The sequence below is a fragment of the Sesamum indicum genome, linkage group LG10 (assembly GCF_026168435.1).
Source record: "Sesamum indicum cultivar Baizhima isolate 11 linkage group LG10, ASM2616843v1, whole genome shotgun sequence".
Classification (NCBI taxonomy): Eukaryota; Viridiplantae; Streptophyta; class Magnoliopsida; order Lamiales; family Pedaliaceae; genus Sesamum; species Sesamum indicum.
In genome coordinates this window covers 4,049,556-4,121,644 of record NC_142666.1, presented here as the reverse complement: position 1 = coordinate 4,121,644, position 72,089 = coordinate 4,049,556, and the positions used below count along the sequence as shown (strand labels likewise).

At 32.8% G+C, this 72,089-nt stretch overlaps 5 protein-coding genes and 1 long non-coding RNA gene across 8 annotated transcripts; 3 read left to right on the top strand and 3 right to left on the bottom strand.

Moving 5' to 3' along the window:
- The first annotated feature begins 1,842 nt into the window (after positions 1–1,842).
- LOC105172405 (topless-related protein 3) lies at positions 1,843–11,668 on the top strand. The gene is made up of 25 exons (XM_011093805.3): positions 1,843–2,196; positions 2,958–3,137; positions 3,244–3,357; positions 4,798–4,956; positions 5,151–5,325; positions 5,464–5,590; positions 5,783–5,898; positions 5,987–6,122; positions 6,239–6,348; positions 6,554–6,623; positions 6,705–6,778; positions 6,854–6,949; positions 7,031–7,123; positions 7,768–7,895; positions 8,025–8,259; positions 8,375–8,542; positions 8,627–8,710; positions 9,301–9,453; positions 9,534–9,644; positions 9,750–9,929; positions 10,020–10,148; positions 10,262–10,357; positions 10,529–10,711; positions 10,788–10,963; positions 11,259–11,668. Exons 1-25 carry the CDS (start codon positions 2,117–2,119, stop codon positions 11,473–11,475), a joined length of 3,390 nt encoding a protein of 1,129 aa, XP_011092107.1. The 5' UTR covers positions 1,843–2,116; the 3' UTR covers positions 11,476–11,668.
- An 8,186-nt stretch (positions 11,669–19,854) lies between these two features.
- On the top strand, positions 19,855–25,541 carry LOC105172407 (uncharacterized). Of its 2 annotated transcripts, XR_016068010.1 has the most exons (7): positions 19,855–20,269; positions 20,806–20,927; positions 21,029–21,119; positions 21,929–22,067; positions 22,167–22,237; positions 24,066–24,760; positions 25,226–25,541. XR_016068010.1 is itself a non-coding variant. In XM_088886178.1 (6 exons), exons 1-6 carry the CDS (start codon positions 19,980–19,982, stop codon positions 24,517–24,519), a joined length of 1,167 nt encoding a protein of 388 aa, XP_088742304.1. In that variant the 5' UTR covers positions 19,855–19,979; the 3' UTR covers positions 24,520–25,541. The 2 variants fall into 2 exon arrangements, 1 of the variants encoding a protein (XP_088742304.1); XM_088886178.1 differs by having other exon boundaries at positions 24,066–25,541.
- A 1,306-nt stretch (positions 25,542–26,847) lies between these two features.
- Positions 26,848–31,549, bottom strand: LOC105172408 (Protein phosphatase 2C family protein). 2 transcript variants are annotated; one of them, XM_011093807.3, is made up of 8 exons: positions 31,358–31,549; positions 30,662–30,924; positions 30,403–30,574; positions 30,085–30,302; positions 29,867–29,974; positions 29,653–29,778; positions 29,342–29,568; positions 26,848–27,403 (listed from the first exon to the last, which is right to left on the bottom strand). In XM_011093807.3, the coding sequence occupies exons 2-8, from the start codon at positions 30,875–30,877 to the stop codon at positions 27,184–27,186; spliced, it is 1,287 nt and encodes a 428-aa protein (XP_011092109.1). In that variant the 5' UTR covers positions 30,878–30,924; positions 31,358–31,549; the 3' UTR covers positions 26,848–27,183. The 2 variants fall into 2 exon arrangements, with proteins under 2 accessions (XP_011092109.1, XP_020552976.1); XM_020697317.2 differs by lacking the exon at positions 31,358–31,549 and adding an exon at positions 31,020–31,323.
- A 13,933-nt stretch (positions 31,550–45,482) lies between these two features.
- Positions 45,483–52,643, bottom strand: LOC105172409 (kinesin-like protein KIN-14G). The gene is made up of 20 exons (XM_011093808.3): positions 52,456–52,643; positions 52,222–52,341; positions 51,717–51,883; positions 51,516–51,629; positions 51,172–51,426; positions 51,006–51,077; positions 50,382–50,450; positions 50,125–50,184; positions 49,743–50,027; positions 49,574–49,655; positions 49,404–49,499; positions 49,135–49,308; positions 48,926–49,032; positions 48,620–48,798; positions 48,372–48,533; positions 47,705–47,958; positions 47,455–47,618; positions 47,040–47,201; positions 46,260–46,663; positions 45,483–45,961 (listed from the first exon to the last, which is right to left on the bottom strand). Exons 2-20 carry the CDS (start codon positions 52,334–52,336, stop codon positions 45,844–45,846), a joined length of 3,039 nt encoding a protein of 1,012 aa, XP_011092110.1. The 5' UTR covers positions 52,337–52,341; positions 52,456–52,643; the 3' UTR covers positions 45,483–45,843.
- Positions 47,507–49,381, top strand: LOC148785195 (uncharacterized). The gene is made up of 3 exons (XR_016067989.1): positions 47,507–47,645; positions 47,749–47,982; positions 49,246–49,381. It is a non-coding gene; the product is annotated as an uncharacterized LOC148785195 (long non-coding RNA).
- A 12,987-nt stretch (positions 52,644–65,630) lies between the features above and the next one.
- On the bottom strand, positions 65,631–66,866 carry LOC105172794 (uncharacterized). Its single transcript, XM_011094373.3, has one exon. The coding sequence runs from the start codon at positions 66,818–66,820 to the stop codon at positions 65,768–65,770; it is 1,053 nt and encodes a 350-aa protein (XP_011092675.2). The 5' UTR covers positions 66,821–66,866; the 3' UTR covers positions 65,631–65,767.
- Positions 66,867–72,089: the final 5,223 nt, after the last annotated feature.

The window sequence follows — 72,089 nt, the reverse complement described above, 5'->3', positions numbered from 1 at the left end:
ATGTAATTGGTTCAGGTTCAACGTCCAAAACCTGATTTGGATTAAAATTTTCTCCAGAGGGAGGACTTTAAATGATTTTATATCAAAATATTTCAAAAATTCAACAAAATATAGTACAAAATGAATGTTGAATAATTCAAAATTCTTTCAAATACGGAATTATAAAAACCACACAAGCCCATCTACGTGCACGAAAGTATTCAGATTTATGAGAAATATTTCAAAAAATAATTGTAAATAAATTACTGACAAATTGAAGACCAAGAAACTTCTATCTACAGAAAATGAGGGCGAAAGACTAAAAAATTAAAAGGGTATATGATATTACGGACAAACTCGCTTTAATTCTGATACCAATTGCACATACTCTTATTAATAATCATATGCTATGTTGGACATATTGGATATAAATTGTACGATATTTAAAATAAGAAAGAATTGATGAATGAAATAAAATATAAAACAAAAAATTTAGTTTTAAAATTTCGGGATATTTTGTATCTGCAGCTAGAGAGACATCATGTAAGCAACATCAAGATATCAACACTCATAAAAGACAAAATGTATAAAGTGAACCACATTACGTTCCGCCAACAATACTATAACATAAGCAAACCATGATATAAATTAAAAAAATGACAAGAATCTATAATTTTCTCAAGATTTTCCTAAATAATTAATGATAACTCATTCAACTCAAAGAACTGATATTTTATCTAATTTTTAATAGAACCACTACATCGAGATAGTTTTATTACGGATGAATAGCAATTTACTCCCATGTGATATTGAAAATGAGCACATTACTCTCTATGAAAAAAAATATAGTAATTTACCCCCTTGTACTTTTTAAAATAAAGCAATTTACCTCCTTATATAGGGAGGTAAATTACTTCATTTTAAAAATTATAGGGGGTAAATTATTGTATTTAAAAAATATAGGGAGGTAAATTGCTATTTATTTTTTCATAAGGGGTAACTTGTTCATTTGCAATATCACAAGGAGGTTGCTTGTATTTTTCCCGTTTTTATTACATATAGATAGTTTTCTTCGAACTTATAAATATCCATTCTTAAATATTTATTATTATAGCCACGATAAAAAATAAAAATATTTCCGTATCTTGAGACGAGTTCTGTACTAATACTAAAATATTTTAAAAATTCAATAAAACATAATTCAAAATAGAGTCGAAGGATTTGAAATCCGTTAAATTATAAAAAAGCACAAGCCCACGTAGAAAGATTCCATACCCACTCACTCACTACGTATAATTCTCCTCTTGTGTTTTATTTGTTGCAAAAGTGTCCAAAACCCACAAAATACAAATAGACATGAGAACTATTTATTGCTCCTCTCATTTATTTTCGCACATCATAAAATGGGACCCACGTCGATTTAGGCTATGGCGCGTGGAGAGGTCGCGCGTGACTGATCCCCCGATACTTTAATGAACTTCCTTCTGACAGCAAACGTGTCTACGTTCAAGTTCCCGCCGAAGTCGCTACTACGAGATATCACCCGAGACGATAAAATGGCGATCACGTTATTAAATAGGAAAGCGACATCAGTACCGCCTGTAACCCAAACCGAATATTCAACTAGATTTGAATTCCGCATTTCAAATCCGCCAACCCCACACACCTTTCCCCTCCACCTCACGCAATGATAACCTAAGGGATCTGTGAGCTGGCTTATCTGTGATAAGAGAGGAGGGGGGTAATAAGTGAGTGAGCTTATCAGTGATAGGTCAGTGGAAAAAGATAGACTCCTGCCAAACGCATCGAAGATAGCGAGACCAAGTCTTTTTTTCCCCACCACCACCTCTAATTCTACTTTCTCTCTCTTCTTTCTCTCTCTATATATACATCTCCTATATATATATATATATGCACACACATATAGATAGCAAGTTCGCTCTTTGTCTCTCTCTCTCTCTCTACTTTTCATTTCTCATCGCAGCCTGTGTTTTTAGAGAAACCCTAGGGAGAAAAAATTAGAAAAAAAAACAGGAGAAGCACGAGGGGAGGGTCGTCGGTGGAGGGCTGGGATTTGTTTGAGGGGGCTTCGATCTGTTGATTTTGGCTAGGGATTTTGTGAAATCCGAGGTTGGAAATGTCGTCGCTCAGCAGAGAATTGGTGTTCTTAATTCTTCAGTTCCTCGAGGAAGAGAAATTCAAGGAGTCTGTTCACAAGTATATGCATAAAGCTTTTATACTCTGTTTCTGTGATTTTTTTTTTTTTTTAATTTTGTTATCCTGTGTGATAATTTAGTTGTTTTGGAGTTATTGTGCCTATGTGTGAATCTGTTGAATTGTTTCTGATTTTATCTGCGTGTGGTTTTGGTTGGAGATGTGTAATTGAGAGGTTTTAATGGGGAGCATGATTGGAAAGTATTGACCTTTAATTGTTTTATTTTGTTGTGTTTTTAGTTAGAAGAGCACAACTAAATCATAAATATCGTTGGAAGAGCAGAGAACATGGAAAACAATTGATATTTATGATATAGTTTTTTTGAAATTGATTTTTTGTGGTGAATTTTCTATTTCTGGTTGAGTTATCCAGAATTCAGCGTGAGCTTTTTACCCCTGATTGCTGTGTAGTTTATCTGTTAAAGCTCTTCTTTCTTTTACGGGATCTATAAAAGGGTATAATTGGCAAGAGAAGACTAAATGAACAGCTATAGATGAAGTATAAGTATCATTATATAGATAAAGGAAAAACGAACCCCTTTGAAGTCCTAGTTGAGGTTAGAAGTCCTGCTTCAGGTTAAAGGCAGTTGAGTAGTTAGTTCAGTGGCATTTTCGGAAGGCAGTCTCCTGATTAATTCTCATTAACAGTAAAGGATTGTTGCATGTCCTTAATAGAATTTAAATGGGAGCATGCTATTGCTCTTAAGTGATTTCTTGAGAGTGTTGTTCCTTAATAGTCTCTTGTATGAATTCTTGTTTTGTAGGCTTGAGCAAGAATCGGGTTTTTTCTTTAACATGAAATATTTCGAGGAGAAAGTACATGCCGGTGAGTGGGATGAAGTTGAGAAGTACTTGTCTGGATTTACTAAAGTTGACGACAATAGATACTCTATGAAGATATTTTTTGAAATAAGAAAGCAGAAGTATCTTGAAGCTCTTGACCGGTAATCTGCAAACTTACATTTGTTGGAAAATTTTCAATGCATTTCTTAATGTAATTTTTTTATATTTCTCTTCTGTTTTCTTACTAATCGTATTTGGCATCATCAGGCAAGACAAAGCAAAGGCAGTTGAGATTCTGGTCAATGACTTGAAAGTGTTTTCAACATTTAATGAAGATCTATACAAGGAAATTACTCAGCTATTAACACTTGGCAATTTCAGGTAGTATGTATTCTTTTTCTCAGTGTAAGTTGCACCATAGTAATGCATGGTTGTTCCTTTGTTGTCTCAGAGAGAATTATTTTGTGTTGTGAAAATATATGTACCTGACATCCAGCATCATCTTTCTCGGATGTGATTCTAGGCTATTTTTTTCTGTGCGCAATATTAAATTGTGAAAATATACTAGGAGTGAGTTTTGACTTAAAATATCTTTAAGGAAACTGAAGTTTTTGCAATCCAATTATCAATCTTTTCTATTCATATTTAGGAATAGTCAGGGAAAATGGAAAAGAATTTGAGACTCCTAAAACATTTAGTGATGGAAAACGGAAACAAACTTGAGACTCCTAATATTTAGTGATAAATAGGTTTGCTCACTAAATCTATATGTCAAGACTTTAAGTGGAAGGTCTCACTTCATCAATCTCGATTAGGTTGCTTCTTGTTGCTGAGATAAGCTTTTGTCTCTTTATATCAGCAAGGAGCATATTCCTGACACAGTGCACGACTCTTATAGATGTGCTCGAGTGGCTAGGAGGAAGTTTGGTCAACCTGGTAACTCTTTTACGACTGATGGGAAAAGTTAGAGTTGGTACTTATTGAATATTGATAAGTGCCCTACACAAATGGTAGACTTTCTTGTGGAAAATTTGATTTCAAATTTTGTATTTATATCATAGATCAAGTGAAAGAAGCATTGTCCAAGTGTTTATTGCTTTTTGGCAAGTTTCTTGTTGATGGTGATGGAAGATGAAATGTGTTGCTTGTTCTGTTGTTGGCAACCTAATATTCCAATATAGTCTTAGTAGTAAAATGCATTCACGCATGAACTCGTATCAATGTGGACTATATTGATGTGGAAACACTGGATCATTTCTTTCTATAGCAAGATGTGAACTTTCCTGCATTGCCGGACGCCATTTGATTTTCAGTTTTGACTTGTTATAGTTAAAATTTCAAGGATATGCTGTTTCAATTCAAATATGCAGTCTAGTGATGTAGGAATCAGTTGAATGACACAGCAAGTGAAATAGGAAGGAAGAGTATATTTATACATATAGTTTATAGGAAAATCTCGCCTTAGATATGGTGGAGGAGAATTCTCTTTTTTCACATGGATGCTGGAAATGCATTTGTGGCTGTAATATGAATCATCATATGGCTTTTGTTTTGCAATCTATTTGTTCTTTGATTATATCAAGTATAGAAATAAAGGATCTCCTGAACCATGATGGCTAACAAAGTAGCAGCCTTGAGCACTGAATCTGGTGACATAATATCAAGAAATAAAGCAATCTTGTGGGCCCGAGGCTCTTATATCTGTCGTTTTTATATCTTTTTGATGAAAACACGGTCATTTAATCGGGAATTCATTTTAGTTGCAATCATGGTGGAAGCCTTTTATATCTGTCAAATCTTATCCATGTTCATTCTTGACAGGGAAAATGAGCAACTTTCTAAATATGGCGACACAAAGACTGCTCGTAGCATAATGTTGATAGAGCTGAAAAAGTTAATTGAAGCTAATCCTCTTTTCCGTGAAAAGCTCGTCTTTCCTACTTTGAAGTCATCTAGATTGAGAACCCTTATTAATCAAAGGTATTATAGTTCTGATTCTATATGCATGCTTATGTTGTTATATATATATTTAACTTTTTACCTATCTTCTGTAAATTTCTTACCCTCTGATTCTACATGGCATTTTATATTTGTTGTTCACATAGCTAAACTAGTTATGTTGTTTACTTTATTTTGTACCACATATACAAAGTTTGCTATTGTTGTCTTTGCAGTCTGAATTGGCAACACCAATTGTGTAAGAATCCAAGGCCAAACCCAGACATTAAAACCTTATTCACTGACCATTCATGCACTCCCCCAAATGGGGCTCTTGCACCTACTCCTGTTAATCTTCCCACAGCTGCAGTTGCAAAGCCTGCTGCCTACACTTCACTTGGAGCACATGGGGTATAACAATGTTCTCTTCATTCATTGATGCTTATCTACTGTTTTATTCTATACTTGTGTTCTGATTATCAACATCTAGTATGGCTGCCATAAAATTCCTTAGAATTTTCTCAGCCCGTTTCTGTTTATTGCTGGCAGCCCTTCCCACCTACTGCTGCAGCTGCCAATGCTAATGCTCTAGCTGGTTGGATGGCAAATGCTGCATCTTCATCCGTTCAAGCAGCTGTTGTTACAGCATCTTCATTACCTGTCCCACCTAATCAAGGTAGAGTTTTTACCTTTTGTTAAATATTGGGGTTCAAGAAGCTGAATTCTGTCAAGATGATAACAAGAGAAGGGAGTCAGTGTTTTTGCTTTATAATTTTTTTTTTCTTAAACCAGTATGGTGAATTTCAAAATGATCTCAAATGAGGTGTGTACATGCAATTTACTGTTATTCATTTGACTTTTTGAACAGTTTCAATTTTGAAGCGCCCAATCACTCCTCCAGCAACGCTGGGTATGGTTGAGTATCAGAATGCTGATCATGAACAATTGATGAAGCGTTTGCGTCCTGCGCAGTCAGTTGAGGAAGTAATGCTTCTATTCCTGGAATACAACCAATTTGACAAAAATAAGCCATTTTTTCCATTAATCACACAATAATCTCTTTTTCATTCAGGTTACATATCCTACAGTTCGTCAACAAGCATCGTGGTCCCTGGATGACTTGCCTAGAACTGCTGCTTTTACTTTGCACCAGGGATCTGCTGTAACAAGCTTGGACTTTCATCCATCACACCATACATTACTTCTTGGTACTGCATTTTTGGGAATATCATTTAAAGCTAAATCATGTTCCTTTGACGTCTATAAGTCAGATAAACTGTTGTTAACACTGTAAGTTCCTGTTCTATTTTTGTGTTTCTAACAGTGGGCTGCAGTAATGGCGAGATAACACTTTGGGAGGCTGGAATAAGAGAGAAGTTGTGTTCAAAGCCGTTTAAGATTTGGGATATACAAGCTTGTACATTAACTTTCCAGGTCCTCTTCTATAGTTGCTTGTCTCATGGTTTTGTTAGGATAGTTTCTACATAATATATAGTTATTCATGTCAATTAGTTGCTTTTGTCAAAGGACTCCTTTCATGAAAGTTGAATTATAAGTAGTTGCTGCATTCAACAAGTATCAGTTGCTTTGCATTTTTCAATAGTTCTCACTTTTCCTTACATTCTGAGGTTTTCAACAGGCTTCTGCTGCCAAGGATGCACCATTTTCTGTGAGCCGAGTTACCTGGAGCCCAGATGGGACATTTTGTGGTAAATTGTCTTGCGATGGTCTATATCAGAAAGATGCCTCTAATTTTCATATTATAATCAACTAGTTATTTTGTGTTGCAGGAGCTGCATTTTCCAAGCATTTAATTCATTTGTATGCATATGCCGGACCAAATGATTTACGCCAGCACTTGGAGGTATATGTTGGTGTTCTTCTAGCCATCAAGGTGAAAGTTTGAACAAAGAGTTCTAATTATCATTTTGTTTTGCAGATCGATGCTCATGCAGGAGGAGTGAATGACATTGCTTTTGCTCACCCAAATAAACAGCTTTGTGTTGTGACTTGTGGGGATGACAAGTTGATAAAGGTGGGTGAAGAATTTTAAATTCTTTTCTGAAATATGATCTAATATGGATACAGAACAACTGATGGGGGAGATTTGAAACAGGTGTGGGATTTAAATGGAAGAAAACTATTCAATTTTGAAGGCCATGAAGCACCCGTTTATTCAATATGTCCTCATCAGAAAGAGAATATACAGGTACCGGTGCAAATTGCATAAGCATGTTGGATCTCAAAATAAGTTTATTGGTTTAATATCCAGGAGTGATTCTTAGTCTAAATTATACATTCTTTAATGCAGGGGTTTTGGTAATAAACTAAACTGTTACTTAGAAGCTGAAATTTTTCTCTAAATTCAAGTAATTTGACAGTGCTCGTCCTAGTGGATTCAGGACAATAATTGGATTGTTTATTTGTGTAAGAAGCAATTCCACAAGCAGGACCTCCAGCTCACGTTACAGCAGTCCTTAACTTCAAACAAATGTGCTTGAATTCTAGAGATATTCATTAGAATGAGATCCGTCAAGCAAATATGTAAATAAATTCTTTCTGACTGTCAATTGTGATCAGAACTTCTCCCTGTGATTTTGCTCAATTTTCCTGCCTGCAGCCTGCTTGATTTGTGCTTTATCCTGGATCACACACACTTCTTAACTCCCTGTATCACTACACTGTACTTTTTCAATACCATGAACACTCGTTCATGAAATGTCATCTTCAATATGGAATTGTTTGTGCTCTATACATAACCTGTATCTCTGCTTGTTCTTTTCTCATTCTAAAACACTTCTACGTGACAAGACATCCTTCAATGTGAAACTATTTCTGCTCTTATGCTTGCAGTTTATTTTCTCTACTGCTGTTGATGGGAAAATCAAAGCTTGGCTTTATGATAATATGGGATCAAGAGTTGACTATGATGCTCCTGGGCATTGGTGTACCACTATGCTATATAGTGCAGATGGAAGCAGGTAAAATATATTATTTTTTGCTCAATGCTATTCTCCTGGGATGTGCTAGAATTTACATTATTTCTGATTGTTTAAGTATAACTTGTTGCCTTCTCTCGGTACATTAATTGAGACATTTCTTCTTTTCAGGTTATTCTCTTGTGGAACAGGCAAAGATGGCGACTCTTTTCTGGTGGAATGGAATGAAAGTGAAGGCGCAATAAAGAGAACTTATACTGGGTTCAGAAAGAAGTCAGCTGGTGTTGTGCAGTTTGACACAACTCAAAATCACTTTCTGGCTGTAGGTGAAGATAGCCAAATAAAGTTTTGGGACATGGATAATATCAACATACTTGCGACTACAGATGCAGAGGGTGGTCTACCGGTGAGTTATAATATGTTACTCAGCATCTGCAGACAGAAGTTATGAGCAGATTGCTTAATGTATCCATCATCAGTTACTGATCTGGAGGTTAATGTTCAAATATACCTTGATGCAGAGTCTTCCCCGCTTGAGATTTAATAAAGAAGGGAATCTGCTTGCTGTCACTACTGCTGACAATGGAATTAAGATATTAGCAAATGCCACTGGCATGAGATCCTTAAGAACAGTTGAAACACAACCTTTTGAAGCATTAAGATCCCCACTGGAAGCAGGAGCAATTAAGGTGCCTTTTCTTTCCATGTTCTTCCTGATCTTTAGATGAATGACCATCACATTAGATAACAGATTTTTCAATTGTATTGACCAGGTGTCTGGAGCTTCAGTTGCAAATGTTGCTCCTGTAAGTTGTAAAGTGGAAAGAAGCTCTCCTGTCAGGCCATCTCCCATCCTTGTATGTCAAACTGTCATCTTTTTTTATGTTACTGTAGATTTGTCTTAGATGTTAATCTATAGACAACTGCATGATAAATCTGTGAAGACTAGTTAGATTTTTTCCTTTTCAATGGCCAAAGGTGCTATCAACTCTTGACCCACTATTACGCTCATGGCATGTCAAGGTACTGCAGAAGAAAAAACACAGCAAAATTGGAACCAACGCATTGTGATCAATAAGTTAAATGTTGGTTAATCATATTCTGTAACCTGGGGTAAAAACATTGGCTTATCAAACTATCTTTTGGTTCATGAAATAAGTGTACTTTCTGTTTTACGTGAATATGTGGGTGGGATACTCCTCAAGTTCCCAACTTCCCGTTGAAGTAGGATCTGCATAAAGGAAAGCACTTTCCATTTGTTTTGTTATCAGCAGACACTTCATCAGGGTTCTTCCCCTCTATTAATTGCCTAATTCAAGTACTGAATAATGTAGAACAAAATCATTTTGTTTTCTCGTACTTCTCTCTCAAAAGGAGGTTTTCTACTTCATTGCAGCTTGTATCTTACTTTCTGATTCAGATTTCAATTTTTTGCCTTTTGTTTCAGAATGGTGTAGATCCCATGGCTAGAAGCATTGAAAAGCCAAGAGCTTTGGATGATGTTAATGATAAGATGAAACCTTGGCAGTTAACTGAAATTGTTGACCCCGTCCAGTGCCGCATGGTTACCATGCCGGATAGTGCTGATGCTACTAACAAGGTATGCCAGTTAAAGGTCACTGAATCTTGTTTGTGCATAATTTTGCAGTATGTGATGCTTTAGCTGATTTATGTCTGTAGGTTGCTCGCCTTCTTTATACAAATTCTGGTGTTGGCGTATTGGCCCTTGGATCGAATGGTATCCAGAAGCTGTGGAAGTGGATCCGCAATGAGCAAAATCCTAGTGGAAAGGTTAGATACTATCATTTTTTAAATTTCATTTTTGTTCCTGTTGTTTCCTTCATGTTCCTATGATTACATTGTGGATTGACGTCTGAAATATGTTGTTCTTTAAAGGCCACTGCCAGTGTTATTCCGCAACATTGGCAACCAAACAGTGGTCTTCTTATGACTAATGACATCTCAGGTGTCAACCTTGAGGAAGCTGTTCCATGCATTGCTCTATCAAAGAATGACTCTTATGTAATGTCAGCTGCCGGTGGAAAGGTTTCATTGTTCAATATGATGACATTTAAGGTAACTTAAACATATTTTGTTGGGAATCCTGTTTGAAACTTGATTGAATCTTCAGATGTTGGGTGTTAAAAATTTAATATTGATTAACAGGTTATGACCACATTTATGCCACCACCACCGGCTTCCACTTTCTTGGCATTCCACCCACAAGATAACAACATAATAGCAATTGGAATGGAGGATTCAACAATCCATATCTACAATGTTAGGGTTGATGAGGTAAATATTCCATCCTTCCCAATGACGTTTAGAACTTGTCTGTTTTGTTGGTGTTCATATGGATAAGTTTATTGCTTAAAATACTAGAACTAAATAAAATGTGAACTTAATAGGTGAAATCCAAACTGAAAGGCCACCAGAAGCGCATTACTGGATTAGCATTTTCCACCAACCTCAACATATTGGTTTCATCTGGGGCTGATGCTCAAGTAAGCTTTCTTTTTGTATTTTGCACTTAGTGGTGCATGACAGAAACAAAGAATCAAAGTAAATAAAAACATCTACCTGGTGACTGTTTTTCGTCTTTCTTAAATTATTTCTCATCCATACTCCAATCGGATAGGTTGAGCTCATGCTTGATAATTTATTTTTTTCCCCAGCTTTGCATCTGGAGCATCGATACGTGGGAAAAGAGAAAGTCGGTTCCGATACAACTGCCCGCGGGTAAAGCACCTAGTGGTGACACTCGAGTGCAGTTCCATTCTGACCAAGTTCGCTTGCTTGTAGCCCATGAGACACAGTTAGCAATATATGAAGCCTCCAAGATGGAACGCATTCGCCAGGTAAATCACATGCCTAGCTTCTTTATCTTCAAAACTAATTTTTTAATCTGCATCTGAGGGATTCTTTCTGTTGCAGTGGGTACCCCAAGACACCCTTTCCGCGCCAATATCATGTGCAGCATACTCCTGCAACAGTCAGCTTGTTTTTGCTTCCTTTTGTGATGGTAACATTGGAATCTTCGATGCTGATACCCTAAGATTAAGATGCCGTGTCGCCCCATCTGCGTATTTGTCCCAAGCAGTATTAAACGGGTGAGAACGTTACTGATGGTTCAAAGTTCGTCATTTTCTTGGATTTGTTCTTCTATACCTTGCATTGTCAGAAGTTCCCAGATGTCTTTACTATCATGTTTTGGAGCATGAATGACCAAACATGTTTCTAGTGTCAAGACAGCACAGCATGGCTTGAAGTTTTCTGTACTTCCATTTTTCATATGTTGTGCTGTCCATCTGTCAACGTTCAAATGATCTAATAGTATTAACATCTTTTTATGACTACTTTAGTTGAGTGGATTATATTGTTGATCATGTTCATTATATGCCCCAGGAGCCAAGCTGTATACCCGGTGGTTGTGGCAGCACACCCTCAAGAGCCCAACCAGTTTGCCGTTGGGTTAACAGATGGGTCCGTTAAAGTGATAGAACCCACAGAATCCGAAAGCAAGTGGGGAGTATCTCCTCCTGCTGACAATGGACTATTAAACGGCAGGCCTGGTTCATCATCCACCGCAAGCAACCATGCACCAGATCAGGTCCAAAGATGAATTTTATTATGCGTCTCTATCTACAGTTGTCATGTGTATTTTATCAGTGTAGATTGTAGGTATTCAGTGGCGCTTGTGTTTCTCGTCAAATCGAGAATTGACACGGCTAGAAAGATTCATGTTGTGTGCAATGCCTGTTCTTTACCATGTGTATCTTTCGACATTCTGATATTAATTTATGTAAACTTTTTCATCTCCGCTGTTGAGCAAAATCATCGTCACCATAATCATCATTATTCTTTATTACGATGTAAAATTGGCAACCTCGTTGCTTGGAAAGTTACTAATTTCTGTGAGAGGGGTACTTCCAGAGCTGCTGCTATTTCCAGATTGTATTCTATTTATAGGCGCTGTGACACTTTGAAAACACTTACCTATTTTGATTAAGAAACACCCATAAATAATTAATATATCTATTTCATGTTCATTTTCAATGGTACTAGATTTCTGCTCAGTTTAAAAAAAAGCTATGTCTGGAGAAGTGATAGAGGTGAACATGATTGGAAGAGTGCATGTTACTAGAGATGGTAGGTCAGTTGATTTGCGATCTGGATTTGTCTACGAGAGGTCTTGCATTCGAATTTGTACACGTGTGCATTTAAGGAAAAAAAGAAACTTGTAACTGCCCCAACTGCACCCCCATCTGAATTTGGACATTTTAGACTTGTTTTATAATTTTAAAATAAAGTAAATTACAACGAACTCTTCTAAAATTTGGTATAATTGTATTTTAATTAAAAAATTAAAAAATTGTACGAGATTAGAAAATTTTAAAAAATTATTAACTTAGTTTATAAAATTTAAGAAATAAATAAATTATAATTTTTAATTTGCAAGGGCATTTTGGTTGGTTACCGCATAAAATACATGAAAAATTAATGGAGACTAGTGGATTAAACATGGAGTTTTGATAATTTTTCATACAATAAAGGGTATTTATAATTATTTCAAATTTTAGAGGAGTTTGTTGTAATATATTCTTTTAAAATATTAAAAAAGTAGATATTTTTATAATAATGCTATAGATAATTAAATAAAGTTATTTAAAAGGATAAATATACTTACCCCATTCAATTATATTATGGGTTATTTGCATCCACCCCTCCTGATATTTGAATTTTGGGCAAAGACCTCTCCTCTTCCTCTTATATATATATTTTTTGATCAATTTTATTAAAATTTTAATCAAAGATTAAAATACCTCTAACCTAATATATATACAAAAAGCTACAAAAATATTTGTATCCTCTAGAAATAATCATGTATATATATATATATTATATATAATATGTATATATAAATGCATACACCTCTTCATATTCATTTTTAATACCCATTATGTTATACCCTTTTGCATCCCCCATTATGATTTGTAATTATAATAATTTATGGTGTATTTTGTAACCATATTTTTGGTGGTCTATAAATACCACCATGTATTTCATTTGTAAATAGTTTTTGGACAGAATAAGAAAGTTTGTTGGAGAAATACATATATTATTTTACTTTATATTCTATATAAGAGTGATAGGCCAATAAACTTAGAATTTCTCTAAGTTTATAACACGTTATCAGCACGACGTTACGTTACGATCGATCAAGGTAAAATTTAATTTTATTAGTATAATTTTTATTCTTTATTTGTTTACCTCTGCAATATCATAGTTACTTTTATTCTTGAATATTTCATAATAAAATATGAGTAATTATATTATATATTTCAATGTTTCCTGAAGTAGACATATATATATAAATTCTCGATTTCATCCCCTGAAGTGGATGATATTGCCTCCAGAAGTAGGCATATAATTCTTGATTTTATCCCCTGAAGTGGATGTGATATTGCCTCCAGAAGCAGGCATACAATTCTTGATTTTATCCCTTGAAGTGGATATGTTCTATAAAATTTCATTGCTTCCTGAAGTAAGTAATGAGTTAAAATAATCTCCAGTAGTAGGTGAAATATTTTATACCAATTATGTGCAATATCATCCCTGAAGCGATGATAAGTATATGTTTAATTTTCTCACCACCTGAAGTGTTTTGAGATAATGGCTTGATCAAGAAGCCCGATGCTTCTTCGTTTATTTATTTGATTTCTGATAATTTTTCGATAACATAGTTTTGTTTCATATGCCCATGTATGTATTTTACATGTTTTGCTAGTATATGCAACAAAATTTATTTGTTAAGAAAATGATTTGGCATGAATACTATTTATTGCTATTTGTAACATTATAAGATTTAAGGCAAATATTTTTATTTAATTCCATGTATGCATGCCATAATAATTCATACTAATTACATGGTAACTTATATGTAACTTAATGTTAGTAATATCATGTCATTTTTACTCAATATCATGTGTAATACATATTATTTTACTTATATGTATATGTTGAATATTATGCTAAAAGTGTATATTAACTTGTTGTAGCTTAATGGCCAATCTCACAAAATTGGATTTCGTTGCTCTTGATGTTTCTGGAAAAAACTACCTATCATGGGTTCTTGATGCCGAACTACATTTGGCAAGTAGCAAATTGGGAGAAACAATAAAAGAAAATATTGTTGCTTCTGAGCAAGACTGTGCTAAAGCAATGATTTTGCTTCGTCATCATCTTCATGAGAGCCTGAAGTCTCAATATTTAACAGTCAAAAGTCCTTTTCAACTCTGGAAGAGTTTAAAGGATCGATTTCACCATCAAAAGACTGTAATCTTACCACGTGCAAGATATGAGTGGATACAATTACGACTGGAAGATTTTAAAACGATTGCTGAATATAATTCTGAAATGTTTCGAATTGTATCAAAGTTGAGGTTATGTGGAGAAGATGTGACGGATGAACAAATGTTGGAAAAAACATTTTCTACTTTTCATGCATCCAACCTTGTACTCCTGCAGCAGTACAGGGAACATGGGTTTCGACATTACTGAGGATTTCGACATGCTTGTTGATTAGATTTATCCCAAATGTTATTAGTATGTTTCCAGTATTTAGTTATGTTTACTTTCATTTGTAGGGTATTTCTTTTATCGAGTAATGCTTTTATATTTTATGAATGAAGTATTTCTTTTACTTATTATATGTCTATTTCATTTATATAGAATGGATCAAGCCATTATAAATCTCAATGACAAGGAACATTGTCTTGTTGATAGTGGAACTACGCATACAATTCTGAGAAACAAGAAATTTTTCTCAAACTTGATAATGACAAGAACAAATGTGAGTACTATTTCAGGAGTTAGTAATCTTATTGAAGGCTCCGGAAGAGCTACTATCTTGTTACCTGAAGGAACAAGATTACATATCAATGATGCCTTATATTCTAGTAAATCACAAAGGAACTTATTGAGTTTCAAGGATATTCGACAAAATGGTTTTCATATTGAAACCATGAATGAAAATGGTATCGAATATCTGTACATTACAACATATAAAACTGGCCAGAAGCAAGTTTTAGAAAGAATGAGAACATATAGTTCTGGTTTATATGGCACATTGATAAGCTCCGTTGAAACACATAGTATCACTAACCCGAAGTTAGTTGATCAAAGTATTTTTACTTTGTGGCATGATAGACTTGGTCACCCAGGTAAAACAATGATGTACAGGATCATCGAAAATTCACATGGACACCCACTAAAGGACCTGAAGTTCCTTGTTAAAAGCGATTTCATATGTTCGGCTTGTTCTCTTGGAAAACTAATTACAAAGCCATCTATGACAAAAGTGAATGTAGAATCTCCTATGTTTCTTGAACGAATTCAAGGAGACATATGTGGGCCTATAACACCGTCATGTGGGCCATTTAAATACTTTATGGTGTTGATTGACGCATCAACACGTTGGTCACATATAAGCTTGTTGTCCACACGAAATGTTGCTTTTGCAAAACTGTTAGCCCAAATTATTAAATCGAGGGCTCATTTTTCTGATTATCCTATTAAAAGGATAATGCTAGATAATGCGGGAGAATTTACTTCTAAATCCTTCAATGATTATTGTCAATCAATTGGGATAGTTGTAGAGCATCCAGTTGCTCATGTACATACTCAAAACGGCATGGCAGAGTCGTTAATTAAGCGGTTACAATTAATAGCTAGACCCTTATTGATGAGGTCAAAATTGCCTTCATCGGCATGGGGGCATGCAATATTGCATGCAGCGGCTCTAATTCGTCTTAGACCTACCGCTTACCATAAATTTTCTCCATTACAATTGGTCTCCGGAAGAGAACCAAATATATCTCATTTAAAGGTGTTTGGTTGTGCGGTGTATGTTCCGATACCCCCTCCTCAACGAACTAAAATGGGGCCACAACGGAGACTGGGAATTTATGTTGGTTTTGAGTCTCCCTCAATTATTAAATATCTTGAACCAATGACCGGTGATCAATTCACTGCTAGGTACTTGGATTGTCAATTTAATGAGACAATATTCCCGGCATTAGGGGGAGTAGATAAGGAGATTAAAAGGAAAGATATTGCATGGAATGCAACATCTATGTCTTTTATGGATCCACGAACAAATGATAGTGAACTTGAAATTCAACGGATCATACATTTGCAAAGTGTTGCAAATAGGCTACCAGAAGCGTTGATAGATACCAAAAAGGTCACAAAATCACATATTCCGACTGAAAATGTTCCAGCTCGTTTAGAAGTCCCTGAAGCGATTCTTAATAAATCAAATGCGTTTGAGTCACAAATACGCCGGAAGCGTGGTAGACCACTTGGCTCTAAAGATGCAAATCCTCGAAAGAGAAAGGAACATATCGTCTCAGTTGATCACGATATGAATGTGACCACTAGTGTCTCTAAGGATAAAATTCCTGAAGCGGTTTTATCTGATGACTCCAAAAGCAATGAGCAAGATCTCGAGGACAGTTACGAGATGTCTATTAATTATGCTCATAACAGTTTAGGTTGGTATCGTAAAGAAATTGAAATGAATGATATTTTTGCCTATTCTGTAGCCGTCCAAATCATGGATGAAGATGAAAATGATCCTCAAACTATGGAGGAATGTAGACATCGAAATGATTGGAAAAATTGGAAAAAGGCCATACAAGATGAGCTAGACTCACTAAATAAACGAGAAGTATTTGGACCTATAACTCCAACACCAAAAGGTGTCAAACCTGTTGGCTTTAAGTGGGTGTTCATACGCAAGAGAAATGAACGAAATGAAGTTGTAAGGTACAAAGCTAGACTTGTGGCCCAAGGCTTTACTCAAAAGCCCGGAATTGATTTTACTGAAACATATTCACCTGTAGTGGATGCTACCACACTTAGATTTTTAATCAGTTTATCAGTAATTGAACAACTACAAATGCAGCTCATGGATGTGGTAACTGCATATCTGTATGGGTCATTGGATACAGATATCTATATGAGAATCCCTGAAGGATTAAAATTGCCTGAAGCATTACAGTCAAAGTCTCATCATATGTACTCCATCAAATTGAAAAGGTCCTTGTACGGACTTAAACAATCAAGACGTATGTGGTACAATCGTCTTAGTGAGTACTTAATAAAGAAAGGATTTTGCCATAATCAAATAAGTCCATGTTTATTCATAAAGAGGACAGAGTCGGGATTTGTAATCATAGCTGTGTATGTTGATGATTTGAATATTATTGGATCTCCTGAAGAGATTCGACAAGCAGCTAATTACTTAAAAAGTGAGTTTGAGATGAAAGATTTAGGCACTACAAAGTATTGTCTCAGCCTGCAGTTTGAACATACTAAGGGTGGAATTTTCATTCATCAATCGAACTATATAGAAAAAGTCCTTAAGCGTTTTCATATGGACAAAGCTCATCCATTGAGTACACCTATGGTAGTTCGATCGCTTGATGTTAATAAAGATCCATTTCGTCCTCCAGCACATAACGATGAGATTTTAGGTCCAGAAGTACCATATCTCAGTGTAATTGGTGCATTGATGTATCTTGCTAATAATACCCGACTAGATATAGTATTTTCTGTTAATCTACTAGCAAGATATAGTTCAACACCAACAAAGAGACACTGGAATGGTGTTAAACACGTTCTACGTTATTTACGTGGAACAAGTGACATGGGACTATATTTTAAAAGGCATGATGATGCCAAAACAACCAAATTAGTTGGTTATTCAGATGCGGGGTATTTATCTGATCCATATAAAGCTATATCTCAATCTGGATATGTATTCATGTATGGTGGAACTATTATTTCATGGCGTTCAACCAAACAGACTTTGCTAGCCACCTCATCAAATCATGCAGAATTAATTGCATTATACGAGGCTGGGCGTGAATGTGTATGGCTTAGATCACTAATACATTATGTGCATGAATCATGTGGACTGCAATCAATCGAGAAAAGTCCCACAGTAATATATGAAGACAATGCGGCGTGCATCGCCCAAATCAAGGATGGTTATATTAAAGGCGACAGAACCAAGCACATATTACCAAAATTTTTCTCCACTCACGAGCTTCAACTGGAAGGCAAAGTTAATGTTCAACAAATTTCATCAAGTCAGAACTTAGCAGATTTGTTTACGAAGGCATTACCAACAAAGGTGTTCAAACAACTCATACGTAATATTGGCATGCGACACCTGAAAGATATCTGCTTCAATTGAGGGGGAGATTATACAGCTGTACTCTTTTCCTTAGCCTTGGTTTTTATCCCATTGAGTTTTTCCAGGCAAGGTTTTTAACGAGGCAGGATGTATATGATAAAGAGGTATGCATTCAAGAGGGAGTATTATATATAATATGTATATATGAATGCATACACCTCTTCATATTCATTTTTAATACCCATTATGTTATACCCTTTTGTATCCCCCATTATGATTTGTAATTATAATGATTTATGGTGTATTTTGTAATCATATTTTTGGTGGTCTATAAATACCACCATGTATTTCATTTGTAAATAGTTTTTGGAGAGAATAAGAAAGTTTGTTGGAGAAATACATATATTATTTTACTTTATATTCTATATAAGAGTGATAGGCCAATAAACTTAGAATTTCTCTAAGTTTATAACAATATATATATATATATATAAAATTAAGAAAAGTCATAATTTTCAAATGAAGTAAGAGATTCTACTAAATTAAACAAAAAGTCATTCTTAATAATATAAGGTTAATTTATTTTTTAGAAAAATAAAAAATCTGGGTTATTTAAATTTTATTATTCTTTTTGTAGATAAGCTATAATATGTGTTTTTATATATATTTTCAGCTTAATAATTTAAATTTTATATTATATTTTCTAAGAAAAATGTAATATTTTAAAAAATATGCATTCAAATGGAATATGTAAGAATTAATCTGCTAATATTTTATTTATTTTAATAAAGACTCAGGTTTCAATTTTTTTTTTCTTGTACGTAGTTTTGAAAACTTATCCATTTCAAGAAGCAAATGTATTTAATTATAATATATCTTTTATATTAAAATAAACATATTGTTTTAAATTGTTCATGATAATGGATCAATTCACTCACTTTTCAGTTTTCATTATTGTCATAAAAAAATTTAATTTTTTATAAGTAATTCACATACATAATTACCAATCATTCAAATTATTTATTATGGCTTAAATTAAATATTAGCATCTTATTTCTTTTAATTATATATTATCCTCTTTATATTAAATTAATATTATTGTGTATAGCTGAAAAGATCTTCAAAGCTTCAACCTTGAAATTCTCATTTTTGTACTTTTATTTTCATAATTAACTCTAAATCAGTTCTTACAAATAATATATTGCTTGTATATATTTACAATATCTAGAGGTATTTTAATAAAATGCAAAAATTTTAATCTATACTATTATAAAAAAATGGGTTCAAACAATTTATCTCCCTGTGATATCGTAAATGAGTAAATTATCCCCAATGAAAAAATAATTACAATTTACCCCATGTGTTATTTTTTTTTAATTGAAGCAATTTACCCCCCTGTCTAAGGGGTAAGTTGCTTCATTTTGAAAAATACCAGGTTGTTTGAATTTTTTCCTAAAAAAATAGGTTCTTTAGACACAAAGTGGCTGTTCTGAAACCATTGTACTAATTTTTATGATTCTCAAATGTCTTTCAATTAATAAGAAAACTAACTTATTTAACTTTTTTATATGAACTTTACAACCTAATTAATATATTTTATTTTTATTTATAATATATTTTAAAATATAAAAATTATTTATTATATGCACCCAAAAACAACCTGCTGACTAAGTTAAAGAATAATAGAAGAAGAGAGATTTTTGCGAAATATAAAAAAATGTAAAAGACCAAAACTTGAGGGATGTGGATGCAAATAACTCTCAGCACAACGGATACAATACAAATAAGGGGTGTAATGCCCTAAAATTGTACACTCTCATGGTTGATTGATCATTTTGGTGGGTCTATCTGTTTTCAAATCTCTCTCTGAAATTCAAATTGAAATCTTTGTCCATCCTTCTCTCTACGTGAATTGAGTTTTAATGGCGAATCGGACGGACCCTCTGGCGAAGAGCATAAGGGGTACGAACCCTCAGAACTTGGTGGAGAAGATTCTGCGCACCAAGATATACCAAAACACCTACTGGAAGGAGCAGTGCTTCGGCCTCACCGCCGAGACGCTCGTCGACAAGGCCATGGAGATCGACCACCTTGGCGGCACGCACGGCGGCAACCGCAAGCCCACTCCTTTTATGTGCCTCATCATGAAGATGCTTCAGATTCAGCCAGACAAGGAAATCGTTGTCGAATTCATAAAAAATCCTGAGTACAAGTGAGTTTCTATTGTTTTTTCGACTACTTGAATTGTACAATTTGAATGGAATTATTGTGATTCGGATAGTGAGGCTTCGGTTCCTTGATACCGCAACTACATATTTTGTTTCGGGTTGGGGAATGGTATTTGTGGGGTTGGAATTCAGGGATAGAATCTGTCCGAATTCGAATTTGAGTATTTCTAATTCCGGTTTCTAAACCCTGGAAGCACATGATATCAAACTCTATGTAGTTATTGTTGTAAGCTTTGTTAAACAAGCAACTCTATATTATTTTTTATTTATCGTTTTTTTACAGGTAGCTAGTTGTAGTGTCTTGGACCTTATATATTTAGAATTGATGAAAATCTGTTCAAATTTGATTAGAAGTATTTTTGTTGTTAATCTTTTAGTATTCTGCACGAGCTCTGATTTCCTTCCTTTAAAAGAATATTTATTGTTTTCTGAGATCACTTCCTAAAGTTTTTTGTTTTTCTTTCCTGTTCCAGAACATCAATACAATTTTCAAGAACAATAAGATTCATTTTGCCTGCAGATATGTTCGTGCACTTGGAGCCTTCTATTTGCGACTCACAGGGACAGATGTTGATGTTTATCGTTACCTGGAACCTTTGTACAATGATTACCGGAAGTTGAGGCTCAAGCTAAATGATGGAAGTCAGTTTGTCTAACCTCTTCTTTTAGTATTTTATATCATACATACAGTATAGATTATGTTACATGCTAACTCCTTTTGTACTTTGATTTAATTGTGTCAGAGTTCACATTGACTCATGTTGACGAGTTTATCAATGAGCTTCTGACAACAGATTACTCTTGTGATATTGCTCTGCCTCGAATCAGAAAAAGGTACTGCCACCTGATTTTGGTGCATGGTGCTGCTAGAATTGCTGTTCTTTCTCTTTCCTGCTAAGTTGTCATAGTTCATGTGCTCACATATCTTTATGCCAGTAAAGCGTTTTGCTTGTAGGTTTGCCTCTTTTAGCTGTTTTTCCACTCAGGAATTTGTTCATGATGCTATCAACACATGCGAAAACATTAAAATTTGGAATTCACATTTTCTTTTTTAGTTTTAACAATGATTCACAATCTTGTTAATCTTTTACTTAGTACTTAAGTGGTAATTAAAGGTGAACTTCTTTTTCTACTCTTGATTAAGATTTGTTAGGCGACTTAAAACAAACATAACGACATTTTGCATTATGTTCTAAATATGGCTCTAGATTTGGCACTTTGATTAACAAAACAGATTTTTTCTACATACCAATTGAAAATAGTTTGAATCAGCTATGCCTTGAAGAAAATGTTTGTGATTTGCTGATAAAACCAATCTGTCTTAAGATGCATTTTCTTTAATCATTTCCTGTATTGATAACAGACTTTTACTCAGGAGTACGTCCACATTCAACAACTTAATTTTCTAACTTATATGTTAGAAAATATTTATTTGTGTTAGTAAATGGCTCATTTCTCAGTTAGATGATGATTATTGAATTGGCTTCCTTGGTCTGTAAACATTTTGATCTATGATCTCTTTGAACACCTCCATATTCTGACTTGTATGATAGTTGATTTTTGGTTGTGATTTTTGTCAGTCTTTTCTATGATCATTGTTTCTTGTTTGAGGTCCTCATATCTGCTTATATTTATGCTTTCAGGTTGACCCTTGAAGCCATTGATTCACTAGAACCTCGGAGAAGTGCTCTTGAAGATGATTTTGAAGAGGAAGAAGAGAAGGACGAAGATGAGCAACTTGCAGATGGATTAGATTCTGGCGGCCATGAGGTCCATGACAAGGTCTTTTAGTCGATCTAATTTTTAAAAGCTTGATTTATCTTTTTGTTGGTTGGTTACTTGTTCATGACTTGCCCTTATTAGTTTGTTCTTGCGCTACAGGATTACTATGGGGCACGAAGTCCAACTAGGGAAAGAGGTCGTGATAGGAGACGAGATAATCATAGATACAGGTATGTCTTTTACCATGTGCATGTATGTGCCCTCTTAAGTTAGTCTATTCACTGCTTTCTGCCGGGACATTTCTTTTGGTGAGGAAGGTCTTGTTGGCTGTTTGAAATAAGATTTAGTGAGCTAATTCAACGTCAACTGCCTTAAATAGCTATCAGCTTCCATGTGGTCGCCCTTGAAATATCAACTATCTCCATTATTTGTGCAGTATTACTAATTGGAGAAAATTGCAGTTTTAATACCATAATTTAGGGTAGTTTGAAAGATTGGTACCATTTTTCCAAAATAGCTTGAAATGGTACCAAAAAAAGGCGCTACTTGCATTTTTTTATATTGACATTAGATTTCTAACAGCAAGGCACACGTGGCTGATAAGTCATGCAGCAAGGGCGGGTAAAAAACGAGGGAATTGCAGTTTTGATACCACAATTTAGGGTACTTTGCAATGTTGGTACCACAATTTAGGGCACCTTGCAATATTGGTACCATGTTCTCCAATTAAGCGGTGCCCTTTTTCTACTTAATCACTGCTATGGCCATGGGCTTCAGGAACGCATGCTGTAGAGAACATATGAAGTCATTTCTCATCTCATGATCAGCAGATCCTATCTCGAGACCAGTAACCAATTCCATGTCTTAGATTTTGGTCGGGAGGTTAGGCGGCAAAAGGACCGTGTCTTCATGGTGCATGTAGCTGACATGCTCACGTAAATTTCACTTATTCTCTAGTACTATGGACCATTGCTAGATGGGTACCCATGATAATGGGTACCCTGACCAATGGGCGTTAGATGCCTATCAAAAATACAAATGGACCTATTTTTGCATACCATTTCAAGCTATTTTGGAAAACATGGTACCAATGCAGAGTGTACTAAGTTGTGGTACCAAAAATACAATTTTCTCTACTAATTGTGATGCTTATTAGACAATGAATAGTTTTCTTATCTATGATACTTGTATGTAATGTCAGCTTCCCAATTCTTTATTCAGACAAGGTGACCATGATTAGATTATGCACCCGACACCCAATGCTAGAAAGTTAGTGTATGTTTCAAGTATGAGAACTTAGTTTGGTAACTTGGGTTTTATGTTCATATTCTACACGTGTGGTGGGGGGAGAAAGGATTCCACTTTTTTGGTGTTTTCGGTCCAAGTGATAAGTAGTTGGAAGCTGTTTCTTTTGCCAATTATATACACAATTGGCTCATACTCATTTGTATGATGATTGTCCAACTACCATGGCATTTCAAGCCTATGTGGCTCCTAACAGCTTCCTAGAATAAGATATTTCTGGTCCTGCCAGGTTTCTCTGCACTGACAGTGTGCAGCTGAGAAGTATGATGGATCAAACAATAATGCTCTTTGAAATAGTTGTATTTTCTGAATGCATTGGTTCCATTGTTTGTCCTGTTTGTTACTATCTTTTTATGCTGTTGACTTCAATTAATTGGAGTTTGGTATCAATGTCAAACAACTAATACAGTTGGCTGCTTCTTTATTTTTCAATCAGTACTTCATTGCTCATTTTTGGAATATAGTTCAAGTGCTTGTGGGTGTGAAACCTGTATTAAATTCTGTGAATGCCAGCTTTGTAATATATCTATTTTTAAATGATGTCAGTTAAGAACGTACCATGTACCTGTTTCTGTTGTACCTATTGCTGTCACTGCTATTCGTTCCCTTTTTCCATAACACCAAGAGTTAAAATTCTTAATATGCAAAATAACTATATCCTTGCACCCCATCTCTCAACAAAAAGAAAAAAGATTTCCTCTAGTTGGATTCTGTGGGTTTTGACTTAAGCTGACCCTTTATGTACACTTACAGGGATCGAGATTATGACCGAGAGCGTGATTATGACAAAGTTTATGATAGAGATCGTGGAAGAGGACGTGATAGAGATGGAGAAAGAGACAGAGATAGGCATCGCCCAAGAGATGAAAAGGATTATGGTCGTGAAAGAGACAGGGAGAGGGAGAGGGAAAGGGAAGGCAGGGAACGAGAAAGGCGAGATAGGGAGCGTGGGAGGAGGAGAAGCCATTCAAGGAGCCGAAGTAGAAGTAGAGATCGCAAGGACCGTGATGGTGATGACCGTCGCAAAAGGCCTCGTAGCAGTGCTAGTCCTAAAAGGCGTGGGGGGAGGCCTGAGGATGCTCGGGCTGAGCCAAGAAAGAAGAAAGAGAAGGCAAATAAAGATGATGGAACAGATCATCCGGATCCTGAGATTGCAGAACAAAATAGGCTCAGGGCATCACTTGGACTGAAGCCTCTCAAATTGTGAGAGTGGTTTTCGAATGCTACTGCTGGCTCTATACCTCCACTACCTTGTCTCTGTTGATTTTGATGGATGAAATGTAGCCCTGTTTCTCATTCAGTGCCTTCATTTCCTGTACGGCGCACAATGCCAGACTGAATTGTGTCTGTAGAACCATTCCACCCTGCACTCTGAGAAGAGAAAGGAAAGAAGCTCACATGGTTGTGGTAAGAAGAAAACAAAAATACTCCGTATGCTGGAAATTCAGGTACCAATTTCTGTAGTGTCTTGCTCTTTTGTTTTGGGAAGCATACAACAGTCATATTAGAAAACAAGTGAGAAACCACAAGGGCTGCCCTTGAAAATGCACTAATCTTATGCCAGTAGGTGCTGATTTGACTGTTAAAAAATCTGTGATCCTTTCTTTGCCTAACATCAAATTGAATGGTTGAACAGTGAATTAAATTAGCACTTTGTTGAAGTTTGTTGGAGGGCCTGCTTTTTGGAATTCAAATGATTGATTGTATCTATTATCAGTTGAATTTTGTTCAAAAAAAGCTGATGTCTTAGTTTCTGCTCTCTCTCATCTGTTGCCATCCAAGAAACGGATTTGCTCATGTAGGTTCCTAATATCGTTTGGAAGTGGCATCAGCTAAATTTGGTTACACAGTTACAATTTGATTGTTTAGATAACTGATTACTTGGTTGCCTTAAAAGAAGTATCAATTTTCAGGTATGTTTGCCCCAACTCGGAACGAGTCTGATTATTACAAGACGACGACTCAAACTTTACCTGACTTCAGGAAAGGACTCAAGGCGCGAAGTCAGTTTAAATTGCACGGATTATTATTTATTGTTGGGCTTAATTACACTTACGTTTCCTCTAGAAGTGCGAAGTTATACTTTCTTCCAAAGTTTTTAAATTACATTTTGCATCCCTTTCAAAATTTACTGTTTACACTTGCCTTTTTTTTTTTTTTTTTTTTTGTAAGAGTTTGAACGAAAGATGCTAATGCTATTAAAAGAAATTACATAGCTTTTCAATTTTATCCCTCATTGAAAATTCCCATGTAATAATTTATACTTATAAGAGAAAAATGTAATAATTATAAACTCACTCCATAATTATGTTATATTTATTCCTTAATAAGTGTAAAAATACACAAAATATTAAATGATAGGTGCTATTCAAAATTATGTAATTTTCTTTTGACAACGTCAGCATTTTCATTTAAATCTTAACATAAAGAAGTCAGATGTAAATGGAGAAGAATTTTTGGAAGGAGTATAAGTATAATATTAAAAATTTTTTGAGAAAAAATATAATTTCACATTTTCAGAAAAAAGTGCAAGTGTAATTACCCTTTATTACTATTCATCGATGTGATGAAACTTGCAAGGCGCCCGACATATATCATGATGTAATTGATTTTAGATTAAGATTCTCCCATGAAAAGAAAGGTATAATCTTAAAAGAAACATTAAATAAGAGTTATTTTTTTCATTATAATGCCGGAATAGCATATTAGAATCATGTCCGAGTTTGAGATCTACAATTGTAATCTTTAAGTGCATAGCTCCTAAAGCATCTTTTGTAATGAAAAGAGTGCGTTAGCATTTAGGCAGAATAGGAGTAGGTATTGTTTGATTCCTTTTTTGGAGTATCCGTTTTTGTTCAAAAATTGTAAAGAGAAAATATACAAATACTTGTGAAATTTAATATATTTGGCTTTTGCACTTTGTATTAATATAAGATACACACACACAAAAAAAAAAGGTTAAAATACACTAATATTTAAATATTTTTGGCTACATTTCAGACATACAGCAAATGAGAAACAGAGTTATTAGTTATATATCTGGAGATCACCAGTTCAAATATTTACCTTTTTAGGTGGTAACTGATTACCATGAAAATGCAATTTCCCGTCAATAATAATAACAAAAGGGACATTTCTCTTCAATATCTCAAGTATGGAAGAATATTTTCATTACCTTTTCTTAAAGAAAAGTACAATTTTAGACTATTGCTTCATAAAGAAGTCAGGAAGGGAATGGGACAAGCCTTAGGATTCCTTCACATAAGCCAGACAATTGCACATGGGATGACATGTAACATCACATATCCTATTCCACACCCACCATCCCTTAAAACACACAAACCAATTGAATCAAAGATAAATACTTATATATCCCTTTTACTTTTATAATAGATAAATAATCTTTTTCAGGTTTAATTCTATGCAGCTTTGTATCTAAATCAATTATGTAATAATCGGTGCACAAACATGTTCTCCAATGGCAGTGGCTCGTATATGAGAAGGCATAAACGATAAACGGAGGTACTCGTTGATGGGATCAACGGCAGAACAAATTATCATTACAAGCAAGCCATAGCAACCAAACTGATGCAATACACATCATTTGCAATCATCATTTCTTTAATTACATATACTCAAGCTGTTAGCAAATCAGATTATCACACCCTCATGTATTAGCACGTCCGTTTCGGGTCAAACATCAGTAAATACGGCCGAGTGCAGACAGGAACCACAACAAAAAAGATTGCTCCCTAGAAATATCTACCGAATAGCTTCTTACACACATCTAACGATTACTACAGATGGAAAACGAAGCATATGCTCACACTGCCAAATAAAGAATATATATTGATATTTACTAGTTACCGGGTTATGCAGTCACCGTAGGTCTACTTGGCTTTTTCCCTTCCATGGCATCTTTCTTTCTACGACAACTTGCGCAAAGGAAAGGACCTTCCCATGGCTTTGACGAAGGAGAGAAAAATGGGCCTGAATTAACCGACAAACCGTCGCTAGGTGGCTGATCCACTTGGCAAATAGCACATCTAAAGAGCCCGGAGTTTGAGTCCAGAGGGAAGTCCTTGCCCAGCCTGCATGTAGTGTAGTGCGGATTAAAGTTTCTTTTTAATTCAGTTGGTATGAAGCTCTCTGATCCATTTTGTGGATCCAGAACAGCAGCATAAACCATAAAAATAAACAGATAAGAAAACCTCAAGTTAATTATACAACTGCTAAAAACAGAAATACATAAAACTTTCACCACTAGTTTCTTCTAGAAGCTTCTTTTACTTTCTCAAGCTAGCACTTAAATCAACATGTGCCGCAACCTGAACAACCATTTAGTAACAATATTCTTTGATTAGGTCATAATATCACTGTCAACTGCGTTACTTGAGATCATTCCTAAAGCTTCATCATTCTAAGATGCAAGATACTTATCCACATGATGCTTTTGAGAAGTAGAAAGTAAAGAAACTAAGCTTAGTTTTATTTTAGTCAAACTTAAGCACTTGACATTCATCCATATTCAAGTGCTTTACGTTTTTCCTAATTCTGTACAGCAAAGGAGATGATTGTCAGTTGGGAGTGGATAATCTTATGTAGGTTTGTTTGCTTTGACACACTACTATCATGTAGGCTTTATGAGCACTCCTATCTTGTCCAAGAGGCAATGATAGAATAAAATTGCAAAAGATTTTTCAGCAAAGATGCTTTTCTCATTTTCCCTGTCACTCAATCACCTATACTTCACTGTGTTAAATACTCCAACATTTTTGGAGATTGAAGTATCTCTTCATCTTTTCCTTTCTTTCCTGCATGAGCAAAATCCATGGCACTGAAATGCTTAAAGAGCAGCCTTGTGAAATTACTAAAGAACTGCCTTGAGATGGAAAGAGATCAAATTAATAACTTAACCAGACAAACCCGCACGTTTTGTGAAGAACATAGCAAAAAGTTTTCACGTGATTCAACTTTCTCCAAGCACGAATAGTTGGACTTCAAGGTCAGAGACAGCCTCGAAATAATGGTGACTTGAAATACCGTAATACATAAACAGCAAGAGAGTGCAGTTAAAAGCACAAAATGCCCACAGGCACCAAGATCTACGAGAGAATAAGCATAATTGCAAAGTATTTATATCCATATTATATCCTAAATCAATAGATTCCAGATACGCTCAGTAATTTCACCAAAGCTTTGGCTAATTTTAACATTAATCTAAAAATACCTTTAGCAGATATTCCAATTTTTGTCACAAAGTAAAAACAAGACACTATACTACAAATCAAAGGTGACATGGACTAGAAGAAATTCAAAAATCAAACATGTTTACAAATTTTCTTCACTCCATAAGATTTTCTTTACTCACACATTTATCACATATTTTCTCTCTGTTGCCAAACATGTTTGGCATGGACTAGACATTGATAATGATCCTACCAATATCCACCGCATGTTTCTAACAAACAAAAAATGGCCACGACATAAGAGAAAGGAACACCTAAAACTACATATTGATATGAGAAATAACATCTAGAAGGAATGAATCAATAAATATCCAATAACATACTTAGAAATCAACAGTTAACATTCAGTAGCAAAACAAAAAGGAAATATCATGTATATCAACAAGTTTGATATGATAACATCTCATGATCTCTATAATGGTGATCATGTGATAATCTATTTTCAGATCTATGTTGGCAGGATAAAAAAATATGTAGTACTGCTAAGATATCAGAGAAGAGAACAAGCATTTTGTTTAACAAAAACAAACAAAAAAAGAATTTATGCTCCACCAGTTGTAGCATGCAAGAAATATAACTAATAATAATGACCTTGTCATAAATTGAAACACAATCATGAGGGGCATGTAAAAATTCTGAATCCAGACGTTGGGAAAGTTGAAACTGAAGAACTTATATATTTGTATGCTGCTAAGAAGACCTCGAGTTTTCAAATCAATACAAGTTTCATGCTGACAGAGAATAGGCAGGAGATAATTGTGCCAAAGAATGTAAACACACCTTTCAGCGAGCATTGCAGAACCCTCCTCGAATAATTCCTCTACAACTCCAACCGCCGATAGCCTATTAGCTCCTTTTGCATTTTGATATCGCTTCCCAAAGATAAGCGAACTGAGCAAATTTTGCTTCTTTTTAGGTGTTGGGGGCAAAATAGGATGGTCATAAGGAATAATATCAACAACCAAGCAGGTTGTATCATCCTTCAGTCCTCGTGACCTAAGAGCCTCCTGCAATTAAAACAGGTTAGAATTATCATATTCTTCCGTGAAAAATCAATTTGCAAAAAAGCGAGTTCTTATATGATAAGATACCTTCACTACCAACTTGGCAGCAAGTTCTGCAGGTAAACCTCGGCAAGACTGAGCAGCAACATCAGATGACAAAGCATCCCATATACCGTCAGAGGCAATTATAAGCCTTCCACCAGCATTTGAGAGCTGACATCCAGAAATACTTTATTAGTTGTAACTATATAATGCGATATCTAATATATTTAATCATCTTTTAGGGTGACAGGTTAAAAACCTTGACTTGCTTAACATGAGGAATTGGCACAATAAACTCGCCAACATCTGTATCGCCAATAGACCTTGAAAGACATAATCCACCAGGCCAGCAACGTAATGGACCAACCTAGAAACCACAAATCAACCAGAATAAGTCATGAAATCTCTGAGTAATAAGCACTTCGAGTTTGAACTAAGAACAAGAGAAGTAAATAAGAGGAACGTAATCAAAATTACCTCACTACCCCCGAAAACATTGAGTCTTCCCACTTCACCACCACTTGCAGTTACACGCTCGCGTTCTTCAACATTCTCTTCCAGCCGATGGTCAACTGTCAACAGAGAAACAACCCCTCCTTGCGTGTCCAATATGCACCGAGAATCTCCGACAGATGCGACAGTCACAGTCCAACCATCAATCACAACAAATGTTACTGTTGTTCCAGAGGTCTCACCTGTCATTCATAGCAACCAGCCAAAATAAGATGATGCGGAATGAAAGGTCAATCAGCCCGTAAAGGGAAAAAACTTATCGCCACCAAATATCGGACATACCTCGCTGCTGAAACTCTATGTCAGTTTTCACAAACCCTGCAACTAACGCCCTAGGAAGGGCTTGAAGCCACTCTTCCCGCTCAAGTGTTTGAGGAATAGCACTCAAGACATTATTCAGCAAATTCTCTTTAGCAAATATGGCAGCTGATATACCATTATGCCCATCAAAAATCTGCCAATAAACCAGGCAAGTATGTCAACACGGATATTTCAAATCAGACATCAACTTCAATTACTTGATAATAAGTGTTAGATATACCGCAAAAACTGAAAACGACGTAGATGGATTGCCCGGAACCCTTTGGCAGTCGGGCTTGATCAAAAAATAGTCCTCTCCTTTCTTAGCCAGAGCAGCTTGCCCGTACTTGACTGTGGGTTTCTCCAACTTCTCATTTCTCAACTCACGACCAATCAAAGTCCCAAGTGGAACGGGCTGTTGTTTCTGCTTCATATTGGACACCTCTGTCTGGCTCATTTTAGTACTCTTTGTTTCAGCATTTCCAAAATTCTCATCTCCAAGCTCTGATCCCCAAAAAATGTCTATATTAGTACAAATTCAGTACACCTCATTGACACACAATTCAAAAGACTTGATCTAAAAGACCCAACGGTTTTACCCAAAAGGGTGACTCTGCCCGGAACTTTTCTATCTCCCGATAGAAGTAAAAGAAGAAAACTAGGTTCAAATTAACCAGAACTAGAATAAAATGTAATCAGCTTCTTCCATAACCCATAACTAACATAAAAGAACAGCACATTAAACACAAGACCTAATTGTATCCCTCAACCCTCAAAACTTCCAACGAATCAAACACAAGAGAGCATCTTTCCCGCATTAAATACGAAAATTGGATACATTTGAGCACATTCACTGACGAACCAAGAAGAAAATGCTTAAAAAAGTGCATTGAGAGAACATCTTCAAAAGCAGCAAGAAAGTAACGCGGGGACTTACAGCCCAGACATTGATGGAGGTAACTGAAGCAGATCGAGATAGCTCAAAAGTTGCAAACCCTAGAGAGAGAAATTGAGGAGTTTTTGTCTTTTTTGTGTAATTTGATTGGAAGAGGAAAATCTAGACAGAGACGACGCGGAGAGAGAGAGAGAGAGAGAGACAGAGACGGATTTTGGGGCAAAAGCCCTCCGATTCCGATTGACATTTATTTATAATAATTTTAGTTATAGTCCTAAAGTTTTATCTTTTTTAAGGTAAATTACTACCACATCACTTATATTTCAATAATTATAAATAATATCAGCAGTAATTTTTGTCCCTTCAAAAAATAATATCAAATATATATTCATTTATTTTAAATATTTTACAATCACTATTAATACATAATTTGATATTTAAAATAGTCTGTGCCCTCATTTAAAAACAATATTAGACGTATTATCATCCATTTTCAATAATTTTTAAAACTATTAAAAAATAAAATCAGACACTCGGCATATTTCTCAATACAAAATTTCAATCAAACTCATTTTTCCAGACTCCAACCGCAAAGTGGCCCGATCTCGTGTCCAGGTGTTGAATTTTTCACTTGAATGTCACGAGCTTGAACCGTGCTCATGTCCTAATTAAACTCGTCACTTTATGTGGTTGCATTATGGGACGGTGGTGGTCGCCCCAAATGCTTGATCAAGTAAAACCTGAGCATGGATTACTTGGGGCGGGTCAGGAGGGTGGGGGAATTAAACAGTAGTAAAAGTTGAGAATATTTCAAAATAAAAATTAAATGTGAAAAAAGTTAAAATTATAGTATTTGAAAAATAATTTAATAATTACAATTTACTAATAAGTTGCAAAAATTAATAGAAAATTATTTATAATATTTGGCTTAAAATCAACTAATTTTAAACATTTTAAAAAAGAAGTTATAAGTCAAAACCATTATTTTCAACTTATTTTCAACAATAAGTTAATAAGTGATTATTTTCAGTATTTGCAACGCAATTCTTTGATAACTAGTAGGGCTACTGTAATCAAATTGAGCAATATTTCTACAAATTTTGACGGTAAGGCGTTCTTAGTTAGGATAGCCGCAACAAATTTTTCTTGATATAAACTTTTTTTTTTTAAAAAAAAAAAGAACCATTTTTTCAAACTTTTTATAACCTACATAAACCTATATATTTTGGCTTTTCTTTTTTTGTTATGAAAAGTACTTTTTTAGTTATAAATAGTATATCTTAAATATTTTTTTTTATTATGTATTGAAATTTGGGTAAATTTTGATTGTGTTACTAATTTCAAATTATGAATTATTAAATTGGCAGTTGAAAATTACTGACACTTAAAATTACAACAATACTCATTTTATTTAATATTTCTAATATACATTTTAAATGAAGTTCTAAATTTTTGGTATTACACCAAAAAATATTATGTTTTAATACATTGTAATGTTAATTTGACAAATACTTAAGCAACTTAAGAACAATTAATTAGGGATAACCACCACATAGATTTTGCACATGATTGATAACATTTGTCGGGTCAGTCGGTAAGAATGAATCACTTTCAGTTGGATGATCGTGTGTGCAACTCCCCCCGTCGATGTAAGGACTGTATTGGTGGAGAATATGATAAAACTATAAAGATTATTTATTATTTACACGTATGGACGACGTAACACGAAAGCCAGTATTTGTAGTATAATTGCTTATTTCTTCCAAATGGTCCGCCTCATCTTTCTACCGACAATCTACTATCATGTTATCTCCGTACTTTCACCCCATGTTCATCTCTTGTCCCGCTTCTAAATTGTACTTTAGTATTTTACCGCCGTATCTGTCCCTCCATTTTTTACTATTACTTGCTCCACTTTTAATCATGTATTTTTTTTTTAATATATGTGCCGTGTTCATCTGATTGTATAAATGCAAATAATGCACGACACAATAACCATATATAAATATATAAATGAATAAACCAAATCAAAGTGTTGATCCAACACCACAAAATCAAGAATCTATTACAAAACTTTAATAGATATTGATAAATAAGGAAGCACACAAATAGAATTTATTGGTTGAGATTCTATGTTTTGTACCCATCCACAAGACAAGATACCTTGTTTTATTTGGATTTAGATTGATGGTATCACTAATTACAATGTGTGGTGCACCCCTCCCCAAGAAATTACATCAAATCCCAACTTGATTAAAATATAATCTACCTAATTAAATTAATTAAATCCATTTTTTTTTTGTTTTTTTCTATTTTTTTAGTGGAGTTTATAGTCTAAAATATCGAAACAAAGAAAAAACATGCGACCGGCCAATACGTTGTTTAATGTGTTGTTTTGTGTATTTGCGACGTACAAACTATAGAAAACTGCAGAAGAGTTCAGGGTTAAATGCAACGGGTTCCCATGCGAAAAATATTAAGACATAAAAATGGCAATAGAGTTCTCGACATTTTTAAAAGATGGGCAAGTGAACTGCTAATACGAGAGACAGTAAGTTTCTTTTCATTTTTTTGTTCAGGGGGAAATTTTTTTCGATTAGTGTTTTTATAGGAGGGTAAAATGTTGTTAACCTGAAAAATTTATGTAGGTTTATGATTATATTATGTCGTTAAAATATCACAAAATTTGCCTATGCTTTTATAACAGAAAAACGATAGTTCAGTGTATTTTAACTTATTCTTTATTTATCTTAATTATTTCAAAGTGAAAATCATATTGACGTCCTCTAGATCTAATTACGCAAACACCCCATGTCATTTGCAGAATTAAGGTTGCATTTAGATTTAAAGATTTAAAAAATTCATGATTTAAAATCCTTAATAACAAATTAATTCTAATTTCTTGAACATTAACGGATTTCAAATTCTTTTCAAATTAAATAATTTGAAATTATTTTTTCAAATCATTTTCTCCAATTCAAATCCATTAAGCCAAACGCACCCCAAAAGTACTTCTCTTAAAGTTGTAGTTATAATTAGAAGTATATCCCTTATGATAATAGTATTATACACGAATACCATATGAAGTGCGTTGCACAAATACCCCTCAGAGTGTCTATCTGTCATTTCTCAAGAAACATACGAGGCTTTTATAATTAGCCTTAATTTGAGGGACCGCAATGCAATTTATCCTGTTCCGAAATATAAGGACCAGACATACTACTTTGGCTTTGTGTCTCCCAAAAACAAAGTGAAAAACACCTTCAGAATTATAAACACCAAACAGAGCACAAAGGATTAGCATTGGTACCAGCAAATCTCGAATTAACGCAAGGAATCGTTGTTTAATTTAAAGACTCGTCAACACGCTTAAAATAAGCGTGTTTCATTAATTCAGATAGAATGTCGTATGATTATTATGTTCTCTTCACTCTCTGACTCACTACCAACCACAGCTCATCTACAGATAATTATCTCTTAATTTAATTCCCATTTAATTATGTGGGTTTTATTGACTTTTTAGACTATTTTTATTATATAATCTCAGTTTTCTCTATCAATCATCTTTAATACAATAATTCTCTTCTAGTTTCTTTATATATCCTTATAATTTTTTAATTTTAAAGCAGCATTTTTTCAATACTGGCGGGATGAGCGGACTTGATGGCCACACTTACTGACACCGTAATACGTTTCATATTGATTGCAAACAAATATAGTTTGGATGGTTTATAAATTTTAAGGTTTCGTATTCTTGACAAAAGTGTATTTTTTAGGACAAAATCGTAAAATTTATACAAAGTTAGAAAGGATAATACATCGTACAACGAGACAACGATTACATCGCACATTACATCACCTGTTATATATATTACCGGTTGCAAACGAGTTTTTTTGGGTGGTCATAATTCTTTAGATCTTTAAAATTGCGATATTTATATGAAGTTCGAACGGATAATACGTTATCCAATGGGACATCGATCACATTGCACGCTATATCACCTGGCTACACATATATGCATTATTCCCCTTTTCTTTTTTCCTTCCTTTTTTCTCTTTTCATGCAAAAAAACACTTTTTTCCCTTTTTATTGTTGCATGATTGTATAGTTTTTGCACCCACAAATTCCGAATAAATGTTAATTTTAAATAAATAAGTTATATTTTTTTGTTAAAATTGACAAAAAAACAATTTTGACTTTTTAAAAATTAAATCTCAAAGAAAATTAGGAGTCAGTAAACTTTGAAATAATTATTTTTTAATGCAAGTTTTATAAATAATTATTTTATGATGACATAAATAGAAGACTTGTGGTTGTACCCATGACTTGAACTTTATGATGAATTAAAGTTATTTAAGTATGTAAGTAAATATTATAGAAAAGTATAGTACCACATATAATAAAATTATTATTAATTATTTAAGAAATGTTGTTTTTTTTTTTCTAAAAAAAATCAAATTGGAGCCCATATACAATTACGATTTTCAAACAAATTCTGAATTTATTTTATTAATTCAGACAGACCCTAATATGTATAGGTTCGCTATGACTATCGAATTATTTTGGTGTATATAATCATCTAAAATTGTATAATTGTAGAACATTTTTAAATAGCCGAACTCCCTAATACTATTCGTACGACCTGTATTGTCATTTCTCTTACAACGTATTAACTTGAGCATAGGAGGGTTATAACTGGAGTTTCCCAATGAGCTCTAACAGTGATGCATTTTGCAGGATCATATCTTGAAAATCGAAACGTATTCCAAAATCACTTTAAAACATTCCGTTACGAGTATATTTTGAATAACGCATATTACTTACTTATATATATATCAAATACAAGATAATTGATCTGCTCAAGTGTTATCTTTACTGATTTTTGAGCCCTAAAATTCAATGTCCACAAACTATATTCCCTTTGCATATAGAGGACAAATGGGCATTTTCTCCCCAGCACTTGAAACCTTTAATGACTCACAACTATAAAGTTTAACTTTTTTCTTGGACTACAAAATTGACAAATATTCCAATTTGTTAGTGAATTCCAGCACATAAATTAATATCAATAACATATTTATTATTTTTATTTAATTATGAAATTATTTTTTGAATATACCCCTGCATTTATTTTAATTATTATGTACCTTGTTGACAATGTCTAAGCAATAATTAATGCCAAAACATGTTTATTTATACGTATTTTATTGCAAATATATTGATTCGACACAACACAACAGTTCAATATATAATACAATCTCATTAACTAACTCACTTTACACGAAAACCTATACAAAATTCTAAATACATATTTTATACTGAAACTAATAATAAAAATATAAACAAACAGGCTATAATAAGAATTTTACCTGCCGATTTCGATTTTGCTTTCTCGATTTATCTGTTGGAGTATGAAACCTAACCCAACATTACATCCGGATCTCACGAGAAGTTTTTTGTCAGTGGTGAAACTAAAATTTATAATATTTTATAGGTGTTAGTATAAAGAATTGTATGAGATGAACTTTACTTATAACTCATTAAAAATAATTATAAAAAAAAATCAATTTTAAACAATCATGGACGTAGGAGAATTCTCCACACCACATAAAATTTGTGTCCCATAACTATTTTATATATATATATATATATATATTTATTTATTTTTTTTTCTTTTTTTCTTCACACATTCACAATCCCACTAATTTAAATTTCTAACATTATCCTCACACACAAAATATATCCTTGAAATTACAAATACTTTAATATTCCTTGAGCTGTCACAAAATGGTATTTTTTAAAAAAATTTTAATAATGAGGGAATATTTATAATTATGAAAAACTTTAAAAGAGTCCGTTGTAATATACCTATAAAAAAAAATATGTATGTATATGATCATGATGTGAGGATGACATCTAGGGTAGTCTACAAAATAATTAAAATCGCTACAAGTATCATCTGAATGACAAAATATTTTAAGGATCCCTGTACTTCTCACCCTAATCGATTCGAATCTAACTTGATCTGAACGTGACCTGGTAATATACTTGATCACAATGACCGTACGATCATACTTGGATCTGTAGTACACACTGTATTATACGGTTTGCTTAGTTTTATAAATACACAATCTGCAGTCTACAAGTGCCAAATATATTTTTTTTACTGTCGTATTTAATCCCCTTGACATTTTTATTTTCTACTAATATTACTAATTTAAGTATTAAAAAACTATAATCAGCATCTACGATCGATATTGTTCTTACCGATCTTCGAGCCCAGATACATTTACAATCCGAAACCAAATATAGAATTTCCAATAAATAAATAAAAATGGCAACATCAATTGTGAGTGAAGGATGATGGGATATAGAGGAAACCGGGAGGTGATGACGTGGCCATGTGGCTCATGGGTTAGGTTGAACCACCCATTTCTTAAGGAGGGGTCCTTTGCAAGCTGGAAAGTTGATTTCTTCCACCACAGCTTTTATTTTTCAATTTTCTTCTCCAACTTCATACTTTTTTTTTCTTTTGACATAGTAATGGAGGAAAATCAAATTATTATATAAATAAGTTCTAAGGAAATTATTTTATATAGTTAAATTAAATTATATAAAAAAAATTGATCCCACATCATATTACTACATATTAAAATGGGTGTTGTATACTTTTAAATATGATAAATTATATTGACATTTCTTGAAATTAGGTTTAAATACACAAATACTTCGTCCTTTTACAGAATTACAAGTACACCCCTTTAGGGGGTGTTAGTGTAATGAGTCTTGGGGGGATTAGTGCGAACTTTTGACACTGTATAGGGGTATACTTGTAATTACAACTACAATTTTAAGGGCTGTAACTATAATATCGTAAAAAATAGAGGGTGTTCGTATGTTCCGACTTAGCCTTAAAGGGTGTTCATATGTTCCGACCTAGCCTTAGAGGGTGTCAATGCAATTTACTCTTTTAACTAAATATAAAAATAATTTTTTAATCGTGATAAATAATTTATTTCTTCAAATAAATAATAAAAAGACAAGGATGAAGATCATAATAGCGTTCTTTCTTCTTCTTATTTTTCTTTTTCTAGATTAATTTTAGAATTTCATTAATAAAAGTTATTTCGTAAAACAAGTACACATGGAACTTATGGGTTGTTTCGGGTACATATTAATTGGACTTTATACATTTTTTTTTGGATAAATTTGTTACAATTACATCATTAAACTGAATTAATAATAACTGTAATAATCAATATTAGATATCTTTAATTAACCAACAACTACTATAAAAATATATAAATAACTAGTTTTCATTAAATCAGAACATATTAATAAAATTTGAATTTATGACGTTATAGTTATAGGACATCAAATTCGTGGATTAAAAAAAATAATCGTTGGATTACATCTAAAGCCCCTAAAAAGTCCAACTTTTGATGAGAAGTAAGTAACAAATATGAGGAAAAATGGGCTAATAATCATAGCTAAAAAAGCAAAAGCAAAGCTATGGGAAGATGATAGAAACATAACTAGCAAAGCAAAAGTCAAGATAAAGTTTTCTAAATAATTTTGGCCATAGCCCGTCAATCAAGCTACTCAACTGTCATGTGTGTAAGCATGTCTAATTTGATGTGATTTTTTTTAAAAGAAAATTTCCCTCAAGACGAGACGCTAACAAAATATTGGGGTGGTTGGTGACTTTAGAAAAATAGAATATGGGGTAGTTGTGTATTAGGAAGTCGAGATAAGAGTTGAACTCTTATCTTTTAGTCGATTATTGTCCCGCTTTGATGCTGATGAGACGGCTGCTTGTCTTTCAAAATACAACGACTTACAATTTTAAAGTTGTAGTTCTGCAATACAAACTTTAAGAACAATAAAGGAGAATGAGATTTTGGAGTCTCTCAAGTAAGAACACTAGAACACTTGCTGTTGTTAAGAATGCTTTGGATTTGATTCGATGAAAATGAAGTGAGTATAGGCCGATTGGTAGAAGTTAGAAAGATACAATCGAATAGACATATCCAATCGGAAAATATACTTGCAAAAGGTTACGAATTTTCATTTGAATGGATGCATAATTTTATTCAAATGACATATCATTTCACCATAATAGAAACATCACTTTAACCAAATGTTATCTATTATTGTTTGACGCCTATTAAGTTGGTTAGACATGGTTGGGTGATGACTGAGCGTCATCAACCATATCCACATACCACGAGCTCATCGTACTTTGCAACCAATCACTTGTTACATTAAATTAATTAAATTTTTTTTTTGATTTATTGTTGACTATTTTTCAGCAAGATCAGTATTATTGAAAAGGCCCCGTCGTATAGCTATTGTTCATGTAATTGTTAATCCCATTTCCAATAAGTGGGATTAGGCTATTTAACCTTTTTTTATTTTTATGATATTGGGCCTTTTAGATAATTACTGATATACCCTCCATGTATACATCTTTGGAAGCAAAGTAAGTAATAACTAAAAACATCATTAGGGGGCATTTTGAAAATTTTGCTAGATATCATTTCAAATAATCACGTCAAGTAAAAAAGGCATTAGATAATCACACATTTTTTTCCCACTTTTAATACTTTGAGATAAATAAAAAGACATCTTAGTTAATAATCATATCTCACATTAAACATATTCAATCCTATCCTCCAATTTTCACATCCTAAAAAGTAAACGTGCCTTAATTAAATAGTTCAATCTTACGAACTTTAGCTTTGGAGTAGGGTGGAATATGCATTAAATGCAGTAAGCTCTTATTTGAAAATATTAACAAGTAAAAGCTGTCATAAGAAAAAGGGTTAAAAGGGGTAGTGTGCTTTATTGTTGAGACCCCTAGCGTTGCTTTAGAACACCTTATGGGGACAAGTGATGATGATATATTCTTGAATAAGAAAATCCAACTAAAAAAGACATAATGAACAAAATGAGAAAGGTAATGAAGAACAAAATGAAAAAACCTGAGAAGCTAAAAGAAAATATTGTTGATGATAAAAATTAGTCTAGTGATGATGGGCATTAGGATGAACTTAAAAGTTTGCCGTATTCTAATAAAGAAGATTCACATCCAAAATATTCTTTTTTTAAAAGAATCGACCAGCATAAAGAGATGTGAATTGGTATGAAATTTTATAATGCACAATATTCTAGGGAGGTGTTTAGGGACTGGTGCGCAAGGGGTAGGTATGATGTAAAAGTTATAAGGAATGATAATTATAGGGTAACTGCAAAATGCAAGATTGAGGTTTGTCACTGGAGGATTCATACATCCACATTCGTGAAAAATTCCTTTCAAATTAATACCATAAAAAGGGACTCAGACGTATGCCAAAACATATAATAACAAGCTTGCAAATGCTTCATATTTTGAAAAAATGGAACTTGCAATTAAGGACCTCTCTAACAATCCAATTCAACAATTGAAAATTTCAGTTTTAAGAAAATGTATGGTGGATGTGAGTTGATTTAAGGTAATAAGGGCTAAAAGAGAGGCATTACAAGCTATAAGAGGGGTTTATTCTTTACCAGTATGAAAAATTACGCGACTATTATGAGATGATTAAAAAATCTAATCCAATGAATCAGGTGTTGTTTAGGAAACTAGTGGGTCTAGATCCACTAATTTTTTATAGAATGTATGTCAGTTTTTGAGCACTTAAAAAGGGATTTTTTTAAAGTGGTTTTAGACCAATCATATAATTATTTCCTTAAAACGTGTTATGGTCGTCAGTTGTTGGTTGTTATGGTGAGGGATAGAAATGACAACATGTTTTCCATTGCTATGATTGTAGTTCATGTTGAAATAGAGATAGACCTGATTTGTGGGGGAGATATAGGACCTAATAATTGAGGCATTAAAAGATCTAGTGCCTAATTCTGAACAACAAATTTTGCCTCAAGCATATGTATCTGCATTTCAAACTTAAATTCAAATCCCAACAACTGGAACAATTATTCTGGGAGTTGCGTCAAGTACAAATAAAGGAGTTCTGGAAGATACATGAAAAAATTTGAAGAGCTTGACCCCAAAAAATGAGGTGATGTTGAGACAACTGCCGAGTTGTTAAGAAAAATTAATCTAGAACATTGAGCATGTCTTTTTTACCTTTTAAAAGTAGATGTGACATATTGGTGAACAAAATTCGTGAAAGCTTCGATCATTACATACTTGATGCTAGAGATAAACCGATAATCACAATATTTGAATCAATAAGAACTAAGTTATAACAAGATTGCAACAAAAAAGGGAAGGGATGGAGAAGTATACCGGAGATATTTTTTCTAATGTATTAAACAAAATCAAGAAGGAATAGTGGAAGGTTAGGAATTGTATTACAAAGATGGGGGGGGGGGGAGGAATGAATATGAAATAGATCACTTCCTGAATACGAATATGGTGGACCTTGAAAAAAAAACATGCACTTGTGGTATGTCTCAGTTAAATGGTATCCTTACTGCCATGCATGTGCAACAAATAGCTACCAAAAAATGTTAAATCGAAGCAAATGTTGATGTGTATTATAAAAAATCAACATACTTAAGAGTTTATTATTAGAAGATTCATGATGTTCTTAGTACAAAATACAATGTCACCACTGGTTATGAATCCTTAAAACCACCAAAATGAAAAAAAAAAAGGGAAGGCAAAGAAATTTAGGAAGACAACCCCAGAGGAGTTGCAAACCACTTCTACCAAGAAGTGCTTGACACATACTTGCAACAAATATTTGGAGACATGCCACAACAAGGGCAGTTGCAAGAACCCATCCCATCTGAACAACAAATTCTTCAAGATTTGTTAATTAAAATCGATCTTAACTCTACAAGTTTTGTTCTTAAAAAAAAACTACATTTGTAGGGTTCAATCTGAAGAAATACCTGTTGCAAGGTTCCCAGGTTCCCCCAACAAGCCAAGATCATGATGGCTAGTCCTAGTCTACAACAACTCAAAGGTAACTTATTCCTCAATATACTTATTTCAAATGTAAATTTGTTTATTACTCAAATATAAAAACATCCTATTTTGAACATCAAAAAAGCAAAAACAAAAGGAGGAATGACTACAAACAAAGTGTCCACAATCACATTTGTTACTACAATAAGTAATTGTATCTATTCCATTCATTTCTCTTTAAAATTCTATAAAGTTTTTATTTTGATCTTCTTCTTTTTTGGGTTCTCGTAGCAACAAGTAGCTCATGATGCCCAATTTCAGTGTACAACTCATGATGTTTCTGCATCAAATACAACAAGGGTAATATAGTTATTCAGAAAAAAAATTTCTTTATTACTCAAATCTAAAAAATTACTCTTGTGAGCAGGGGAACATCTGCAAACAAAGTCCACAAACACACTTACATCTGCTATAAGTAATCTCAAAATATATATTCTTATTTTTTTCCCCTTTGTCTATATGCCCTTCATTTTCATCTTTATTGTTTTTTTTTTAGCAAGAAATTTGCTATCAAGACCTGGAAATGCAACTTTGATGAGAAACACTACTGGAGCAAGATTTTTGGATTGCATGATACCATTTATGTGGATGTGTAGATATAACTTTTGGGCAAGAATGTTATTATGTAAATTCCTGAATTTTTGGGATTGACATTTGTATGCTTTCAGACAAGAAATCCATATTGAAATGAGATGTTTTAGTTTTGAGCATTGTGTTTTTCTTTCCAGCATTGAGTTTTTCTAATATCATTTTAAAACTTGTAACATACATTAACACCAAGAAATTAACATTATTACACAACATAGTGAAATTCAAATTAAAACCATTTTTCAAATTGTCTTAAATTACAATCAGACATAATTTTTACTTCATTACAAGAACTAAAACCAACAGAAATAGAATTGAACTAACTCCTGTGGAAAAATTAACACAACTAAGTACTTTTTCCTTGCCATCAACAAACATATTTGATCCCCCATAATTTCTCCCTATTGAGACTACTTCATTAATATCAAATCCATCTTGTTCATCTTTATCTGTTGCAGATGCATTATCCTCTGACTCAGTGTGCGCTCCAAAATCAAAGTTCATTGATTTTCAATTAGTGTCCATGTTGCTCTTTCTGGTTATGCCTAATGAAAATAAAAAATGCTAACTTAAGATCTGTAGCAATAATATATAGCTCACATCTAGAAGGTTTTCTTATAGATTCCACTATTATAATTTTTGTCTTTGCATTGCATCCACAAAATAGTGAAGCTGAAATATAAAATCGAGCACTTTCACTGTCGGTTTTTTTTTTTCTTCATTCAACTTTATTGAGCGGACATATCTTTAGGAAGGAAGAAAAATTGGCCATACAAGAAAGGGGAGAAGAAAAAATGGGGGAAAAAAATGAAGACTTAACTGTTAAAATGGAGAAAAAAGGGGACAAAACAGTTGAAACACAGGTGTTCTGCACTATTTTGCCCGCAGTCAGCACACGTGCATCATAGTTGATGGGCCTAGAGGTTTTTTACTTCATTGTTGAAAACTAGGGAGGTAATTTCATAATTTCTTTTTTCATAGAGGATTTTTTTAATATTACCTATATTAGATGGATGACACTTGAAATTCTTCCATAAGAAAAGTATAGACAACGAAACTCTCGAACTTAAGGGAAAAAAATAGTAACGTGACCCCTGGTATGGGAGGTAGTGAGTTTTTAAAAGTTCGGGATTGTAGTGCATTTTTTTTGTGTTTTAACAAGGAATAGAATGCAATTAATATGGTGGAATAGTTTATAAGATTTTATATTTATAAAATTATTTTATATATGCAATATAAATGATGTGAAACACAGAAATATTTTTAAAAAAATATAAATCTAACTCTAAAAAGAGTGATCCAACTATTTTCTTTTCAATAGCCCCCACTATTTTAAAGCTTGATTTTAACCTCGCTTTTGATTGGCTAATGTACGGGCCCCATTTGATGATTGGGAGAATATTTTGGTTTAATACTAATTCGAGTCGAGGTAGGAAGACCTGAGAAAATGAGTGTTAGAATTTGAGAAAACGAGCAAAAGCTAAACTTAAATTAGTTCTGGCACAAAGCTAAGAAAGAACACAAATATATTTTCTAAAAAATTATGTAAGATCCTAAGTCGTCCGAAATATTTATAAGGCCCACAAGTACGCTTCATGTCAAAATCTCTTCCTTCCAAGTGTCACCAAACCAACAACTGTGGTTTTGAGTTACTGGTTTGGGTTTTAGAAGATTTTTAAGAGTGTAGGGATCTTAGTCTAGTTTAAAATTTTAAAGTCCTAGGGTATCTTTTCTTTATTTTATTCTCATCAACAATTCATATTGCGAATGTATACATTGTAAAATTAATATAATTCGGGGAAATGAGAAATTATATATAGCAAAAAATAAGTCAATTGAAATAAATTTAAGTTGTTGAATTGAGAATATTTAGGGTTGGGCTGCAAGAGATCATCACTTGTTTTTTAAGGGAAGTGGATCCACAATTGTGCATCGTATATATATGCATATATCCAAACTTGGACCTGTCTTATTTGGGGCGAGTTTTGGAGTGGATCTTCAGTTTTAGTATTTTAGACCGAACCCGATCCTCTTAAATTTTCTACATATATATATTTATATATTTTGTATATACTTATATAAAGTATATTTTTATAAATTAAAATAATGATATAAAATACTTTGTAGATACTTTAATGTATATAAGTAACACATTTAAAAAGTTTTAATATTTTAAAGCCTAAAATATAAAAAATAAATTTATTAAAACAAACAACCTTTCAAATAATATTGTTATCTCATATTTATAAAATTTGGTAGTATTATTTCAAAAAGAATATACTTTTTAATATATGTGAAAAGTTTAAATCGGGTCTATCGATCCAACCCATTAGGTTCAAGTGTCAAGTCCCAAATCCAAGAATTTCTTGACGGGTCGTGTCTCAAGTCCCCTGTCGATGTCGATGAAGTTCAATGCTTTTTGCCTATTAATATTTATACGCGGAGTGTATTGCATTTAAAGCCGGCAACCAAAAGCTTTGAGGTCTACTGTAGTTGTTTTCAAAGCAAACCTCCTAAATATATGCAATAACCAAGTCAGAATGTATTTAGCTCAAATCAAGGCAGCAGAATGGATGAAACACTTTCAAGAACATGAAGTGTGGATGAACATCTTTCATTATATATGCTCTTCTCTACAGTAAAAGAATCACAACAATAGGTAAAAAAATGAAAAAGACTCACAACAGACCATCAACACCACCACCTTCCATCAGTGGGACATCCAAAGCTATGATCACCACTCTAACCATCCCCCCAGCCAAGAAAAAAAAGAAAAACAAAGAAAGCAGCAAAGTGGCAGTGAGAACTACCGGCATTCTATTTTTACATGCCTTTGGATCATTGGAAACTTAAGTAACTATTTGCAGTAAAATCAGATTGCTCAAAATGGCAACATTCAGAGCAAGATTTAATCTGGTTTTTTGATGTATTCCAACCAAAAGTGAGTTACTAGTGCTGTTCTTACTTTCCACCGACTGGTTTTCGCCTCGCGGCAGCAGAAGTTGGTTGCCGCACAGTCTTCTGCAAAGAAGACTGAACCCCACTTGACACTTTCCGAGTTGGCGGAGGAATTAGGCTCCTAATGGTGAAAATAAAGTTTAAGCATAAAACAGTTAAAGATGGATCCACTTCAGGTCAAGAACATAATGAACACTTACGTTACGTGAATTTATAGTATCAAAGTTCATTATTTGCACTCTCATCTTTTAAGCAAAGTAAATTTACCTGTCCCTTATTAACTCTCCAAGAAGAGATGCATGAATATGATTATGGGGATAAAATGAGCTACAACTGTACATAAATCCGAAGGGCTCATGAAGCAATCATCAAATGGCAAAGGAAAGCATTGTATGAGTTGGTGAACATGAATCTGTTACCTCATTTCTTGGCTCCTTGTTGACTTTGGACTAGGTTTTATGAGTTTTGATCCTATTACATTTGGCAAGCTGCTGGATTTAGAAATATTGAATTGGCCCTGGTTATCTGGCTCTGAAGAATCACTAGTTGCAACTTCATGGTCGTCTGAGTCGTCGATGGCTACTTGCTGATACTTAGTCCTAGCTAATCCATTATCCAGGCTATGCCTTCTACGTTCTGGAATCTTGCTTGGAGATTTTTCTGACTTATTCTTCAAAACTTTTTCAACCCAATCACGAGAGACACCTTTTTCAACTGGTGTTAAGCTAGGACTACTGCTAAGTGGTGGCCAAGAAGGAGAATTCATCAGGTCTTGGGGATCAAGGCTGTGCCTTCTTGACGGTGATGAGGAGTTATTTTGTTCCTGCCGCCCAGCAAAGGAAAAAAGATCTTAAAATGTAATCTTCTCTCCAAACAATCAAATTTTCACATGAATAGTAGGATAAAACGAGTCGAATTAATGTGAAGACGTGGTTTTGGTCATTTTACTGAGCAATCATTTATGTGGCTCTGAAAAGAGGAGAATAAAGATGTGGTCCCGTCCGATAAATGATCATATATTTAGCAGTAAACACGTTAGTTGACATTACCCACTGAGCATCTGCTCCTTAATTAAGTTAACAGAAGCAGAAATGACATTAAGCAACTGGTATTCTCTATGAAAATTACGAAAATACGTGGCTACTTTGCGTGAGCTGAGTATGACTCCTAAATGATGTAAAAGCAGGCTGGTTCCATACCTCTGCCTTACAGGAATCTTCAGGACTATTCCAAGAAGAATGTGATGGAGATGATCCAGAAGACATGAATCTCTGTGGATCAGGACTGCTAGGTCTGGAATGTTGAGGGGCATCAGATTCTCCACCCTCTTTCCGTGCCAAGGCTGCTTTAAGACTAGCTATCTGCATGTAATTAGATCATATCATTTTCTTGAACAGAAAAGAAATCGCAATTGCAAGTAGAAAATTTCTCCACTTTTTGAGCCAAGAAAGAAATGATGAAATGAAAACAAGTGGTCATTCAAGAAGCTGAGGAGAAAAAGGGGCAGGGTTGATTTTGTCATCTTTTAGACTATTCCATGAGATGAAAGAAAATAAAGAAAAGTGGTCGCATTGGCGATGCCTTAAGTTAGTAAGGAACAAAGGGTAGCAATACCTGTTCTTTGAGTTCCTTGACATCAGTATTATCTTTGTTTGTTCGAGCAGCACCAAGCTCAACGGTTGAAACACGTTCCGCAAATTTAAGAGTGCTAAGTGTTTCTCCAAGAGCATCATACTCTGGACTGATGTGAACAAACATTAGAGTCTTTGCTTGTCCTCCTAACAAGCACAAGAACAAAGATCTTGGTAAGCACCATGAAAGGGAAAAGTTTGTATTAGATACTTCATGGATGCTCGTATCTTACCTAGTGAATCTTGAAGCAACTGTGTTAGTTTACTGTTTCTGTAGGGAACATGTGTCTGCTTTTGGGCAAGAGAGGCTATCACATCTCCTAAAGCAGAAAGAGACTTATTAATATGTTGAGCCTCCTTCAATCTATCGCCAACGGCTTCTGTTTTATCAAGTCTTTCACTTCCTGCCAGATCAACCAGATGCATACAACCACGAAGAACTGCGCCAGATGTCAAATCTCTGCCTTGGACATGAACTGTGAGACAACTGCAGATAGCCACTCAAGTTCAGGTAACAAATCATGTATGCTCTCAGATAAAACGGTCAATACGGCTCTAGCAGTTTTTCAACATAAGGAAACATAGCCTATAAATGTCTCACGCTGCAAGATATCTTAAATACAACTCTTTTCTTGATTTTTTCATTTCTCTAATGATTCTGAACAACAGAAACTAGAAAGGTGAACAAAAACACAAGAATTGTTAGTTAACACACTTTGCTTGTCTTTTACAACTAAAGGGATCATAATAAACATAAAATTAGAAGAATAATAAACTATTAGCTAACCAGAAATGAGAAAGAAACCTGTGCTCGTCTTTTACAACAAAAGGGATCATAATAAAGATAAAATTAGAAGAACAATAAACTATTAGCTAACCAGAAAATGAGAAAGACTATACCTGTGAGAACGGCTGCTTCGATCATTCATAGCCGTAGAACCAACTGCACGATTTTTATGCCCAAGGTTCATCAAATTGATGACATCTAAAGGTGATTTCACAGTTTGAAGGTTTGCATTTGGAACATTAATGCCGTTCGCGGTATTGTTGCGTATTTCCAATGTGTTTAGGAGTTAAGGTAACCAAAACAAAATGAGCTGAGTTGAAAACAGAATTACAAAGATAGTAACAGTTTGGTCAAAGGATATTTTTTATTGCCACCATCTGTAGCAAGGAGATCTCTGACTTGCTCATTGTAGATTTCAATCATCTGAACAGAGATATCATAAGAAATCGTGTCCTTCCTCTGTTCTGTGATTAGAAATAAATCATTCAATGCTCTATAATTTACTCCCATACTTTCTTGTGTAAGTTCCTTTGGTCCTGTCTGTCGACAGAAGATAGTGTTACAAAGTTAGAGACATAATAAAAGTTACACCAGAGAGAAATCATATGTTCAACTAAATATCTGGAACTTTCAATTGAATTTTCATAAAGAGAAGTGGATTTCTTACCATTGTATGAGTTTTTCCTGATCCAGTTTGACCATAAGCAAATATACAAACGTTATAACCATCAAGGACTGACCGAATCAGAGGTTGGGTGTCTGCAAATACTTCTTCTGCAGAAAAGAAAGAACCAAAGAGGGAAAGCTGGCACCTCAGGAGTATCTTTACACATATAACACTTGTAAATGAAAAACACTATAAGGCACTTTAGTTACCTTGCTTTGCAGAGGGACCAAAAACCTTGTTAAAAGTGAATGATTTCTTCCCTTTTCCATTTTTTGAGGTAGCAGATATTTCAATAGTTCTTTCGTCTACATCTTCTACAGGGTTCAAACGATTTGCCTGCCCAGGAAGAAAAGGTCGTATTCGGCAGTAGACCCTTATATTTCCTGTCAGATTTTATGTGTGAAACCATATCATTGACATACCTAGATGACATGCCACCGTCTCGTTATATTAAGTAAGCAAACCAATAGAGGTTTACCTTTGAGGTCTTGGACTTGATTGTATAATTTACGGTTCTCCTCAAGAACCTTTTTGTATCCTGAAGCTGCATGTGCTAGGGTATTCAGGTGTTTACCTAACATCAAAGATGAAAGGTTTTCAGGTCTTGCTAGTTCCTACATCAGACATCATTATGATACAGGTCCCTACCTAGATTGTTAAACTCTTCTTGATGCTTCATTTGCAGCATTTTCATTTCTTCTTTTGCAGAATGAAGCATATTCTTCAGTTTCTACAATTCAATAAAATAAATCTTCTTATAAATCTCAAATTGGAGAAAGTAATTCTGTTTTTGTAGTTGATATCTACTAGTTATTACCTGTATACTCTTTTGCTGGCATTCAACAAATTCATGATGCTTCAAGAAAGGGTCTTTTGATATGCCATTGTCACAATCCGTCGCAGAGCAACTCTCTTCTTGCATTTTGTTAGGTATCTCCATCTCAGAGCAACTCTCTTCTTTCATTTCATTAGGGATCTCCTTCTCAGAGTAACTCTCTTCTTCCATTTCATTAGGGGTCTCCATCTCAGAGCAACTCTCTTCTTTGATTTCATTAGGGATCTCCATCTTAGAGCAACTCTCTTCTTTCATTTTGCTAGGGATCTTACATGAGAAAAAACAAAAGTCATACCTACGTAATGAAGATGAATACAGGTCTTAAATGCCTACTAAAAGGTAACACAAGCCAAGGTAATCACACCTCTATCTCCCGAAACTCGTGGGAACTTGGGACACCCTCTTCTTGCGGAGTTGTTCTGACCTGCCTTACCAGGAAAAATTGCTTTAGAACCCCCCAATTGGTTTCTCTTGTTTTGCAAAGAATTTGACTAAATCAAGGGAACAAGTAACTTTATTGTATATCCATTTTGAAAGTAATGAACAATCAGGACTAAGAAAGAGTTTTGCATGGGAAGATGAAGGTGCACGTACTCAGCATGAGAAAAGCATCTGGCTTACCTGTTCCTTCAGGCTTGCCAGCCTCTGATCAAATTCTTCCACAACTCTAGTTAACATCTGTTCTACAATCTGTTCATGGAACCAATGGAATTTCTCAGAAAGAATATTGACAAAACTGATGGATCAGAGACAATGTCATAAAAAAACGACAGAAAATTGCCATCGCTTAATGATGGTAGTTAACATTAAGAACCTTCTACAGTTCTACTTATCTTATGGCTTTATGTGAAGTAGTGACTCGTACTCCATTCGTCTAAGCAAATACTAAGATAGTGCAGTGACATAATCATGATTGCAACCCATGAAGGATAACAGGTCTAGCATGATTCATTCAGCTGTACTCCTCATTAGTGTAAATTATGCTTCTAGTGTGAACGTTTAAGCAACTTCAAATAAGCAGAGGAGCCAGCGATTCACTGTTCTATTCACTTTTGCAAGTCTTATAACTGCACGGGTCTATTGTGAGTCCTTTAGTACATTAAGGTGGATGCAGTACCATAGAACGCAAACTTGTTTTGAAATTCATAAAGTGGTATCTTATGAGAACACGCACTAAGAAAGGACCAAAAGATCCTAGTTGCTCCTACTCCCTTAGCATTTGGAAGCAAGCAACTGATTACTCACCACTGGAATATCTTCTCGAGTCTTATCAGAAAGAAGTTCGCGAACTAGAATCTGCAAGGTATTAGAGGTATCCTGCAATTTTGAAATGCGAAATAATCTTATCACGTGGAAATGCTTCTGCAGAATAGTTAAGGTGGCAAAAATCCAAGACAGTAGGTTTACAAACCACTTCGTCAAAGTCCTCCACAAGATCACCATATGAGTTCTCCCCATTCGACAAACTATCAAGATTTTCCCCAGTGGATGTCCTTGAGATAGAATTCACTAACGGATCAGAATTTTTCCTGTCCATCTGCTTCCCTGCAGAAGGGCCCTTTGTGTTTCCACTAAATTTCCAGAGTCCATTTCCGCCACATTGTTTCCATTCGTGGTATGATCTGAGTGCCAGGATGCAATTCACAATTCTGGAAGACTTCCCTCCCTACGTTCGAACAAATAACTATTTTACTCCGTTCTTCATATTTCCACAGACAATATTGAAAAAGATATACAACAAGGTTATCTACATACCTGTTCCAAGTCAGAGACTTCGAAAGTTGGAATCCCCATTTCCTCTATAGCTGCAAGGAAGTTCCTAACATTTTCATCAGGGATAATAACAGTATCCAGTGGTGCCTCAACTACCTAGAAGCATGCCAAAGAATTAAAGGTAAAGCTACAATAGAAAAAACAGAGAATCTAAATCGAATGAACAAGCTCCAAGAAGCATACTTTTGCCACAGCACCAGGATGGACCTTGTTAAGTACATTGCAAAGTATAGTACCACTTCGCAAGCCAACTCTAAAATGTTCTTCAGACGGCTCAGCTGGCAAATCTTTCCCTGCAACCACACCTACCATCTTCCTTAACCAGCCAGCCGCTTCATATCTCCTCAATGCTACAACACAAGCCTCTAATTACAAAATTTTTCGCCATTATATCAATCTCATTACAATACCAACGTCACCTAAACACCCCACACAGAGATTCGCATTCGAATACATTCCAAAGGGAAATGAAACTGAAAGCAGAAGCTAGATTAACAATCAAGGTTAAACAAATGAGATAGTAAAAAAAAGCGCATTTTATTATCCATGTCATGCTCATGCACTCAAGATCCATCTTTTTTACAAGAAATTAATCAGAATCTCCAAAAGAGCTGTAAATCAAAAGGCTATAAATGATCATCAAGAATAACCAAGACAGAGAAAAGGGTAGTTAGAAGCAATATCATACAAGCTTCCTGGGCTTTTCTTGAGGCCAAATCAATGTCATGGAGCCTCTTTCCATGCTGTTGAAGCAAATTTTCCACCATTGACGCCACATTGAATTGCAACACCCCTTCCGCCATTGAAGCTGCTTAAACAACACCAACACCCCACTTACAAATCTTGATGAAAAAAATTCAAGAATCAACAAAATGCATGCTTTCAGGTAAAAGAAAATGCATTTAGAACATCTTTTACATACATGCAATAGTTACAAAACTCTATCTCAACGTGGAAAAGTGTGTCTGCTAATTTATGACATAGGTATCAATGGTGATACATATATATATATATATTTCTTTCTCTTTCTCTTTGGAAGAACAATCACGAGAGAGAGAGAGAGAAAGAAAGAGTAATGCAGGGGATGTTATTCGAACAAGATTCAGAGAAAAACACAACTTTTGAACAAAAACGAAAAATGGGTTCTTTATTTTCTTTATTTATATGGTAAATACGAGATGGATTTGATTACTTGAGTTGAGTTTTGCTTCAGAATTTTGTGCTCATCCATAGCTTCTTTACTGTTTTTTGTCTTTCTATTCCGCCTCTTATTTCCTAACTATACATATTTCTTGATTTATTTTCTCTTACTATTCCCGGAGCTCTTTCCCAGCCTAATGTCTCACCCATCTTAGAGTTATTTGCACTTTGCACCCTTTAAAAAAAGGAAATTATGCACTTCACCCATATAAACAATGTACTTATAGGGAGTTTGGCTAAGCTTATTTGAAATACTTACAAGTTCCTACACTTTATAAAACATTTTAACAGTTTAAACGTATTTTTTTATTTAAAATAGAAGCTCTTCTTGTATTTGAATAAATAAGATGACAAAGCTTATAAGATGTTAAAATATTAGCCATAATAAGCTATTATACAACAATAATGACCGAAAAAGCTGCAAACTATTAGAATTTTAGAATTATATAAATAGATAATTTTACTTTGAGGCGGAAAACGTCAATTATATAAGTATATTTTTGTTTATTGGATATTAAGATTAAAGACCTTATAAGATGCTTTTAGAAAAAACTGAGTTCAATTAACTTTTTTTTTAAAGAGTTTATAAGATCCAAAACATCTTATTTTAGGATCTCATAAGCTTTTTTTTTTTAAAAAAAAAAAAACCTGCTAAATGATTTTCAAGAGCGTATAAACTCTCAAAGATCTTTTAAAATGTATGCAGAAGATTATAAGCTCAACCAAGCACCTTCTTGTGCAGTCGCACTTTGATAAATTGCTCGTAATATATTTATTCTAACTAGCTACCAAAACACTTTGAACTTCACTTTCAAACAATTAAAAAGGGACAAAATTATCTAAAACTGGTGAAAAGGGAAAATTCAAGAACATGAATGTACATCGGACTCGACTGCATAGATCAGTCGGGCATTTTCATTTGAACTTGTCAAGAGTAGTTCTACAATTTATTTTGTCTAACTTTGACAATTGAGTTCGCCAAAATCATATATATCGTATTTCTCTACTGATATTAACAATTGAGCATACTTGAAAATTATAAAAAAAATATAAAAGGATATTATGATAATCATATATTTATGAAAAATAATGTGTAAGCACACCAAAAATTTCCTCTTACTTCATTAATGGTTTAGATAGATTTAATACATTATCTTATTTTTCCACAAAAAAGAAAAAAAAATACAAGGGGCAATTATGTTAACATGTTCCTGCCCTCCCTCCATTGATGCTAGCAAGTCATTTTGGAGTTTCAAACTAATGATATTGGAGGGTGTAACTTGTTGATTTTCTTTTCATGAGGGTTGAAAATTTCAATCCTCCATTTTCTAGGGTGCAAAGTGCAATAAACACAAGGTAGGAAACATGTATCCTTAGTGCAATTTGGCATGTTCTTTTGGTGTGTTTGGACCTTTTCTTGCCCTTTGTTGACTAAAATGCTCCTTTGGTGTGTATAAAAGAATTCATGGTGAAATTCAATTATTTTAACTTGGTTTTTAGTATTTCTTTTTTTGCATTTTTCTCTCTTCTAAAAACATTAAATAATTTTGCTCTTAATTATAGTAGTTAAAGATCAAAATACAAAAAAGGTATACAATTTTTAAAATTTTAAATTTCAAGTTAATTTAAAATCACAATACAAAGACTAATATACTAAAGTTTATTTTCCAAATTTAGGATGATAAATATAATATTAATCAACTATAAAAATTATATATTATTATTTAGTTTAAATATATTTTAATAAATTATATATAAATATTATTTAAATTTAATTTTCTATTTTATGTATTTAAAATTAAATTTTAATACTTTATTTTTATTATTTTTAAATTCAAAAAAATTAAATCACTTTTTTTTTTAAAATTTTTAAAAACTTTAAAAATAATGTATTATTTATTTTTTCTTCTTTTGATTTTTTTTGTTTTTGTTTTTATCCCTCCCCTTCTCCAGCCACCATAAGTGTGCTAGTACGATGCCATCGTAGAGTTAGGCATCGTCGATGTCGCCCCCTTTTGTGTTGGGATGTTGGAAAATGGGGGCTGGTGAGGTGCTGGGGGGAAGGACCAACTAGTAAGTACTCCTTTTGTCCCATATTGCTTTCTCATTAGACTTTCAACTTGTGTGTAATAACTTATCCTTTCACATATAGATTAAGAAGTGTAGATAGGTGGCTTTCGGAAGAAAAGCCACACGTATAGTTGCCTGCCCGCCCCGTCCCAGTCCAACAGGGTTGGGCCGCGCAATTTTAAATCTTTTTGTAAGAAAAACACTTGAAATTCTATACTTTTGTTTTTGAATTGACCGAGTCCAATTTTGTTGAAAAGTCCGAGATAACTTAATCTCTTTTGGGGAAGAAATTTTGTTGAGCTAAATCCGCCCCCAACTAGCCGTTTCTGATATGATTTTTCCATATCAACTAAGGCCTTCCCTTATATAAATAGGCTTCGATTTTTCATTTTGGAGATACGCCTTACAAAGCTCTCAGCTCTTCTTCTTCTCTTCTCTTTATGTGTTTGTTTTTCTGAGTGATACAGTTTGTTGTTCTAACTCTCTGCCACGAGTGCATATGTTGTAGAGTGTTGTATTATAACCTTGGAAAGCAAACAATATTAACGATTGCACCACGATCGTACCGAAAATTTTGCTTTCAAGACAATGAGTTTTTTCCCCACAGCACAACTTTATCATTTCGTTTTCCCAGCGTAGCAGCGTTAGTTGCAATTAATAGAGAGGCTCATGTGAGCTATATTTAAGAAAAATATATGGGATTTTTTTTCTATATTAAATACAGAGATATTTTTGCCTGAATTTTTAAACCACGAACAGTTTATACAATTTAGCCTTCTTATTTTAACTATATAGTCTATAGGAGAGTTGAGAGGGAAGAAAAACATAGAATATAAGATATATTATTTTATTTCTCAAAAGTTGTCTCCTGATATTAAGTTCAATACACAAACACCCTATATTATTTATAAAATTATAAGTACAGCTCCTCTTTAGTAGCCAAAATTTATATAAATACTCTTTAAAAAAATTTACACTAATATCATAAATTTATCAAAATAATTAATTTCAAGTCAGTTAAAAATATACGAATAATTCTAAAGTTGATCCAGAAAACCAAGAACGGAAGTAAGTTTTACCCAAGCCAAACTTATAAAAGGTATGCCTTATAGGTTAGGGATGGAATGGGTTTTTGTGAGAATAGCAAGGGTAAATTAGTCATTACAAGAAAAATATAAACTAAGCAAAGCCAAGAAGACATAAAGGTTGTCTGCATAAATGCCTAAATAAACATAAAAGTAACATGTAAGTATGATTAGGACACTACATTAGTTTTTGTAAAAGTCAAATCTTATTCAGATTTGCAATTATTGCAGTCTGATCCTTTTCAATTATGCTTTGTACTTGGGACCAAACAACATAAAGTGTTTCTTTGAATCAGTGCTAATTATGATTAATTCATAATTACTTATTGCCTTTTCTTTTTATCTTTACAAAAATAGATAAATTATATTTACAACCCTGATATTTGTTATAATCACACAATCATCCATTCTTTTTGTATAATCATATAAACCACCCCCATTAATCGAGAAAATGGCAAAAAATTATAAAAAGACTTATTTGCCCCTTCGAAGAAGGCCTAAAAAAAGAAATTTATTCTAAAATAAACCAAGTGAGCACATTATTTTATCCATTGTTTAAATTTCAAACTGTAGATTTTTCCCTCCTTTTTCTTTTTATATCTACATGTGTATGTAAATATTTATATACCAAGTATATATATTACATATATTCTTATATATTATGTACATATGTATACACACACCAACACATATGTGCATATTAAATATATATTTATATATGTTATGTATACATATACACACACATACACCAACACAAAGCAATAATGTATGTATAATTATGTAAAAGAAGAAATAATTTGCATAATTAATACACTATAAATAAGTAAATAATGGGGGTATTTCTAACAAAAATCAAGATTCGCACCGCCCGATCCTAGTCTCATAAGACTTGGGACATGGCCCATCTCGCCCTCACCTTCGTATCAATAGGTCTTACTTGCAAGACCTTATTATTTTTAGTCGTCATGATACATCGTCTCTAAATATATATAATAAATAATCTTTCACTCTTTTAAAATACATTATAAATAAGAGTAAAATATATAAATTAATAAATTATATTTCAAAAAAAAAAAAGTAACTAGAGATATTATCGACACAACAAAAACTTGGTGTAGCGTTAAAATAACGTGGAACCGCTTTTGTAAAAATTTAAAAAAAAAAATAATTACAATTAATTTTTAAAATTATCGAATCAAGGATACAATTATTATATATTAAAAATTAGTGTGTCGGTGTTACTAACCGCCGTTTGTGATTATAAAGAGCCTTTATATAAGTATATTATTTGATATTTATAAAAAACTCGGATGGAATGGATGGAAAAATTTGAAAATTAAAATAAAATGATCCACTCAATCTATAAAAAAAATCAAAAAATTTTAAAAAATAAATAAAATTATAGTTTTTAGTCCACAATGGCCTTTTGATCAGTTCACCACAGAATATGGATGAAAATTCAACTAAAACTAACGGGGTTTAGCTAATTGTTGTACGGCCGTTAAAATCAGAGGGGATATTATTAATTTTCCAAATAACGAGAGAATATTCATAATTATGCGAAATTTCAAGGAGGTCGTCGTAATTCACCCCTTTTTCCAATATTTTGTGTTACTAATTTCTTCTCCCTTATACATCACATTATTAAATTATTTTAGAAATAAAATATTTATTTAACATTTTGTGTACGTGGACGCAACCAATGTTGTATGCCCACCAAACCAACTATTCTTGAAATTACAAAAAAAAAAAAAAAAAAGGTATTGTCAAGTAATTAATTTATTAAATTTAAAATATTTGTGTTTGAAAAGGTGTTATTGTAAAGGAGAGGAAGACAATAAATTATTAGTGTCAACCCATTGTGCCCTGCATGCACAACATCCCTTTTATCTCCTCATCATTTACATGCTTTTTTCTATGTTAAGTTAGAAATAATTAGTAGATTGTCTTTTCATAATATTTGGTATAATTACACATAAATTTTATATAATTTAAAAAATTATATCAAATATTTCCGACATTTGTTTTCACCTAATAAAAACAGATCCATCTATTAGTAAAAGTCACAAAAATGTGCTGACATCAGCAAAAGAATTTGATGAAAATTCATATTAACCCAAAATCGACTTATTTCAAGTCAAACAAATATTTTCTGACCAAACTAGCATCTTACATCTGACTACTACTACCTTTATAAGGGTGAAGATATACCTCCTCTCATACATTAACGTAATAAAAATAATTTGTTCAGAAATGATTTATTTGACATTCAATAAATATGTAATAAACCAATAGGGCGTATATATGAACTTCTATTTAATTTTTTTGTTGATACTAATAAATTTCGTGAATTTTTACCAACGGATGAATCTTTTTATTGGATCGGAATGAATATTAAGAATATTAAGTGTAATTTTTTAAATAATAGGAGTTTAAAAGAAATTCTCACTCATTTCATTTTTCCACACTAAAAACCAATATCATATCATTGCTTCAGTATTTTTCACATTAGGTATATGCATAATATTGTTGTACAATAATATTTATTTATTTATTTATTATAATTCAATAATATGTGTTTTTATCTATAGTCATATAAGCATAAATATGGTATTTTTGTATATGGGCTGGGCCAGAGAAATACAATTTGGATAAAGCCCAAGATGAACAAAAATTGTAATGGGCCATACCTCCAATTGGGCCTGGAGTTGTTAATCATAGGTCATGTGTGGACCTTAAAGTTTCATGAGCATATAAAGGAGTTGGAATTCTAGGATATTTCAATAGGGATGATCACGGTGCGATTTTAATTTTTTTTAAAATTATTTTTAAATATAATATTTATAATTTTTTATAAATTATGTAACACAAAAAATATTTATAAGCTTATTATATGAAAATATATTTTTACAAAGTAAATAGATTATGCTAAAAGTTACATTTAAATATATGTCAATACATAATGTATATGATACTTAGAAAAAGTATGTTATATAACTTATAAATTTTTATTCAATTATATTTTCACATAATAAAAATATATCATATCGTTACTCTAAAAAAATATAGAATATTATACATAATTATATTATGAATTTGCATATTCCACAGTATATATATGTTTGATGTAATATTTTTAAATTTGTATTGATAATTTATTTTAAAAATATTCAATATATATAACACAAGAAAATTAAAATTAAGTAAATTTTTTACCAGTTGTGTAAAAAATATAAGAATTGTAAATTATGAAGCTTATACAGATTCTATTGTACCCAATATAAAAAAATTATAAATCTTTGGTAGTGTTTATTTTTAATAAAAAATTATAATAATTTAGATTATATTTAGGAGAATGATTGTAGTAGATATATTTTAGGGGTGTAAATAACAAGGGCATTTTTGTCATAAAAAACTAGTGTATATCGGGTGAGGGGCCATTTTGTTATGTTTTATAGTTCAAGGGCATAAATGCACTTTTATGAATAGTTTAGGGGTGCAACGTATGTTTAACCCTAAAATATTTATATAAATTGTATTATTTGTTTTTCTAGGGGTAGGAAAAGTAACTACCAAAGGGTAGTTATAGAAAATTATGATAAATAGAGAAGTTAAAAATAATTAATTAATTTAAGATTTTAAAATAAATAGCAGTCCAAAATTAAGTGAGACACCAAAAGAATATTTTCACTTAATATATAGTACAGATTCACATTCTCTCATGATATGTCAAAATATATCATTATGTTCTGTCCATTGTAAAATTATAAGTATATCAATTGAAATTAAAGTTGTAATTCTACGCTCCACTCTATTAGCGGGTGTTTATGTAATTATACAAATAATAACGAGCGTTTGTATATTTGAATCTAATTTTGAGGAGTATCAATATAACTTACCATATTTTGTATTTTAATGAATATATGTATGTATATATCTTAAGTTATATATTTACTTTTTATTACACAATTATATACATTCTTATTAATATGAATATAAAGCTAACTAATTAATTAAATGTCCTTAATCAATTATAAATCACTACTGCAAAAAAAAAATAAATTAGTGATCATGATCTTTATTTTTTTCATAATATAGTTATTGGCAAGAATTGTGTATAAAGTTACATTGTAGATGTCGACACAAAATTCGAGTCTGGAAAAAAGAATTACGAGGCAAGAAATATTTGGGGAAAATGGAATGTTTTATAAATTTAAACAAAAAGTATTATAAGATTGCCCTTAATTCATCGCTCAGAATGTAGATTCAAAGACTTGAAGCTTGTTCTTGATTTGGATGTGTAGTCTTTTTTGTACTTTGTGGAGCAAACTATTTGTCACATCAGAATATGATATCAACGTTTGAAGATTCGATGCTAAAGTAGACGTACAACTTTTGCGGTTACAGAGTTTCATTGTAAATTTTTGGACTTGAGTCCTCTTGATTTGGATTATGTCTTATAGTCTAGTGCATTGTCTACTATGTAGCATAGTTGAGATCTTTTTTATAGACACGAGCAGGGCTTAGGTAGATTGGTCTTGAACACCATAAACTTTGATACAGATTAATCCGAACGGGCGGTATTGACAAATGCTTCGTCCTACTTAGCCAATTCAAAAATAAAAGAATTATCTTAAAATAGTCCATCATAATGCATAAGACCCAAACTTGATAAATGGGCTTATGGCAATTTGTCATATCGAAAATATTTAAAATCCAAATTTGTTATAAATTTCAATTATCAGACGATTTGTTTGGGCTTTTAATTCGTAATTTATTCCAATTAAAATTTAGGTATCTATAATAGATAATTAAGAACATATTTATAGTGACAACTTAACAATAAAATAAATAGGACAATAATTATTTATTATTACTATTTCGTCACTATATATGTCTCATGAATTGTTTCTAATAGCAATTTTAAGGCTATATAACTCATTATTACAAAATAAATTAGGAAACTTATATAATTAGTAACAATATTACAACTGTGACTTAGGATTTTTATGGCTATTTTATTTTAGTTTATATAATCAATTTACAGTACATATATACATGTTCTTCACTAGAGCACTTAAACTTCTTTCACATACACTTGATATTAAATATATATAATATTGATATAACATAATTACTCAAAAAATACTGATGTAAGAAAAAAATAGCTTTTCACTACGGTTAATAACCATAGTTAAAGGTAAAAAATTATGACAGATATACTAATTAATCATGTCTTCACAATATTATTAGCCGTTGTTTCTGATAACGATGCCAAAATATTTGTTATAGCTAAAAACTGTAGCAAATATATGAAATCCACCAAGATCTATTTAAAAGGTATAATCTATCATTTTTTTTATTAAAAAACCAAAACATTTTATAAATATTTATTAAGGTTTAACTTTTTTACACTTAAAATAAAAAATTACTAACTTAGCTTTTTTAATTATATTTTCACATTAGATAAGTTTAATTAACATTATTCATAATTTTTTGTTTTTTTTAACTATTGGGAAAAAAAAGACTATTTATTTTAAGTTAAGCAATATATTATTATTATGTTCATATGAGTTCAAAGTTTCTATTGTTCACATAAGATATTTACAAATATCAACATAAAAAAATTTAAAAAAAAATTATTATTTTTTGTTTAAAAAAAATAGACTAATTTGATAATTTTACAATTTTTATGGACTAAAGTGATAAAATCAATCTTATTGACCATTTACCCTCCAAAGAGTCAAAATCCCGCCATATTTTTGCTAGAAAATGGTCAAAAGGACCAAATTGAGATAAAAATTAAAGTTTAAAAATGTTAAAGTCAAAAAATAAACTTGAGGAATTAAAGTGATTCTAAAACGAAAACACAAGGGACCAAATATAGCATTTACCCAACTTAAAATGCAAAATTACTAAAATAAATAAATAAAAATTCTTTAAACTAATTATATATATAATATAAGGACAATATTATCTAAAAATATAATTGTAAGATATAAATATTACATTTATCAATTTAAGATTTAATTATTACATAACGTATAGTTCAAGAAACAGAGTATATAAATTTTATGGGTTGAGATTAAGACAGTGACAGTGACTGTGAAAGCTTTTAATGCCTGAAGCATCAGAAGTTAAACCTAAGGCACTCCAGAGATTTATTCCTAGTTTTCTTCTAGAAACAATTTTTTGTATATATATATATATATAATATAGTAAAGTAATGTCATGTCTCCAGTCTTACAAGATCACTTCCTATTCATTTAAGACCACTCATCTGACTTTTAATTGGGGAAAATTATTTATTTAATGTAAAAAATTTATAAAAAAAAAGGTGTATTTTTAAATAATTTAAAAATATAGAGAGACGACGGTTCTACCATTAAAAATAAAAATAAATAAATAATATTCGAGACGCATCAGAATTGGGTTTTGAAAGCCCGACTCTGACACAACATTTTAAAAAAGAAAAAAAGAACTTGTGTTAAGTGTTTTTTTTTATTATTTTGATGTGAAAGCGATGAACTATTTTTACAATTATTAATATCTAATAAATACCAACAACAATAACAATCATATACTATTTACCAACATTCAAATAATTATATTTAATCAACGACTATTATTAAAATTGAATTGCACCTACTATTAACGTAAAAATATCCCATACATTAATAGGGTTCGTATCTGAGTTTCGTCAATTAAGTTAGGTCTCATCAACCTATGTTAAGTTTTTCCAAACATCATATTCCTTGCCCAAAGGTTAAATAATTATTTTTTATGGAAAATTACAATCAGTTTTTCTGATATTTGACATAATTAATAATTAGGAAGATCCCTCTAATTTTAATGTCCGTCTAACGACGATCCATTCCATTAGGTTTTTTCAATTAATTTATGTGGTGAATTGACCAAAGTACCCTTTTGGATTATAAATTATAATTTTATATGTATTTTATAATTTTTTAAAGTACTTTTATGAACTAATATTCCCTCTAGACTATTTATTTTACTCACTCTAAAATTCGTTTATACATTTTAAAATGTTTTTTTTATTATTTAAAAAGATTCAGCAATGGTAATTGGTAACGTCTACTTCACCGTCTAGGGGCTACATAATTATTTTCTATTTGAGGTGGGTATTTGTAATTTTTCAAGCAACAAGGGAGTATTTGTAATTATGTCAAACCTAGGAGGAGGTATCTGTAATTTACCCTATTTATTATTATTTTTTTCTTTTCTTGCTCTTCCCATAAATATAAAAAGTGAATTATTATACAAAATAAAAACAAAAATCCCACAAGAAAGCAACAAAAAGAAAATGATGAAGCAATAGGATGAGTTAAGAGTGGGGACAAAAATATCAACATCTTCATGTCTCATTATTTAAAACTTTATGTCATTGTCCACAACACAATCTAATCCAAATCAAGAATTGCATCCAAACACCTCCCAACCCCACTTATTGCATCCTTATCATCAATCACTTGATAATAGCAACTGAAAATTCCCCAAAACACAGCTAATGAGGCTAAGACAATAAGGCTTCTAACACTAATTACCAAATACCTAAAAGGACAATTTAGCCATCATCCAAACACCTACCCACACACACATCACCTTTTAGGAATGTGCATATGCTTCACAAGATTGCCCCTTTGAGAAGTTTCCACCAAAAAGATTTGATTTGGGCCGATTACATGATAAGTGAATTAGACTGTATTTATAATAATATTTTATTGTAGATAAAGTTGTAATTTTAGTGGTAAGGGGGCTTTTGCAGTGGGAATAAATTATATTTAAAAAAAAGTTGTCAATTACACGATAGCTAAAGTTGAGAGTGCATAAAAATTAAAGTGAAAAGTAAAAATGTCCGAGTTGTAACGTTTGAAACAACGTATCGATGTATGTAATTTTAGAATTTTACCGATACGTTGTAAAAGTTAATTTAAATATTTCAAAATTAGAAATTGTAAATCCAAAACACTCTTTTCAATTTACTTTCCGCAATAAGCTGATAAATAGTTATTTGAGCCACTGCGATAACCCCTTCAATTAAGGGCAAATTACGTTGTCGCCTCCTGAGATTAGGTTTGCATACACAAAGACTCCTTATATTTTTATAAAATTATAGATAACTTCTCTTCCTTTACACAAATTACATATAAATCCTTTATCTTTTTATAAAATTACAGTTACACCCCATAAGTGTACTGTACTTTTGGAGGTATTTACACAAATTTTTGTTACTATATAGAGAATGTATTTATAATCACAGTTGTGATTTTAAGAGATACAATTATAATTTTATAATTTATATATTTGATCTAATTTTTTAGAGTGTGGATAAAATATATACTTATATTAATTACATTTTGTTTTATAGGGCCCATCTTTGGGAGCAAATTGTGGGATTGTAGGGTAGCCTTACACCTAAGACAGGCTCTACTCTCCATTCCTCACCATGTGGACTGTACTTCAAATCATTGGTTCAAGAACTCATCTCAAAAATTGAAAGAACAACCCTATTAATAATTTTACACTTCTTATTATTATAAAATGTAGTTGACAAAGGTTAAAAAAAAATCTTCCACACACACAAACGTCGGTTAATGATACCGTTGTACTAATTTTTTATAAAGTCAATAATGATCTTCAATCAATAAAATAACTAACTCATTTAAGTTTTCAGATTTCACATTGATTGATAAATTAGTTTTTCTTTCTTTTTTTTTATTTTTAATGTAATGTATTAATTTATATATTTTAAAATATATAAAAAATTTATTTGTTATATGCACGTAGAAAAAACGTGCCGCAACGACTAGTTATTAAAGAAAGAAGTGGCAAGATGGGACAAGAATGGCCCTGGCCTAGAACTATAATTTTATGTTGGTTCTGGAACTCTTTACCAAATGCCAAGAACAACAATTTACTAAAAATAGTTGATTCAAGTCGTCAAGACTCAAGATTGGTATATTATTTTTCGAATTTTACTCGACTTCTGGTGGTGTTATACTAGTCGAATATGTTTGCAACCAAACAAGAAAATTTCGGACATGACTTAACAGGGTGTCATGTCATAGGTTGTATTGATGTACCAACTGTTTCGGATACATGATATTTGATATGGATGATTGTGAAATATGTGGAAGAAAACAATTTGTAATAGAATCATTAATAAATGGATATGAGGCAAATCACATCTGTTCTTGTTTCTTGACAGCCCACAAACTAACATGTCCAAACAACTCTCACTTGATGAACATAACATGAGCATTGTACCTTGTTTTGTCCTGTGCTTGTCTGTGTTGGTATTATAATTGTAGGCCAAATGAAATTTAATTCAAAAAAATATTTATTAAAAAGTTGAATTTTTAGAATTGGTAATTACATCATGACAATAATATCACAAAAAGTTGATAATACATCTATTAATGATTCGTAAGAATTCAGCGAAAATTACACTAAATTCATATGAAATAATATAAATATCCACATATCAGGTGGATCTCGAACTTTTTCACCCAAAAACCAACTATGATCTAAAATTTTGTTTATAAAAAATCAAGTTTATTGAAATCAAATAATTACATAATAAATGTATCACATTTGTCATATAAACGATCATGTTTTTAAATTATTCAATAATTACACGATAAATGCATTATATTGAGTTTGATCCCACCAAATCTAAATTTCACATTCGATCTTATGAATTGCATGATAACAAAAGTAGTGATGACATGAAGAAAATTTATTTATGACTAAGAAACAACATTACATAATAAAATTTTTAATCATATGTCTGTACAATCCCACCACATCTCTGTTACAAAAAAGAAAAAGCAGTTTCTGTTTGAGTTTCTCTAGTTTTTACCTTGAGGACACAGGATTCAAAGCTCTAGCAAAGCCATTCATGGCGCCGTAGCTCTTGGAACTGAAGCCCAGACACCCCAGCAAACCCTGCCTGTACGGCAAGAATGTCTTCTTCCTCATCTCCTCCGCCTGTGCTCTGTTTGCCGTGTAGTGCAATTCATGAGGTGATGGCGATGGCACTCTTCTTTTACCAGCCCCAGTTTTACTATTTACTCCCCTCTTTTTACCCTCTTGATTCCCCCCACCACTCTGATCCTTCACCTTGGAGCTTGACAATGGCGGCGCTTTCTTATCCTTCACCGGTGAGAAGGATAAGGAGCCCCAGAACTTGTGCCCCTCGTTTCTACCTTCGCTCTTGCTTCTGTACAGAAATTCCTTCAGGAAAACCCACCGCCGCGAACTCCGCCCGGCCGACGATGACCTGGACGCGCACGGTGTTGTTTCGTCGGTTCCCTTGTCTTCTTCGGCATTCTTACGTGCGAGCTCCTCATTTTGCCTCTTGGCCTCGTCGTCGTCGTCGTGCCACTCCGTCGCTGTCGTTCTGAGAGGGGACATGGATCTGGTCCTCCGGCGCAGGGATCCGGCGCGTAACTTCAAGTCTCTCCCGCGGGAGAATGTTTGGTCCTCCTCCGCAACGTCGTCGGATTCAATCAAAGGGGCGAGGAGTTGGGGGCGCTGGAGATGGGTAGAGAGCTTCATAGGTCGGATCTGGCCGTTGAAGAATAACTCGTCGGCGGAGGTCATGGATTCGGGCGACGAGGCGCCGGTGGAAGGAAATGTGGCGGAGAAATCGAACTCAAATGAAGAACCAGCGTCCGCCGCGGCGGCGGACGAGGAATAGGAAGTGAGATTGGTGGTTGATAGGACAAAGTGCGTGGGACTGGCGGGCGCACTGTAGTAAAATCCGGCAGCGGGGGTGCCACGGCCGGGACTAGAAGGGGCGCTAACGTAGGGAGTCGAACAGCAGCTGTCTATGTCATCGGTATATTCATCGGCGCCGGCCGTGGCGGTGGCGGTGGCGGTGGCGGGATTTTCGAGCTCTTCTTCCATTTCTTCAGTTTCGTGGAAACGGTGTGGTGTGGAGTGCGTGGATTTATGCGGGAAAACACACAGTAAGAGAGTTGCTGAAGGGTTACATTATGGAAAGGGACATGAACATGCCCGTTTATTTCGAAAATGCCACTCTCTACAAAAACTATTTTTATAATTAAATTTGTAATTATCCTTTTTTTTTATAATAATAAGTAAAAATTGGAGAAATTACCGAAATAATTAATACAACAATTAATCAAATTTAGATCAATGGATAAGAATGCACAAAAAAAGTTAAGAAAATCCTCTGGATATGTTATCAAAATTAAAAGTATAATCCGAGAATAGGCTCAAACGTCCAATTCTATTATACTGTTCCTGTAAGCATATAAAGAATTATAATGTGAGATGAAGAAAAAAAATTATAAAAAATAAAATAATTACAATAGGGTTTATTAAAATTACGAAGGTTTGTAAAGGCAAAACATATGGAGAATATGGGAGAGAGAAATTGAGTAATAGGTTGAGAGAAAAAAAATATTAAAATTACTATACGGACAATTATTTTTGAAAGAATAAAATAAATGAAATGGCAAAACAGAACAATAAAAAATTGGTACGATCAATGTATTTTTTTTTTATATAATAGTATAGATATAAACATGTTCGGAGATTTTGCCATATATTTCATACACGGAAAAATTTTGTACACGTTGTGTTTATAAAATTAAATGGAATAGAATTTTTAAGTGAATTTGAAACATAAATTCAATCTAATTCACCTATAATTAAAGGGGGACTTTTGGTGGTAAGGTAAAAAAACGAAAAATAATATTTTTCATCTCATAACTTGGAGTCTTTATATGTTTTGTGTCTCATCAGTTAGAGGATCGTTAACTTTTTGTCTCAAAACTTCTAAAGAGTGGTACTTTTGGTTCAATACCCTTTTAACGCCCACGTGATTTTTTTTCCTTCAATAATTAACGTAAAGGTAAATAAAAGTACTATTTTTTTAAAATTATAGAATCAAATTGAAAATCTCGGAACCAATAAGGTAAATAAAAAAAAATGTAAAGGTCATAATGGTCACGTCTTAGCGCGTGGCAATTTTCGTTATAAAATAATATTATATGACCAAAAATGTTATATTTTAAAAGTCGGAAGATCAAAAGTAAAAATTTCGTGACTAATGAAATTAAATTTGGCATCAAAAAGTGTTATTTCCCTGGAAAAAAGAAGAGTTTGAGCTTGGAATCTAATACTTAGACTGACCTTTACAAATTTTTATTGATTAATTTGCAATATCAAATATATATATATTAATTTTTGTGAAATTGAAATGTTGAATTTATTGTAGTAAAAAGTGGGAGTAGTATTGACTTTAGTAAAATAGTGGTTAGTACATAGTTCAATGTGAATACATATATTTTTAATTTATTCATTTAGATTATTTAATTAATGCTCCTCCAATGTTTACGCAAATCAAATCAAGTGGTCCAAAATATTTAACTAGGGACACAAACTAGGTATATTTCTTATTTTTATAAGTTTAATTACACTCGTTTGACGTAATTACAAATAAATTATTTGTGGTTTGAAAAATTAGATCTAATACTCTTAAAATTTGCTTCTGTCTAAAAAATAAGTCCCATAATTAGTCAAAATTTACCGAATTTATTGATATTAATTAAAAAAATTAAAAAAAAATCTATATTTATCCTCAATTGAATTATTACTTATTTATTGCAAGTCAAATAATTTTTATATCCGAATTACCCTCATACGTCTTCACATATTAATGCATGTAAGATGGTATATCTTCACCGTTACAAGGATAATTTAGTCCAAATTTTTTTTTTGACCTATAATAAATTAGTAATAAATCAATCGAGAGTAAATATCAATTTTCATTCATTTTTTATGTTAATATCAACAAATTTAGTGAATTTTGACTCATTGAGGGGCTTATTTGCTAGGCCCGCAGAAACAAACCTCAAGAGTACTATAAGTAATTTCTCAAATCACATGAGGTTTACATATATAATCACACTGAACCTCAGGAGATGAGAGTGTAATTATCCCTTTTTATACTGATAGAAATCCCCTCCACAATCATCTAATAATTAAAGTCATGTTTGCCCCTGTGATTTTAAGTCAAATAACATGATAATTTTTGTACTTAGCATTGGAGTATCTAATTTTTTTTTTTCCCTTTACTTTATCTTCTCTCGAAGCATTCAAGAATAATTTTCTTTACAACCAAACAAGGCATTGCTTTAACACCAAGGCATAGGTCTAACATACCTTGAACAATATGCCACTTTTGGACCTTAGACTTTAATTAAAAAATAAATAAAAAGAAAAAAAAATAGTATACAAAATTAAAATAATTATTTGAAATTAGTTTTATATATATCTCCCCCACCCCAAAAAAAATTCCAAGAACCAAAATATGGTACTATTAGTTTGAACATCCTTAAAAATTGTTTGCATTCAAAAAGAAGTATTATGATTTTTGTTATTATTGATATTATTTTTGCAAAAATAAAAAGATTATGACATTATTCGTTTTAGACTAATTATATTAACGACAAAAATTAATAAAATTGGACAACAAGGAACATGGACAAGTTAACTAGATGTCGGGTTTTTGTCTTTTATACACTTCAAGAAATAGCCAGAATTCAAACTCGAACTCGATTTCACTTCACTCAATCAATCAAATAAGTAGACTAATTGTGAAAATTAGTCTAATAATAATAATAATAAAATTTTATTTAAACACTTTTTTTTTGTGAAAAAAATTCACTTTCCTTATCCCATTATTTTGTGATTTTTTTTGTCCCATTATTTTATATAAATTATTTTAAATTAATTATACAGTACGTATCGATCATCCCGAATAAAAACATTATATGATTCAAAAAAACCATGGTATTTTATTATTGCATGAAAACAACATAAAACTATACACTTTCAAATATATATATATTCAAATTAATTATGTTATATTGATACTTTTATGCAAATTTAATACCATAATAAATGTATAATTAGGGATATTTGTCTTGGTTATTTACTACGACGAATGTTTTGATCTCACATACTTAAAAAAAAAAAAAATTCATAACAATTGCAAAAGTTGTGATTAATTATTAGTAACAATAAATTTATATTTTTAGCTATAATAATTAGTCACGGCAAAAAATATATTTTTTGCTGTAATTATAAATATTTTACCTTTGTTCGAAAAATTGTAAATACATTCTTCAAATAAAAAAAGAATTACGTAGTTTGTGGACGGTGAGGTGCTCGTTACTATTTTACATCTGCTGAAATTTTTTGACAATATTAAAATATATATTTGAAGAAATGTAAAAAAAATGAGAGTCAAATAAATAGCTCATAGAAAATATTAGTCCATAAAGATATTTTAGAGAATATATCAAATTTAATTCATGATCCAAGATGGTATTTTAGTCAGTTTACCGTAAAAATTGGATGAAAACCCAACGGAGACTAACGAAATGGGCTTGATTTAAGACGGATGTTAAATCAGGGGAGTATTTGTAATTTCTCAATAAATTACAACCATCACCTTTGAAGTTTGACATGATTACAGAAATTACGAATACCCACCAATTTTAACGTCCGTCTGACAACGAGCTCATCCCATTAGTTTCCATTAGGCTTTCATTCAACTTTTGTAGTAAAATTGACAAAAATGCATTTTTTTAATTATAAACTGTAATTTTATATATATTTTATAATTTTTCAAAAATACTTTTGTAGACTAAAATTTTCTATAAATTATTTATTTTACCCACTCTCAATTTTTTTATATTTTTTTAGACTCTGAATTTTAAAATTTTCAGCAAGAGTAAGTAGTAATATGCACTTCACTGTTTAGAAATTATGAAATTATTTTTCAAATAAAAATTTTGTAATAATAAAAAAAATAATTATAATTATATCAAATCTCGGATAAATAGTTGTAATTTAGGCTTACCTAAATAGAAAGCAAGAAAGAGCATGAAAAGGTGGAGCAAGAAAGAGGAAGGAGGAAACAGAGGATGTTATCTCATTAGTTGGGATACATGGGAACATGAGAAAGTGCAGTGGACCACCACAGCGAATATATGGAGGTACCACGTTCTCTTTTCACCTTCTGCTCCTCTCTCCTGCTTCTCTCCCTACCTGTCCCTATCCTACACTTTCTCTCTCCCTCTCTCTCTCTCTCTCTCTTTTTTTTTTTTTTTTTTCCTTATATACTGATAGAAAAAACCCAACTTTTATCTAAAAATAACTATTTTATTCCTAAAAGGCCTCAAAATTGTAATTTTACCTGAAAGATCCGCGCATTTCTGATCGAGTCGGGTCTAGGGACCCGACCCTGGCAACTCGGGACACACAGAAGACATTTATTAGACCAACAAAATCCTTAATCTTACACTATTAATACTCCATAATTAGTGCATTTATGGTACATTCTCTTTACTACTCTTTATTTTTTGTCGCTCTGGCTCGCTAGCTCGCCCGCGACCTGCTTACCCGACCTTGATACTAAATATTGACAAACATCGAAGAGTCGTAGCTGGGGGCAATCTCAATAACTCTAACAATCTGCTTCTCTTTTCTGAGGGCCCTTACATTTATTTGGGAGAGATAGCAACCTCGAACCGCTTAGAGGACCTACACACCCGACCAAGAAGGTCGCGCAGATTTCGATCCGAATCACCAAAATTGCCCATAAGATAATTTGAAAAATTTATACTATTCTCGTTTGATCCTGTGATTGAGTAGCTTAAATTTGTATCGGTGAAATTGGTAAAAAATAACCAAAATCCTACCAAGTGCATTAGTAATTTTACAATAATAAAAACAATAAATTGCAAAGGGTAAATTAGTGATATGCCCTGAGGTTGTATTTAATTGCGCTAACATTTCATACTCTTTTGAAAAATTATAGGTACGCCACTAACGGGGTTAGTATAATATACCTTTAAGGTAAGATTACAGGTACGTCCCTAACAGAGTGTTAGTGTAATATATATACCTCAAGAGGTATTCATGTAATTTCGCTAGTAAATAGGAAGTATACTTCTAATTACAGCCACAATCTCAAGAGAGAGACATGTTAAACCCTAAGGTTTTTATGAACCAATCCGAGGTCATGGGTTTATGTTTCACCAGACGTGTGGATATTAGTCTCACTTTATATAATTTATTGTAATTTGTTTACTGTGTTTAGTTATATTGATGTATCGTTTAATTTATCAAAATATCG

What these genes read in the sequence shown, in the direction of transcription:
- LOC105172405 (XM_011093805.3), top strand. Translation starts at nt 2,117, where the DNA reads ATGTCGTCGCTCAGCAGAGAATTGGTGTTCTTAATTCTTCAGTTCCTC. An exon ending in TTAACACTTGGCAATTTCAG is followed by an intron (nt 3,358 to 4,797) that starts GTAGTATGTATT and finishes CATTCTTGACAG; the next exon opens with GGAAAATGAGCAACTTTCTA. An exon ending in ACCTGTCCCACCTAATCAAG is followed by an intron (nt 5,591 to 5,782) that starts GTAGAGTTTTTA and finishes CTTTTTGAACAG; the next exon opens with TTTCAATTTTGAAGCGCCCA.
- LOC105172407 (XM_088886178.1), top strand. Translation starts at nt 19,980, where the DNA reads ATGGCGAATCGGACGGACCCTCTGGCGAAGAGCATAAGGGGTACGAAC. An exon ending in ATAAAAAATCCTGAGTACAA is followed by an intron (nt 20,270 to 20,805) that starts GTGAGTTTCTAT and finishes TTTTGCCTGCAG; the next exon opens with ATATGTTCGTGCACTTGGAG. An exon ending in GCCATGAGGTCCATGACAAG is followed by an intron (nt 22,068 to 22,166) that starts GTCTTTTAGTCG and finishes CTTGCGCTACAG; the next exon opens with GATTACTATGGGGCACGAAG.
- LOC105172408 (XM_011093807.3), bottom strand. Translation starts at nt 30,877, where the DNA reads ATGAGCCAGACAGAGGTGTCCAATATGAAGCAGAAACAACAGCCCGTT. An exon ending in CGTCGTTTTCAGTTTTTGCG is followed by an intron (nt 30,575 to 30,661) that starts GTATATCTAACA and finishes GTTTATTGGCAG; the next exon opens with ATTTTTGATGGGCATAATGG. An exon ending in CTCATGTTAAGCAAGTCAAG is followed by an intron (nt 29,779 to 29,866) that starts GTTTTTAACCTG and finishes TCTGGATGTCAG; the next exon opens with CTCTCAAATGCTGGTGGAAG.
- LOC105172409 (XM_011093808.3), bottom strand. Translation starts at nt 52,336, where the DNA reads ATGGCGGAAGGGGTGTTGCAATTCAATGTGGCGTCAATGGTGGAAAAT. An exon ending in AAGAAAAGCCCAGGAAGCTT is followed by an intron (nt 51,884 to 52,221) that starts GTATGATATTGC and finishes CTTGTGTTGTAG; the next exon opens with CATTGAGGAGATATGAAGCG. An exon ending in ACAAGGAGCCAAGAAATGAG is followed by an intron (nt 45,962 to 46,259) that starts GTAACAGATTCA and finishes TTTCACCATTAG; the next exon opens with GAGCCTAATTCCTCCGCCAA.
- LOC105172794 (XM_011094373.3), bottom strand. Translation starts at nt 66,820, where the DNA reads ATGGAAGAAGAGCTCGAAAATCCCGCCACCGCCACCGCCACCGCCACG.